The following is a 72,089-nucleotide window of genomic DNA, read 5'->3' as shown; positions in this document are numbered from 1 at the left end:
TTTTTAGTAAATCCAGGAATTGAATTACAAGTAAGATTCTTTCAATTCTTTTTTAAAAGGTTTCAATAAGCAATTTATAATGATTCATTTTAGGTTTTTGCGGTGAATTTTAAATTTATTGAATTACTTAAAATGGGATTGGTTAAAAATATTTAAGGAATCCCTATACTTATTATAAAACATGTCCCAATTTTTTGTTTAGAAATGATACTATTCTAAATTTGAACCGCCAACAATACAAGTGCAAGATAAAAATTATCGCATACGTTATCATTTGAGACGGGGTGGTGAAACAGTATCATAAAAGGTGTTAGTAGAAACTCGAAGTCACAAACCAGAACGAGGCATGTGTACAAACATATAGGGATTGAGAAAACCCCTTGGATGAATATATCTCGAAAAGAAGTAAGGCGTTGAAGAGGACTTCGGAAGGGAGAAGATAGCATAAATTAAAAATATGCTGTGCGCACGGGAAATCAAACAAGTTGTGCTCGAGAACAAAAACTTAAATCACAAGAATAAATTTAGCACCATAAATAAATTATATTCTAAATTTGAATTAATCAGTCACGAAGTTATTTATGCAGAGCCTAGTATTATTTATTACACTATTTTTTATTGTTGAGCTATGTTTCTTCTTTTTATAAATTCCATTTACTTTGATGTAGAGAGCCCATTAAAAAAGTTATAAAACTCCTTAATACATATTTTGACAACTTCTCCTGATCTACCTTCGTCAAAAATTCTTCTTCTGTCAAATATTATGAGTTCAAGTGTCTTGCGAAGCGTATGAGCGTGCATGTAGGCTTCTATTTATCTGATATTTTAGCTATTTAGCATATTTTTATTGAATTTTGTAACCCCCATAATACAAGTCATGCATATAGGATTATTTTTGTTTTACGTTTGTATACTAAACCGATTTCATTCGCCAAGATGTCATACTTCCTATATTTCTCATTCTCAACTTATTTTAAGTTGTAAAGCTGGTTAAGCTAGTTTCACATGTCGTAATTATACTTTATTTTGCAAGAAAATATCTGACAAATTTTGTTTGATTAGTATATCAGCTTTAATTCTGGTATCTACCCTTATTTTCAAATATTCATTTGCGGTAATCTCTTGTACTGTGTTGATTCTGATTTTTTTTTGTTATTTTGAATTTACAACGTTTTGATAAGAGGAAATGAAGATTCTTAAGATTTCATTGTACCCTCGCGTATAATCATGCCCTAACATTCTTTTGTATCTCATAGCTAGATGATCGATTGTTTTAATAGCTTCATTACATATGGAAACTTTATCCTCTTACCAAAGAATAACTAGTCTGTATCGAATAAAACAGAATTTACCTTCTTCACTTGATTTAATATTTCCGTAATTTGCCACCTTGACGATCCAATGGCATCAACTATTTATGATTCTTTGCTTCGAAAGGATTTTCTTTTATTTTCACAATAGACTTCTTGTTGCTTTAGTGCCTTGTAGTCGATGATATCGATATTATCTTTATTTTTGTGATAGTCTTTAATTGGTGAGAGATGTGTTTCGTTATCTTATTCCACTTTTAATATTACGGCTCTATTATTGTTTAAAAGTATTTTTTATTTAAGAGCTATATTTTTAGTCGCAATTTTAGTTTTCGTTCTCAGGCACAGCTTGCTTGATTCTCTGTACGCACAGCGTATTTATACTTTCGGCTATCTTCTCCTCTCCAAAGTCTTCTTCAATACCCCTCCTTCTTTCGAGAATTATTAATTCAAGGGTTTTTCTCAATCCCAAGGTTTGAATATGCCTCAACATGGTTCGTGACATCTAGTTCCTTCAGGTACCTTTTATGATATCGTGTAACCACACCGTGGCATGTTATAACATATGGAATAATCTTTGTCTTGTATTTATACATGAATGATATTTCTGATGCTAGCAGGTCATATTTTCTCAATTTTTTGTTTTCAACTATGTTTATGTCGTCAATACTTGTCACGCCAATTTCGATCAGAGTGATACAGTTCTTCTTTTTGTCATATACAAACTTTTCGGGTCTGTCATTCGACAACTTGATGTCTGTTTTAATTCTTGTATCTACTTTGATCTCTGCGAATTCGTTTTCCACTATTTCTTGTACAGAGTGTCCGCGGATTTTTTTGGTTTTTTTGAAATTGTATTTTCTTGCCAACATTCAGTGAAGACAGCTTACAATCATGTTGTGTCTTCTTGTATAGTCATGACCAAGCATTTTTTTACATCTGCTTGCTAAGTGGTGGCGGTTTTAATTGAGCCGTTACAGTGCTGGCACCTTGATCTTTCTCCAAAAAATACGTTTCTATCCTGAATAAAGAAGAATTTCGCTTCTTCTAGTGGTCTGATATTTACATATTGTAGCCACTTTGAGGATCCTAATATTTTAAGCATTCGATTTTTATGAACATCGAAGAGTTTTTTGTTTTAATTCAAGTGCAGAAAGATCTATGTCAACGGGGCCATATTTTGTTCTGAGGAATTCATTTATTACATATAGGTGGGTTGTATTTACATTTTCAAATTTCAATATTGCGGCTTTTCTTGGTGATTGTCTTTTTTCTTGGTTTAGAGATTTATATAGTTGGTAGAGTATTCTTTCGGATTTATACTCAATATTTTCCAATCCACGTCCTAGTTCATTTCTTTTAAAATATAAGCTTTCTTTATTAGATGGTTGCAAGTGTATACCATTTTCTACTAGTATTCGCCTAATTTCATCGTCTAGCTTTCTAAAGTCAACTGGTTCTAGCTTTAGTATACCCACGTAGTAGTTAATCCGTGATATTGCATATATATTTTTCGCCTTTTTTATGTTTTTACCATTTAGTTTTGTTTTGCAAATGCTTTTCACTCTTTCTAGCATTTCTTTTGAATTTTATCATCGTTACGGGTTTAGTTCTCGATTTGGAATCTTCCAGTATCCCGAGGTATTTATATCCATCTTTTCCTTCTATTACTGTGGCAATATCTTTGCAATTTATATTGTTAGTAGCAGATTTGGTCACGTTTATTTCCATCCGATATATAAATATGTAAAATATAATTAAAACAATGATATAAGCGGATCAGACATATAGACACCTTCCCACATCCCATTTGAGAGATGAAGATAGATCAGGATAGGTGTCATAATATGCATGAGGGAGGTGCATAATATTCCCAATGGACCGACTTCGTCCCAATAGATGAAATTGATAAAAATAAACTTAACATATAAATTAAAATAATCATAGCGCTACGTTTACAAATCTTAATATTTATTACCTTGAAATAAGACCAATTTATGTATTTAGAATATATATTCACAGGAAATAATTCTAATATTACACTATTTTTTGGTTAAAAACTTATTATTAATAATTCTAAACGAATTTATAAAACTTAGTAATAGATAATATGAATCATTTCCAAGAAATAGTATTCAAAAAAATATTCAAATTTAGAAATCTTTAGCACAGAAGATGCATTGAGAAAGACTGTAAACATTATAGACTCGTAACCTGCATACATTAAATTTGTAAAATAAAACAATAAAAAGTTTTGCGCGAAGAATCATGAGAGTCAAAATAAAAATTAGCTCTTAAGAAATAAATAATTCATATAAATAAAATTAAAACGTATGTGCTTTTAAAGTATTAGGTAAGCTTAAAAAAACATTCACAAAAATTATATCCCTTCCAAGGATATCTAGATTATGTTTTCACGGGTATATATGCCACATTTAGGGATAATACATAGTTTTTAAAATTTTGTTATTGTTAATTATTTCACTATACATATTTAAAACAAAAATAGCTAAATTTGATTGTAATATCTATAACTCTAAAATTCCTGTTTATTCTTTACAGAAACATAAAAAAACGTTTTTAGCGGTTTGCGTACTGTCAGATGCATGTATTTGTTCTTTTTTTTATAATTAGACTAGTTAGATAAATCAATATTATATTATTTGTGCAATAAACTATAGTGTTTTATAATAATTCTTTGAACCATAAAAAAACGCCCCTTAGTGGTACGCAGTAATATTCTTCGCCGTTTACTTTTAACAAAAAAAAGCAAATACATACTTAAATTTGAAACTGTTCTATTTGTATTAACCAAAATATATAAATAATCTGCTATCAAACAATATATTTTCCAGGCTAAATCCAAAACATTAAGCTCATGGGTTTTTTTAATTTATTTATATATAAGTCTATTATAGATGGTATCTTATAGTTAATAATTTAATGTAATGATTGTGCCTATTAAAAAAGCCCTGTTTTTATTATACATCGATATCAGTATAGATATATTGTGTTATATTTCAGAAAAATGTTTTAAACTTGGCCTGTATACAAACAATAGAAGCTCGTTGATCAATATAATAGATCTAAAATCGACTTTCTAAAAGTTTATGGTGTCAAAATATATATTTTAGGTTATTTTTTTTTAATATTTAAAGAAATATTTCTTCTTAAGATAATATTTTCTTTGCTTCGTAACTTTTATTTTTGATGATTAAATTTTTTAATATTATTAATTGCCCTATTATAAGCTAATAGTTATAAAAATATTCAGAGACACACATGAATGTGGCATATAAAAAGCATATAATGTTTTATGCTTGTGGTTCGAATGTGCGTCACAAAAATTCTAGAACTTAACAAAATTTCCATTTAATTAATGAATTTAGCTATTTTCCTATTTATAGCAATTAACTGAACAAATATATCATAATAGCAAATGGAGCGGTCACAAAATATGAAGAGTGATATACAGAAGTCGGTATGTCAACTAAAGCATAGGCACGAACAATAGGATGAAAAAACTTGAACTATTAAGCCAGGAAAAAATGATGTGAAGAATACGAGGTAAAATGATTGCTGCCAAATTTAACTTAAAGAACATCCTGAAGTTCTGCTTGATCAAGATTAATAGCTAAAAATCAAATTAACCCGTAAGAAACATTTAATTATGAAAAGACTGAAATAATTCTTGAGTAAATGTGTTCTATAGAAAAATTTAAAATATTGATTTAATATAATTAAATTGCCTAAAAATGATTTGAAACATAATTAAAATACCACATATATTGCCTATATGTGGTATTCTATGAAGTAAAGGAATCGAATGCATAGTGAAGCATACGCTAGAAAAATAGGATGTAAATTAACAGATTGATTGATGACAATTAAAAAAAAATGCAATCGAGAAGCATGTCATAATAAACAAATTGCGTAAAATATTGCTAAAATAAGTTTTTAGAATAATTAAAACTATGCGCAGTCGAGATAAAAAGCTGGAGGAAATTTTCGACTTGAATAAATAAACAGGACTTTTCTAAGTTTTATTTCTATGCTTTTTATGATTAACATGAACGATCCCATAAATAAGTTATTTTAACATAAAGAAAGATAAAAAAAATAGACTGGACACGATTATCAATCATTCGAGCTCTTCAAAATAGGCATGTAAAAATTAAAGTCTTTTAATTTCAAAATCAAGTTCAGAAATGTAAAATGTCAAAAAAATCAATATATTCCCAAAAAGACCTACTAAAAAAATATAAATATCACAGATAAAATTAGAAATCATGATTTTATTACGTTTATTTTTTATATCTTGTGCATCAAAGAAGGAATGGTTTAATAATTCGTTTTTTACACAAACGATCGTGGTCGATGGTTTTCTCGAGTATTTGAAATCAACCATGCCTTCTTTTGATTCGGATGAAAAAGCAAAATTATATACGGAAAGAATTAAATCATTATCGAAGAATCCATTTGCTAAACTATCATTTTTGCAAGAAATTTTTAAATTGTGCATTTTTCACAATCCAAGAAATAACTTTGAAAAGATTTACAACAGGAAACTGCAAAAATATCACATCAAAGTACAAAATGATTTTTTAGATTCAACAAAATTGAGAGCAAAAAAAAACAAAACACCTTTTTCAAAGGAAATCGGACGTAAACTTCAACCACTTTTGCAAATATCAGAGGCCAATAATATTGAAGAAACATATAATATTGTTGCAAATTTTATGATTTATGTTATAGAAGATGATCATGAACTTTTGTTTAATATTTTATGGAGTTCAGAACCTCAAAGATATATTCTATGTAAAAAATGTGAAGTTAAAATGAAAGATTTGAATTTGATTGTTGCCAAGAAAGACCAAAAACAGAGGACCAAATTTAGCGAAGAAAACTTTATTACAAACAATTTTATTGTATCGAGACTTGAAAATTTCATATTGATGGAAGTTGAAAAAACAGAAGATTTCGAATGCTTAAATATCAAACTGCAAGCTTTGAAATCATTTATTTATAATTTACATACAATATTAGCTCACAACCCAATAAATTATTCCCACGATAAAGGTTTGCTAGAAAAAAATGAACAATTTCTGCCGGATATATCAACATTTATGATCTATTTTTTAGAAAAATTCAAAGAATATTTATCTGGTATAGAATTATTAAAGTTGCGCTATGAAATTTTCACGAAAGATGGAAATGGATTGAAAATATTGTTTATTGATGCCACCAGAACCAATGAGATGGATGATGATGTCGTATATTTAAATACGCTACAAATTTTAGATAATCTTGAGAAACAAAATTTGGGTCAAAACTTAAAAGAAAAGTATGTTGCAACTATCTATGAGGCAAATGTTAGAATAAAAAAAATTGTCATTGAGTCTAATGCGAAAATAAAAGAATTGGAAACCGAATATTTAAATAATGTAATAAATATTCTTGCTGAGATACTTGAAGGGAATAAATCTTGCATTGAAAATATACAAATATTGAATTCTAAAGAGGCACAAGATATACCTGAAAATATTGAATCAAGAAATAATATTTCAAAAAAAATGAAACTTAAATCAAAAATTTCTTCATATAGTCAAAGCATTAAGCAAGTTTATAAAAATCAAAAAAACGATGGATGCGTTATAAATGATATGTGCAAAAAAACAGGCAAAAAGATGATTGAGAATAAGAACTTACAGGAAAAGAGCAAGAATAAGCCTCACGAAGAAGAATCAGCAACAAAACATCCAGTGCAAAAGAAAATCCATATAGGCATTGAGCAAGAAATCATACTAACTAAGAAAGAAAATCTGAATTTAAAATCACCACGTGAACAAAAAAGAATTTGTCGCTTAAATAAATTAAAAACGTGTAAACGAAAAGGGTCGAATCAAAAAAATAGTACGATTAGCAAACAGATCACATCGTCAACTAAAATAAAAGAAAATAATATAGCAGAAAATGTTAAAAAAGGTGAAGATAATATGATAAATAAAAATAATACGCATAAAAGCAAGATATATAACAATCAAAATACCCTAAAAATTGATGAAGTATGTTTACCGAATGAAGAATATATAGCAACAAATGTTAGTACAACAGGTAAAACTAGTGGAAGGAGTATAACCGCATGTATAGATTCCGTTAAAATCCACCTTGAAAATAAAAGAGACTATTTAAACTCAGAGATCATAAATATTGCAGCATGTTCAAAAAACTCGAATGACTTTGAAAACTTCGATGAGAATGCACATTCAATAGAAAAAACAAAAATAGCAAACGATCATCCACAGAAACCATTTAAAAACTCTGAAACTGAAGTTATGGCTTGTGATATTAAGAAATCCAATATACCAAATGAATATAAATCATCTGAAAATATCAATATTTGCAGGGCCAATACAAAATTTGAAGAAAAGACCATGATCCAACATTCAGAGAGCATATTAATGGATGAGATAGATCCTTTGAAGAATGAAGACAAGGGTCGAGAAAAATCATTGCTAAACATGAAAATTGATAATATAAATAGATTTAGATCAAAGGAAATTACTCTAGAATTTCATATCCACGCATTAAAATTTATAAACATTGATCTTATTTGCAATATACATATGAAATTCATTCAGATCCATGTATATGAAGTTTTAATAGATATTTTAGACCCCAACAGCAGTATACCGACTGTTGTTGCTCACTCTTCACCATATTATAATTGCTCTTATAGAATCGACCATCCAATTTATATGATAAATAGGATAGCGGAATCTTCAGATTACTATGGTGATCTTATATTCAGAATAAATTGTCACTGTGGTAAGAAAAAAATGTTCGGAATAAGATATTCGATCGCGCAAAATTTTACAATTTATTCTATGAGGCTATTAATTATTAAATCCAAAAAGAAAGAATTATCAGAATCCGTTGATTTCTGTTCCAGTAATTATGAACAGAATATAATATGTGGATTTTATGATGGTGAAGATTATAAAGCCCATCTAAATAAGTATAACGAAAATAAAAATTGTGCGAAGGTTGGACCGGCAAATGAGACAAATTCTTTCTATTTAGGTATTGTAATAAATTTGTCGAAACAAGAAGGCCACACTTCAGACGTTATGATTTGTCATACACATGTTGTTACTACTAAAACTGGGATTTCCTCTATCTACGTATACAAATAATAAAATTTATTTTATACAGTCTTTTATAATACATTTTTTTAAATCATTTAAGCAGTGTAGTATGTATTCATGTCTTATAAAAGTAACTTATATTAAAATCAGTAGATCATTGTGTTGTTTCCCATTTAAGAATGCTATAATTATTGGATAGCTCATTATAATAGAGAAAAGTATAAGAAAATTGAACGCTTTCAAATAAATGTTAAGCTTACGCTCTAAAATATATAATTAATGGAACAAATAAACATAATTATGTGCATAAAGTATATGTTTATAAATAAGCAAAGTAATGTATTTTTTATTCATGGGCAATATTTATAGTAGTAATTTTAGTTTTTGTTCTCAGGCACAGCTTGCTTGATTCTCTGTACACACAGCGTATTTATACTTTTGGCTATCTTCTCCTCTCAATAGTCTTCTTCAATACCCCTCCTTCATTCGAGACCTATTAATTCAAGGGTTTTTCTCAATCCCAAGGTTTGAATATATGCCTCAACCTGGTTCGTGAAATCTAGTTCCTTCAGGTACCTTCTATGATAATGTGTAACCAGACCGTCCCATGTTATAACATATTGAATAATAATAAGCAAAGTAATATAAATATATAAAAAAAGACACTTGAGAATTATAATATCTGAATTTCAAACTGATTATTCATATAAAGATCAAAATTTACACAAAAATAATTCTTTACGTATAATGTGTTTGCAAAAATCTTGAAATTAGCTTGAATTTATATAATATATAGATCAGGGATTCTAGAATACACTTATCATTTCTATTCAAGGTACTTACACAAAAAATATGTACAATAATATTTTAAAGTCGATTTGGATCACAATATATAAAAAAATATGAAAATACGATCTAATTGCTAGGTTCGCTATTTTATTGGCATAATCATAAAATTGCATATGATAAAATAAAATTATTTAAATTTTTCACGTATATGGATGGAGAAAAAGATAATGAAGTCGATTCATAAATATAAGATTTTCATGTAATTAATATATAGATAGTTTTTATTTTTCTAATTTTTAAGAATGAATATTTTTCTAGATAATTTTTATAGAATTATCATAAATTTAATCTATCATTTTTTAATTGCGCGTTTTTTTATCTACAAGATAAGAGCATATTAAATTTTGTGGCAATTTTTTTTGCATGTCGATCAAATATTGTTATTCAAATGTTTTATTGCCGATCTTGAATTAGAAACTTATGTAATGCAGGAAAAATAAACTAGACGTATATTGATATCCATAAGAATATTTAAAACATTATCTTTAGCTTCATATCTATTGCATTATAGCTATTTTTCAAAAAACAGATTAAAATCATCAAAATATAATTTTAAAATGGTATAATACAAATTGAAACATACCAAACAATATAATTAAACCACGAAGTTATTTTTGTAGTTATCCAACATATTGATCTATATCACATAAGCTTCTTTTTTTTTGAAAATTCAAAGCATAACTATTTACACTTAGTCGGCAATCAAATTTTGTGTAAAAATTGATTGAAAACCTTTTTATTCAAGATTAAACACCCTTGAAATTATCTTTTTATTCATGGACGTTGTTAGTATCATCAATTCGATGATATATTTTACACAAAATCAAGCAAAAAAATAAGAATTGTCAGATTTGCAGTTTTTTGATTTTTTTACAAGAAAAAATAGATTTAAATTTATTTTTTAGCTAGTAAGAAATTTATGATTTTTATGAGCCCGAGTTTTTATCCATTGATTCTTAAAAGACTTCATAAAATGTATTTAAGTTTTGATATTGCCTTTTGAAAGGTTTTTTTTTGTATAAATTGTCATATAATACTTATATAATTTAAAGATTTTTGTTTCTATTTGATAATAATTTTTAACATTCTATGCATTTTTGTGATCAAAAAATGCATAGGTCAAGTCTTTTGGAAGCCTTTATGCGTATTTAAAATATATATTCGACTAAATTTTGTGATTTAGGATCTTTAATTTATTAAGTGACTTACATTTTCATTGCATATTTATGATATCTTTGAGAAGGGGATCTAAAGTTCCATCAGAGTAGAACGAATGCAAAAATTTACAATAAAAAAGGCAGAATGATCATGCCAAGAGCCAAGAAGAATAAATTTTATTCGCTCGATCAATGATGGAATGTTTATTCTATATATAAGAATATAATATCTACGTGAAAAACATTTTTGAATTAATATCTTCAATTATTTTATAAATTCATTCTAATTTCTGTGTGATTGCCTTATAGCAAGCGTTTTATAGATTTCTGTAAAAAAATTTCACATATCACATTTAATATTTAAATTTATGGCAAGCAATAAGTAAATATATCCATATGGCAGAGAGGAAAAAGGTTTCTAAAACAAATTCAGAAATACAAATAGCTATGCAATTCCGAAGAACCTCTTTAGAAAAAAAAGGTTTAAAGTATGAAAAGTTACAATATGAATACAGAATAGGATGGTTCAATTATTGCAATATTATAAATAAATAATGTTTTTGCTTCACGGGAGTAAAATCCATTAATGCCATTACTTTTAACTATGTAAAATTAAATTTTTATATTGTGATTAACATACATGCCTTTGGATACAGAGGAATAAGAAAATTTTAAAAAATAAAGTAAAAATATTATTGCCTATTATATTGTGTTTTTTAATTAAATATAGACTCTTTATTTTAAAATTTCATTTATTATGCGGGAAACTGATTGAATTCAAAAATAATAAAAAAAATAACCGATTTAAAAATACCATAGACCCACGAAAATATAACCAGCTCAGCATAATAATAGTATGGATTATAAAATGATAATATAAAACTTTGAATTAAATTTTCCATCCGCAAATAGTTTATTAAAAAAAATCTAAAACCAGCCAGGGATGTTTTTTGCCATTTATGGCATGAAAATAAAATTTTTTTAGTGCGAGAGATCTGATTTAGATCTAAAATTTTTTGGTATAAATTTTAATTTGTTTTTTCAAAGAACCCGATAAATCCTTTTAACAATAATACAGATTTAAAATTATTTTCAGAATCAAATTAGAAAACGTGTTGTTCAAAATTTTATGTATAAACTGCCTCAAAGTCATTTAGGTATCGAAATATGCCTTAAATAATCGATTTAGGTGTATAAGTAAGTATTAGCTCAGAAATGTTCTTTTTTTTACAATCAGAGAAGCAATTTTTTTAGGCGGGATATTGATTTTACAAATTAAGTTAATCCGTCAAAAAACATCTAAAATTTTAATTATATACTAATAAAATAGGGCAATAATAAATATCTTTTTTTGACTATAATTATAGTTCTAACAATAAAGATGTACATTTTCTTATCGTATTTCAAAATATTGCACAAATGTATTTTTTTATAGTACCGCCTGTAGAATCTGTTTTTTTTTCTTTGTAATATATCTAAAAACACAAGTAATCTGTTAGGTTTAATACAAAAACAGCATGAATATTTTATTTGTGGTAAGTTTCATTCTTATTTGGATTTATAAAAACATATGTGTATGTTTATTTTCGGAGATACTTCTTCATACCCGCAGATAATTTTAAAAAATTTCCTTGCGCATGGACACGTAAAATATAACTTTAATAAATTTGCTAAATTCTTTATAATATCTAAAGAACAAAAATATATCAAAAATATTATAGAATCTATGTGATTATTTTTGTGCTACGGCTCATTATGAATGCATAAAATGATTTGACAGAGGTAAATATTAGGTAGGATAACTAGGGGTGTCTGTAAAGAATCGATAAATTTTTTTGTTTACGTATATAGATAAAATTAAACTAGTTAAAAATACATTATAATTATGAATATATAAAAAAAAAGATAAATTTGCAATTAGGGGTCATGAGTAGTAAATTTACATAAAAACTTCGGCTATGCATAGAAGTTTTGCTAAAAGTGTAGATATAGGTGCAAATTTCTATTTTGTGGACATAGAAATTATTTTTAAGAATATTAGATGAGTTTCAGTTATCCAGTGATCAACATCAAATAGACTACAATGTATCAGAAAAAATTGACATTAAAAAAATGAAGAAGATATAATATTGTTATAATTTTAGAAAATATTTTTTTACTGCGCAAAAAAAAATATTAATGTTAAAAACATACCTTAAAAATTGGTTATTTGTAATCCAGGCTGATTTTATGTGTTTCTCGACAGATAGCATTTATATTATTTTTGATTATCTTATGTAGAGACAATATATTGTCGTATCAAAAGTATTAAATGTTTTTCTCATAAGACACACGCAATTATATTTTTTAAACATTATAGTAAAAAAAGATATATATAATCCCATATGATTAGTATAACTTTTTTTAAATAACACATATATATTTATTTTTTGCTTAATTTTTCAAAATATTGTGCTTTGCAAAATGATTTTTTATTCATGGGTATGTCTTCTTTTGATTTTTAATATTCTTTAAAAGGCAAAAATTTAGACACACTTTATAAAACAGGACATAATAGTAATTCTATTAATAGACTTTTGTCCATATCTTAGACTTTAAAAAGATATAAATTTAAGTTTCCTCCTCAAATATATTTTTTGTGCGTTAGAAATAGGAAAATTATGTTGAGGTGAAAATATGCATTGTTTTGTCTACTGTGGATATTTGCAATACCGTTTATTAGAATTTATTATATTTATGGAAGTCAAATTCAATTTTTACGAGAATTTATGAGCATCTTTAAAAATTAAATATTTGTTTTATTTCCGTGAATATATCGCCCCAATAGAAATAAACTAACTTTAAATAAAATTTTTTGCCTATTTTATCTCTAATTCCAGATTGTCTAATATTCAAATGTCTATATTTTTGTGTCCAATCCTTTTTCCTATTCTAATTTTCATAAAGAGTCATTATTCTTTTATATAAAATAGAAGTCTTTTCGATTATTTGTTTTTTTTTAATTTGAATCATTATCAACCTTGGGAATTTTCCGATTTTAATCATAATAAATTCGATCAATCAAAACTTGTGATTGCTCTAAAAAGCAGATTAATATAATTTTTAATAAATGTTTATTTTGGTTATTTTATTCAATATAAAATCGTCAATCAAAGCTTCTCCTGTTCTTTAAAAGATTAATAAAATTTTATTAATGTTTATTTTTTGGTTGTTTTAATTTTTAGGTATTTGAAATTGCCAAGTAAAACCTGTGATTGCTCTATAGAACAGATTTGATTATACTTCTTTTTGTCTCATCGTCTTTACAATCTTACTCGATGCATCTTCTTCTCTCAAGACTTGTTACTTCAAGTGTCTTCCTAAATCCTATTGTTTGTGATTATGCTGCAGTTTCTGTAAACATTCTTGCCATTTAAATTTGTAAAGATGCTACGTTTAATAACTAGTAATTGAAATGTTTATTCGCATCATATATAGAGAAATATTCAACTTGGTTTAATATTGGGAACATAAGTGTTAAAGAAAAAAAAAGATATGTTTCATGCTGAATAAAATAATGTTCTTTAGAGAAAATTCAAAGCGTTAGAACTACGTACAACATATAAAACAATGGATTTCCTAGAAATTGGTGTAATTTTATTATTGATGATGATTTTACACGTAGACATTTTCGAAAGGGCAGGGTGTATACATTTTATGCCAGCGAATGATACAATTTTCTTAACCAAAGAATATCTGAAAGCACTAACTATAAGAAAACAGTTAAAAATCTACTCACAGAAATAAATTTATAGCTGAGCAAAAACCCTTGATGACTTTATGAATGATTGACCAGATCTCTTGTCTACGATAAAAAAAAAAAATTGATCAATTTGATAGAAATAGGAATGACAGATAAATATAATCTTACTTGTTTAATAATATTTTATGTAAATAATATGAAAATATGCAATTTAACTATGCCGTATCATTTTTGCAAAAACAAACAGTACCATACTTCACAACTTAGGATGATAAGATTAAAAAATACCTTAAGTTGTATATTAAGGATTTTAAAATACAAATTGATGCAGAAGAAATGTGCACAAACATTACTATTTAACAAAAAATTTTATATTTTAAGTTGTCAAAGATGAATTTAAGTTTGGATATATTGAAGAATGCGAGTTTTAAAGAATTATTAAGCAAATTTATTCTATAGAGCGATTCAAGTTTCTAAAAATAAAAAACATATAATTTTATTCTATTTGTTTCGCATTTTAAGTTTTAAAATAAATTCGTACATTTTACACACTTATTTATCTTCAATATATTGATGGATCTAGTCCATACAAATTAAACTATATTAATATATTTAAGACCCTTCAAAAATATTACAATTTTCGGTGAGCTTATTGAAAATTTGCAATGTAATCTATACACGTGCTAAATCTACGTGAAACAATTTTAATATATTAATGTTCGCTGTATGACTTAAAATCAAATTTATAAAAAGATATAAGTATGAAAAATATTCCCCATCAATTAACAAAAAACTATTTAAAAATACAGAATAAGACCTATAAACATGGCAAAAGCATATTCTATTGAATTTCGTATGGAATATGAAGATATATTAAAAAAACTGAGATAAGCTTAAATAAAATTTTAAAAATTAGGTATATATATATTCCTGTTCTGTAAAATTATATTTCACATTGATATGTACGGCAAATTAGTAAGAGTCTAAGCAATTTTCGTTTGATAAAATAGAGCCCTTGCATTGTAAATGGTGCAAATTACTTGTATACTTTAAAAAATGCACGTGAATAAGTAAAACTTAGATCTACTCATAAAATATAGAAAATGCGAAGAATATTTCTTTAAACGCTTTTTTTAATATGTGTTTTTGGAAAATAAAACTTGAATGTCAAAAATATACAAGTTAGATAGGCAACAATATCATTATCAATAGATTAAGGTTTCTGATAGAATAGAGAGAGCTGAATTAATAGTTGAGAAATTTAAAATTGAAAAATTCTTATAATCAGCTTTTTATATATTTATACAAGTATTATAATATGAGCTGAACCTAATCATATATTTTATCATCTAGTAAGATTATCATTTTATTCATGATTTTTTTTACATAAATAACACATTTTAGACATACAAATATTTAGCAAGTATATGAGGAAACATTTTTTTTCTAACGAAAAAAAATAAAAAATATTGTGTTAAATTTGAAATTTTAGCGATAAAATTAATTTTTTATATGATTGAAGGTGGGCTATATTATTGATGCACAAAAATTACAATAATATTGCATGAATTTATTGTATAATTTCCTTCTTACTTTCGTATGTATGTTATATATTCAAAGAGATAGTAGGTTCCATGATATAACTCTGTAAAGGTTTGTTTTGATATTAAAAGTGCAAAAATACCACATTGAACTGTATTTTAGTAAATATATAGTAACTTGGACTAGGTTTAGAAAAAAAATCAATTATGATTTTCGTTTTACTATAACTATTGTTGAGAGAGCATTGCTGGTATAAAGTAATCCAAGAAGATCTATACATTTAAAATGCTCAATTTTTACTAACCTTTGTTGAGCATAAAAAAATATAAATAGAATATACGCTTTAATATTTTAATTGTAATATTCTAACAAAATGAACTGCTTTTTGTTAATCATTATGATAAACGCAATCGGTTATTCATGAAATTTTATTATTATTAATCTTATACATCAATTTAAGATTGTTTTCAAGCCGAGAAAAATAAATTTTGTGGCTTTTTTTTCCTTTTTCATGAAATTTTATTCTAAATGATTTCTTTGGATGTGCTCTCCATTGTTTTGAGTAATTAATAAGCATTTTCACTCTTATTGTTTCTTTTTTTCTATTAATTAATGTACTCAATATTCGCATATATTTAAGAATTATTGTAAATATTTAGCAAACCTTGGGATTGAGAAAACCCCTTGAATTTATAGGACTTAAAAGATATAGAGGTATTGAAGAAGATTTTGAACGCGAGAAAATAACCGAAAGTGAAAATACGCTGTGCGCTTAGGTAATCAAGGAATCTGTGCTCGAGAACAAAAACTAAAATCATATCTATAAATTTAGCCCATAAATAAAAAATACTAATATTCAAGCGAATCTAAATTTCAGTATAGCAATATTGAGATAGATTAAATAAAATTTCTAAAACTACGGGTTCAAATATGTAGAACGAATATGACATCGAATAATACTTTAATCTTCAAATTTTATGTTATAACACATTATTGATCAAGAATCTCACTAACAGAAGAGTATTAATTTTTTATTAAAACCATTCATATGTTTTAAAGACTTATCATATTGTTTTTTATATTTAAATATACATTCGAAATTATATATTATTATATCTAAGTTACACAACGTCAGTGTGCTACAAAAAATTATATAAAAAGATGTTAAAAAACATTGTTTGTGATGTAAAATAATATCAAATGGCAAATAGGCTGAGAACTCGCAAATTATTTTTATTCCATTTTCTTTAAAAACATTTTTTTTGATAAAAAATATATTATATATCCCAAATATATCGTATTTTATAGCCATAGTAAAATATCTGCTACCTTAAGTGCTGATATTTTTCAATTTAAAATTTTGTTTTTAAAACATGATTAAACTAAGTTTATACTTCAATGATTTTTCTTTGATGATATGCTCTAAAATGCTCTTTTCTGGAACCAGATAGTTAGAAAAATTATTGATGCATGAATTTTCGATTTTTTTACTTAAGCCTGAATTGAACAATAGCAGTAGAAAATCGGCTTATTTCTGATCGTAATATTAAAATCAGTTTAACAATAGCATTCTACACATAATTAAAATTGCATTCATTTTTTTTACTTATAAAAGTCTAATATTAGTGCAAATTTTGATTTTTTTACTTGAAAATAATAATATATCCTTAAAAAGGCTATAGGTTTTAAATTTTAAATAATTCATTCAATTATAGTTGATTTTCGTTGCTAACAGCAAGTTGAATAACCGTTTCATGCATATATCAAGGTATGGAACCAAATCGGATGTTATTGATAAGTGAGTTTATTGTTCCGTGGACTCAAGTGTCTTTATAAATAAGAATAAAGAATAATTTGCTCATTATAATATAATATTACATAACACAAATTAAATAAAAAGGCTAAAAATCTTGTCTTAAGCGTAAAAATGTGCGCAAAATCGGGTATTTCTTGATTTTTTAGTAAATTGTGAGTCCTGTATACAAATAAGCTCTTTGATATGTTATTTTATCGCAAGGAAAGTCACTTTGTGAATAGAATTTCAATATTTTAATATAAATTATCTCAATTGAATACAATTATTATGGTAAAAAGTATATGGTAGCAAAAATACTGAATTTATGAATTTATTTTTGTGTAAGTCTAGCCTGTAAAATATTTAATTAGATTATGCCTTTATAATATAAAAAGACCATAACTTTATCAATTCAAAAAATTGGTAAGCTTATTCTATATACGAAATGCCAATCCGTATTTAGAATCTTCTGGACTTTAATATTATATTTTAGCTGCAAAAAAAGAAATATAAGTCCCTATACGATAGCTTTCTAATATTTTATGATCCAGAACTATACATTCCTAACAACTAAATACATTTTAGTCTATCTTAATTTCTTAGGAACAAACAACTACAAAAAATCGGCGTTATATATAAAAAAGTATAAAAACAGAATATGAATAACATAAAATACTACACATACTTATAAAACAAGTATACCATATTTTAAAGCGTTGTTTTACGCTGTTCTAGCGTTTTTTCTCTCAAAATTTATTTTCTATGTGCCTATCAAGTATAAAAATTAGATTATTGTATGGTTATTTCGAAAATTTCATCAGTAAATTTGCACCGCTATGCAGTCTTTGCATATAAATAGATTTTAAAATAGTTTATATTCGACCTATGCACTATTTTAATTTCTTTAGATAAAAAATATTGTTCGAATGCATATTAGATATGTTTAATATGCGCAAAGAATTCCTATATGATATTTTATATCTAGATATTACATATTAAATGGTATATTTTTCTTTTATAAGGGACTTCTAATCAGCTTTGATTTTTTCAGTAATATAGTTTTTTTGTGGCTTTGTAGATTCTTAAAGGTGTTTAAAACTTATAAAATTTATGTGAAGTATGATTTCTTTATCTGTAAAATGCTTCGTTATTGCAAAACAAAACCTTGAAATAGGTTGTAAATAAAGCATTGACATTCTTTTCGTGATTATATGGTTTATATTTCCATAAAAATAAAATTAATGTTAATGTTACTATATTGTTCTAACAGGTCAAATATTGTTTATATCTTACTTATGTTATCTTTCCTTGAGTCACACATTAATAAAGTTTTTATAATCAATATTGTTGAAAATTAATTTCAATTTTTTATTCGGTTTATATTTCTATAAGACTTTTTTTTGTAGGCTAATTGAAAAGCGTAGATATTTACGTCTCTATTTTACTGTATTTCAATATTACAAATTTATTTATGCATTTAAAAAAATTATAATCCATTTTTAATATTATTTTAAATTTTAATTTAATGGTTTTGGCATTAAGTTTCTGCAAATATGTTTTTTTTTGTCATATACTACTTGCTTGGATTGTTTCCTTGTTTTTTTGATGTGCTCTGAGTCTAAGATTGTTGTGATTAATTTTTTTTGCCGTATTATCCACATTAAAAAAACATTTATAAATTAAAATAATTAAAATTATTTAAACAAATATGCAGTAAGTCGTTTTTTTATTTAATTGTTTCATACTTTTTATATAATTTTTTGACTATTTCTTGCTAAAATTCAATAATATAAGAGATTTTTATGGTCATTTTATTTTTTAATTAAAAAAAAATGATTTTTCATGACAAGCTTTTAAAAAATATTGTTTAGCCTTATAATTTTAGAGGTAAGAATATTTTTCTCTAGCATTTCCAGAACTTATTTAATTTTTCAAATTATTAGGTCTATATGTATTTGTTTTCATTAATGGTGATCAAATGTTATTATTCTGGTATTATTACTATTTTGCCAAAAAATTCCAATTTATTTATGTCTGCAATAAAGAATATTACTCGTTATATATTTTTTTGCGCTGAAATTATGATATGAAAACCGACTTTATTGTTAAGTTCAAACGACACTTTATTATCTTTGAATATCTAAATATAATTATTAGTTTTTAAAAAGAGAATCTGTATTTGATACAATTAATGAGAATATACCTTTTTTTTTCCTATAATCATCACTTTTTATATCATTTAAAGGAAAGGTTATTGAAAAATTTGATTATGAAAGCATCCAAAAGCATTTCACGTTATATATTTACGAATGCCACAAGCATGTATTTTTAAGTTAATAATGCAAACGTCCGGATGTCGAGAAACTTTATACGCAATATTTTAAAGATATATCTTATGTTATACATTCATATTAACTCTTTAAAAACAATGTTTTAACATTAACAGATGTAGTAAGCATGAACATATATGTTAAAGATAATATATTATAAACAAAAATTATCCATAGGTTATTATTATCTACAAATGCAAAGATAATGTATGCAAAATGTAATACTTATAATTAGAACCAAATTACCAAAATTTAAATTTTTTTTTACAGCCCTGAAATTCTGTCTCATGCTTTTAAACTTATTATAGTCATAATACCTATATAATGACACTTAATGTCCTTGTCTTTTAATTTATACAATCTTTATATATTAATTGGTGTAATCTAAAAAGATATTGTGCATCAATAGCTTGTCTTTTTCAGGATCATTTTTGTTTTTTTAATTTTTAAAGTGCATTTAGCATGGTTTTTTATAAAATTTGTTTTCTTCGAGGGTCATTAGGGTGTAAAGACCGATCAAATCGTAAATATAAGCGTGATAAATCAAATTTCCAAGATTATGGAAGAAAAAAATTTTATGTGTTTTTAAATATTAATATAAATTTTAACAAAACTAAAATCATACCTCTGAAGTTACCTTGTAATTCTTATACCACTTTTTTTCGAAGCTCCTTAATGTTGCATTTAAATCATATACTTTTATAACATCTTCTAATTTATAGGTTTCAGTATAACATTTTAGCTTATTAGTATATTTTATTCTTGTTGTAGTAGAAAGAAGACTTTTTTTTATGATACAATAAAGTTAATATGATGTAACCGCCTACTTTATATTTTCTCTATACATTAATATATCATACTGTTGGGCTTATAAACTGGAAAAATAAATATACTTTCTCTAAAACACATCTATTTAACTATTTTGTGTTATTAAAACCTCGCTTATAATTTTAATATTCTAATGTCTCTATAAATAAATTTATTGAAAGTTAAAACTTAAAATTATCGTATCAGTATATATATATGAAGTTTTGTACTCTATTTACGGGATGAAGGTTCTGTATTATTATTTTTGATGTTTATTTTTTTATTGATGTTTCCTGTAACAGCATTATAGATCGTGCCATAAATTATTGAATTCTTAATTCTATTGGTATAAATATACAAGTTTATTTGAATAAAAACTATAAATCATTTTTGTATTTTGTAACAAGAATATGTATAATAGGATCAATGGGATTATAAATTTTGCATGTACGCATTGTAATCTTTTAGTTTTATGTTGTTTAAAAAACCCAGATACAATGTTAAACACTATATGATTGTAGATAAAGAAAATTGACTATCGATGAAATATGGGCTGAACATTATCTTTGAGCGTATTTCTGTTACTCTTATCTAATAAAAAAAGCTTAACCAAGTATGAAAACAACATAATTGTGCCTGGATTGAGGCTAATATAATTGAAATTTGTTATATGTATTTTTCATGCATCACCGAAGATTGCTAAAAACATATAAAATTACCTATATTTCTATGTGATTATATTATGCTCATTTCAGGCAGCAAAAACAAATGAGCCTTATATAAAGGATGTTGGGAATTTATATAGAATAAATACCTCCGCATATTTTTGTTAATGACATTTTAACCTTTTTAACTATCCTGAATTATGAGTTTAATAAAAATCACGGTGTTTGCACTATTTATAAATTAATATTCTTAAATTTTTTTTTTCCTAAGCTAAGCTCTAAGAAGAAAAAAATAAAATTCAATGATAAAATATATACAGTAATATGCGTTGAAATTTTTATCTATCGTTTATTAACACAGCAACCAATATGCGCAAAAGAAAGCTTCATCAGATTATTTAGTGAGAAACATGTAATAACAATGCAGATTGAATTTTTATGTATCTTATATTATTAACAACTTCGATGTATTGCGAAGTTAGAAATATATCAAAAAATCTTGTAAAATAATCTGTATTTTTATTTGTAAACGTATTTCATATTAATCAAATTTTCAATTTCAATTATGATGATATCATAAAAACGGAGAATGGTAATTATCATGCTTATCAAAACACGATGACTAAATTATAGGAATTTTATTTCAGTTCTAAATTTTCAAATGTTTTAATAAACAAAGTGACGTTAGAAATTAATTTTTTCATGAAATACAAAAAAAATTTTCTTCTGATCTTTTCTTGAAAATTCTATTGTTTTAATTCAATTTTAATATTTAGCAAATAAATCTATGATTTCAACATTTTAGAGCTTTTTATGCAAGTTTTCATATATTCATTTTTTTATTTTAGGATGGTAAAATATATGTTCATTTTTATCTTTGAAGATTTATTTACCACCCAATCTTAACTATATAATAAACTAGTTTTATGGGCAAAAAAGTCGAAACATGTCAAATAGAATATTTAATGAGATATTAAGAAAGCTCGACCCATGATAAATTAAAATTTACAATATAACTTGCTTCAAGTGGATTTATATCAAAATCCGTTACAATTAATCACCTTTGTCCGTTATTTTAATAACGTATAAACAAAGTTTTGCCGTTTGGAAGCCTGAATGGGCGAGTATAAATTACTTTAATTTTTTCTAAAACAAGTGGGTATATTTGTTTTAAAAATAAAAAAAAAAGATAAAAATTCCAATAAAAAGTTTGAAAAGTCATATAAAATAATTTGAATAATTTATTGACAGCAAGGATTAATTATGCTGCCGCAACTCTTAATTCTATATAAAAAATAGGTCTTTAATATTTTCCTATATATTTATCAACATTATAAATTCCCATACATTATTAAGCGGCCTATTTATGTAGATTTTCGTCTCTATAGTTAAACGAATCATTCTTTATCTGAAAAGTATAGGCAGCATCTGTGAGATAGAATTTTTGGTCTATACTCATCACTCTTTAATATTTATTTTTCTTTTTTTTTGAACTCTTCATAACAAGAATTTTCCACACATTTACAAATAAACCATTCAAAAAAATGTTAATTTACATATAAGTAAAGCGAAAAATATTTTTGAGTTCACTAAGCTTTTCTTAAAAAAAGAAATTTTTGCCATATTTTCATGCATAAAATATTTTTGGTGTGTTCAGGTATCTAATATATATTTTAAAGAGCTTATTAGATTTATTTTCTCTCTCTATTTTATGCGTATTGCTCTAAGAGATGTTTTAAGCTCCGTAAATATCTTAAATATGTGCAAATCTGTATATTTCGGAATCAAAAAAAATCGTTTAAAAAAATAAATAAATTCTTCTATTTTAAGTGACTTATATGAGTGATAATACCCTTGTTTAATATGAAACATGCGACATATAGACAGAATCTAGAGAAAATCTTGAGTTCTATTGATAAAAACAGTATTCATGAAAAATATCTATAAAAGAATTTATGTTATTATTTAAGAAAGCCAAAATTATAGTATAAAGGCAAATCACAAACTTGACTCATTTTTATTCTTTTTAATCGTTTATTTATGATTATAATTAACGAAATTCTTATTTCGTATAACACATTTATTAAAATATAATTAAATGTTTTTATTTACATTCAATGTTTTACTGATGATAGTGTATTAAATCCAATCTATGATTAAAAAGACATCAAAAAAACTCTCGTCAATAATCCAAATTATAAAATAGAACCATTTATGTTTTGTATCTATTTTTCGGGCGGCATATTATAGCTTAATCTTATTAAATTCACCCTCATCTTTAGTAAATCTGAATATCTGAAAAGAATAGATTTTTCTGTCTGATAATCCTTACTTTTTTATGATTTTTCTTTCCGTTGTTCTCTTGGGCTTCATAACATCGAGTCGTGCAGATTTTATATTGTGGAAAGATATGATTATACAGCATATGCACTTTAAATTTTATAAAAAATAAAATTTAAAGAGGAATAAAAAAATATCAGAATAATAAAACTATTTTTGTTTTTTAATTTTGCGAGGCTTAAAAATTGTTGAAAATTTGAATTCTGAAAAAAACTGAATACTGTTCTATCAATGTATATTAGTTTATAAAAACCGTTTCTGTTCCATAATATTTATAAGAATTCAATATGTTTCCTAATTTCTTTGCGTATCAGAATTTGGAGTTAAATTGGTATACGATTATATAAAAATGCGTCGTTCAATATTGATAGAAATTTCATTTTACTTATGCGTTTAGAAAAAAATAGCAGACAGATGCTTGAATTTTTATAGTCAAAAAAATACGATCTAATCGATCAGCCAGATTCAAGATAATTTAATGTTAGAAAATATTTCTGGGAATGAAAAAATTATATACATTGTTTGTGAAAGGTTTTTGATTCTCAAAAAATCTGTGGGTTTTATAAATGTATATTTTACGTTATTCATAGTAAATCGGTTTTTAAGCGAAGTTTAGGAAACTGTCATATCTATCAAGCAGAATTTGATTAAATTATTTTTAATCGTCTAAAAAACACCTTTTGATTTTATTTTTTAGTCTTAGTATTGTATTTTTATAATTACACGTATAATTTTATTAGTAATTTGATTTTAGCCCAACCTATTAAATTTTCATTATAAAACTTTTAATCATTTTTTTGTGAAATTTTCTCTATATCTTTATTGATTAAAAGTTATAGCAGCTATTTTGGTAGTTACTTGGATAAACATGCTATTCTTGTGTCAGATGCATAAATACAATCAACGCATTTGCTTTTTTATGTAATTATTTTCCCGGTAATTATCACGCAAAATAAATAATTATATGTATATAATTAATGTGATTTCTATATTTTTGCCTTATTTTTTGTTCTGATTTAAGTAAACATATAATAATTGTGCTCTAGCAAAAACACAATCATAAAAATATAATTGTGATTATCACAATATCTCATGTTTAATTGCTTAATTAATTCTATTTGATGATATTTTACACAGCTTATAAGTGTTATCTGAATTTTAAGTATGTGATAGACGTTTAACCAGTGAGTATATTGTAAAACACATTTTATTTACTTTTTTAGATTACATGCTTATATTAGCTATAATTACATATTTTTAAACGAATATGTGCATCATATCAAATAAATTACCTAATTTTGTGTAATTTTATAAGAATTTAGCCGACTTAAGCATTTCATGTTTATAAATTATATATATAGAAACAAGAAGCTTAAAAAAGGGGTAAATATTTTGTAGAATAAATGATTTGTAACAATACACCATAGCAATTTTTTTATTCAATACGATTAAGATTTATGATCTAGAATATTCAAACACGTGTTTATTTTATATATGATATCATATTCTAAAACGAAAAAACAAGATATTCTTCTTTTATGTGATTTATTGCATCATGTTGAAAAATTGTATATTCATCTTGGTGGACATAATTGTACCCACAAAATCATATGTTAAAATGCCTATTTATAAAATTCAATATCAAGGATTGCTAAGATAGCCCAAGAATGTCACAATAATAGGTATGATGAATCGACAATATTTTTATACTAATCAATACCAATGATTGAAACGGGGTGTCAGAGTTATCTGCTTGGCAATTTCATTATTAAAATATAGTCGCTCTTTCTTTATTAATTTGTGCTGTGATAATATTTAAGTAAGTAAAAATATTTCTATGGAATGACTAATTTATTCTTTACTTAGGTTTGACTAAATAAACCCTTCAATTGCACCATAAAAAGACACAATAAATGATTTTGAAATCTGATCATATTTAAAAACTTTTACTGATGTATATTTTATTTTCAAGGCATATTAATTTGAGAGTTTTTCTCAATACTTTTGTTGTTCACATACTTCCGCTTTGTTGGGATCCTTAACAAATAGACCCATTTTTTGTTGTATTTTACACTACAATATCACATGTATATCGTGTGACTCGTTATTTTTGCATTCACATGTTATATGGGGTTAAGTCTCTAGTAAATAAATTTAAATTGTATGAATTATTATTAACTCGATATCACAAACTAAACTGTAGCATGAATTTAAACTATAGGATTAAAAGCCTCTGAACTTATGGGTTTCGAAAAGAGGAGAAGCATCGAAGAGGATTTAGCCAAGATTATGCATATGATTTCCAATAGGAAATGAATCGCGTTAAGACTAAAGAGAAGACATGCAAGTACAATACCAAAACCAACCCAATAATAAAAGATAATTTGTAATATTAATAAATAATGCACCAAGGATGTAAATATATTAATTTTGGAATTACTATTTGCAGCTGTAAGGCAAATATGAATTACAAATAAAATGTAAAATGTAAAATTTTGATTATAAAATTAAAATGGATTGCTTATAAATATTTGCAGTATATTTAAAAGAAATGGCTATTTTATGGGTTAATTTTCTTTTTATCAATTTATCTACTTAGACGTGGCTAGCCTATTGAGAATATTGCACAACTTCTTGATGCATATTTTGACACCTTCCCTGATCTATATTCATCAACTGCTCTTGTTCTCTCAAATGAGTTGAGTTCAAGTGTCTTGCGTTTATAAGAAATAAGATATATTTTAGTTAAATATATTTTAGATATGAAATAAGTAAATATAATTTAACCCCCTTTTGAAAAAGAATGAGAGAATTAAAATATCATGAAAAAAAGCTTCTCAAAAAAGTAAATTTCGAAGAATATAAGCACAATAATACAACAAGAGAACAAAAAATAACATCAAAATTTTATCTAACTGATAGAAACCAATATCACATCTATAATTGCATGGTCGGAAAGATACGCCGTCTTGCTGCCGCATTATCCAAGCTAAAAGATACAGAGCCAACCAAAGTTACGCTAGGCCGTAATTTGGTAAATAGATTATATTCGATGGGCCTTATTGATTGTAAAAAACTTATTTCCTGTAGCAAGATTTCGGTATCATCGATTTGTAAAAGGAGACTTCCATATATCATGGTGAAATCCAAAATGGTAGAGCATATGCGCGCAGCAATAACTTTTATAGAACAGGGTCATGTTAGGATCGGCCACAAGAATATTACCGATCCCAATATTTTGGTTTCAAGAGGGATGGAAGATTTTGTTAAATGGATGGACGAATCTAAAATCAAGTCTAAAATTGACAAATTTAACAATGCGCATGATGATTACGATGAATATTAAATATTTGATTAAATTATATTTATTTAAAATTAAAATTAAATTAAATAACTTAGATATAAATTACCAACTGAAGCTGTAGCATAATCACAAACAATAGGATAGGAAGACACTAGAACTAATAAGTCTTGAGAGAAGAAGATGCATCGAGTAAGATTGTAAAGACGATGAGGCAAAAGGAAGTATAATTAAATCTGTTCTATAGAGCGATCACAAAGTTTTACTTGAACAATTTCAAATGGCTAAAAATTGAAATAACCAAAAAACAAACATTAATAAAATTTAATTAATCTGTTCTATATAGCAATCACAAGTTTTGGTTGAAAAATTTCAAATAGCTTAAAATAAAATAACCAAAATAAACATTTATTAAAGTATATTAACCCTTATTTAGAGCAATCGTAAGTTTTGATTGAACAAATTTATAATGATTTAAATCTGAAAATACCCAAGGTTGACAATGATTCAAATTATAAAAAACCAAATAATTGAAAAGGTTTCCATTCTATGTGCAAGAAACAATCTCTTTTTATGAAATTTAGAATAGAAAAGAGGATCGTACAAAAAAATATATATTTGGATATTAGACAATGTGGAATTTGAGATAAAATAAGGAGAAAAATTAAATTTCATTTGTGATTTAATTTTATTGTCGTGATATTCAAAGAAATCAAACAGAAATATAATTTTTAAAGATACTCATAAATTCTTGTTAAAATTGAATTTGGCATTCCAGAAATATACCTAATTATAATAAACGGTATTTACGATATCAACAGACAAAAAAATCAATACATATTACCTATAAACATAATTTCCTATTTCTAATGTACAAAAAATAGATTTGAGCTGGAAACTATAATTATTATCTTTTTAAAGTTACATATATGTACAAAAGTCTATTAATAGAATCGGAATACTAGAAATACTATTATTATTATTTGTTTTATAAAAGTTTGTGCTAACTTTTGCTTTTTTAAGAATATCACGAATCAAAAGAAGACATACCCCATGAATAAAAAATCATTTTGAAGAGCCCATCTTTTTTTTAATAATGCAAAAAAAAAAATTTGTGAATTTTATAGAAAAATATAAGTAACTATGTAAGATTATCAATATCTTTTTTTCCTATAATGTTTAAAAAAATATTCAATTGTTTTTATACAACAATATCTCGTCTTTAATGTAATGTTTATTACTAAATATTGATGTTATCTACCGAGAAACAAATAAAATCAGCCTGGATTATAAATTACCAATTTTTAGGGCATGATTTATAATTAATAACTTTTTTTTGCGCAGTAAGAAATATTCTCTAACATTATAACAATATTATAACAATATTATAACTTCTTCATTTTTTTCTGATACATTGTAGTCTATTTGATGTTGATCATAGGATAACTAAACTTTACTAATATCTTTAAAAATAAGTTCGTTGCAACGAATAAATTATTTTCACCTATATTCACACTTCGTGGAAAACCTTTATTAATAGCCGATCTTTATTTTTTACGTATAAATAATAATTGAAATTTTATCATCTATAATTTTTTAGTTATATATTCATAGTTTAAATGTATTTTGAACTAGTTTTACTTTATCTATGCATTTAAAAAAAAATTTATCGATTCTTTGCAGACACTCCTGGTTTCTTTACCTAATATTTACCGCTGTCAAATCATTTTACGCATTCATAATGAGCCGTAGCATCAAAATATTATTTTGATTTATATTATGTTAAAAGTATATATTTAGTAAGAAGCATAAAAACAAAATATAGTAAATTTAACAGAGATGACTTATTATTTTACTTGATTTCTTATTATGTTCAAAAAACACTTTTGGTTTACAGGTAGAAGCATAATTTAGTAAACTTATTGAAGACATCTTTTTTACGTATCTTTTTGAAATAAAATTCCGTAAAATTATCTATTGGATTGAAAAGTGCCTATCAAAAGAAACAAAAAATCGTGCCTGTATTATCAGTCTAAAGAAGAATGAAACTTTTTACAAATAAAAATTTATATGCTGTTTTTGTATTAAACCTAACAGATTACTTGTGTTTTTGAGATTATTATAAAGAAAAAAAAACAGATTCTACAGGCGGTACTATAAACAAAACAAATGTGTAATATTCTGAAATATGATAAGAAATTTACGTATTTATTGTTAGAACTGTAATTATAGTCACAAAAAGATATTTCTTATTGCCCTTTTTTATTAGTACATGATTATTATTTTGGATGTTCTTTTTCTGATAAACTAAATTTGTAAAATCAATTACCCGCTTAAAAAGCTGATTCTCTGATTGTAAAAAACGAACTTTCCCTATCTAGTATTTACTTATACATCTAAATCGATTATTTGAAGCATAATTCGATACTTATATGATATCGTACAGCTGTAACATAAAATTCTAAAAACAAGTATTTCAATTTGATTCAGAAAATAATTTTAAAATTGTATTATGGTTAAATAGATTATTTCAGCTCTACAAAATAAAAACTAAAATTTCAAATACAATACTATATTATAGATCTAAATCATATTCCTTACACTTAGAATATTTATTTTTATGCCAAAAATTCGCTTAAAAACATCAATGGCTACTTATAAATTTTTACTTGGTATTATGTATGCAGATATAATTTATAATATAAATTTGTTTTTTTCTATTTTTGTTATCCATACTATTACTATGCTGTACTTGTTATTTTTTTATAGGTCTATACAATTTTTCAATGGGTTACTTATTTCTTATTTTAGAATTCCATAAGTTTCTTGTTAAATAAATGTTATTTTTCAATAGCGGGTCTATTATTATTAAAAAAAACAAATATAATAGGCAATAATTTTTTTACTTTATAGGCTTTGTATTTTCTTTTCTCGATATCCAAAAGCATAGATATAAATCACAATAAAAAATTTTAATTCTACAAAGTTAAAACTAATGGCCTCAATAAATTTTATGCCCGTATTGCCAAAACGATATATATTTGCAATTTTGAAATGTTTATAAACATCACAATACATGCTTTTATAGAGAAATTGTATAGCTTAAACATTTTTTTATCAGAATCATAGCTTGAGTTTGACATCTATATGTGTTTCTGAGGTTTTTATAGAAATCTTTTTCCTCTCTGCCATATGGATTATATTTACCCATTGCTTGCCATAAATTAGAATATTAAATGAGGTGTGAAAAAATAATTTACAGAAATCTATAAATTGCTTGCTATAAGGTAATCACACAAAAACTAAAAGGAATTTATATAATAATTGAAGATATTAATTCAACAATGTTTTACAAAAAAATATTATATTCTTATACATACATATAAAACATTCCATCATGGGTCGAAGCGCATAAAATCTATTCTTCTTAGCTCTTGATATGATCATTCTGCCTTTTTTTGTAAATTTTTGCATTCGTTCTACTCTGATGGAACTTTAGATCTCTTTGTCATTAATTATCATAAATATGCAATGAAAATGTAAGTCACTTAACGAATTAAAATCCTAAATCTCCAAATTTTGTCGAATATGTATAACGTAAATACAGATAAAGCCTTCTAAATTGACCTATGCCTTTTCGGGATCAAAAAATGCATATAATGCCAAAAATTACTATTAAATAGAAATCTTTAAATTATCTAAGTTTTATATGACAATTTATACAAAAAAAATCTTTTAAAATGCAATATCAAAACTTAAATACTTTTTATGAAGGATTTTAAGAATCAATGAATATTAAAATGTGCTCATAGAAATCATTAATTTCTTACTAGCTAAACAATAAATTTGAATCTTTTTTTTTCTTGTAAAAAAATCATAAAACAGCAAATCCAACAATTCTTAATTCTTTGTTCGTTTCGTGACTAATATATATACGAATTGATTATACTAACAACGTCCATGAATGAAAAGATATTTTAAAGGGTGTTTAATTTTGAATAAAAAAATTTCCAATTGATTTTTACTCAAAATTTGATTGCTGACTAAGTATAAATAGTTATGCTTTGAATTTTAAAAAAAAGAAGCTTATGTATTATACACAAACATGACGGATAACCACAAAAATAACTTTTCGGTTTAATTAGATTGTTTGGTATGTTTCAATTTGTTTTATACCATTTTAAAGATATATTTTGATGATTTTAATCTGTTTTTTGAAAAATAGCTATAATGCAATAGATATCTAGCTAAAGATAATGTTTTATATCTTCTTATGGATTCTAATATTTTTCGAGCTTATTTTTCTTTCATTACATAAATTTCTAATTCAAGATCGGCAATAAAACATTTGCACAACAATATTTGATCCACATGCATAAAAAAATTGCCACAAAATTTAATATGTACCTCTCTTGCAAATAAAAAACGCGCAATTAAATAATGATATATTAAATTTATGATGATGCCATAAAAATTATCTAGAAAAATGCTATGGTAAAATAAAATAAAAATATTCATTCTTAAAAATTAGAAAAAGAAAAACTATCTTCATATAAATTTAACAACAATAATGTGAATTATGAATCGACTTATTTATCTTTTTCTCCATCCATATACGTGAAGAATTTAAGTGATTTTACTTTATATTTATGTAATTTTATGATCACACCATAAAAATAGCACATCTAGCAATGTAGATCGTATTTGTATATTTTTTTTATATTGTGATCCAAATCGACTTTAAAATACAGTTGTACATATTTTTTGTTTTAAGTACACTGGTTACAAAGGATAAGTGTTGTCTAGAATCGCTGATCTATATATATTATACAAATCCCACAAATTGTCAAGATTATTGCCAACACATCATACGAAAAGAATTTATTCTGTAAATTTTAGTCGTTTATATAAATATAGTTTGAAATTCAAATATTATAACTCTCAAGAGTCTTTTTTTTAAAATTCATATTACTTTGACTCGTGTATAAACATATACTTTATTCATTAAAAGCTATGTTTATATGAACATTAATTATAAATTTTGGAGCGTAAGCTGTACATTTCTTTGAAAGCGTTTAGTTTTCTTATACTTTTCTCTATTATAATGAGCTATTCAATATTATAGAATTATTAATAAGGAAACAACATAATGATCTATTGATTTTTAATTTAAGTTACTTTTATATGCCGTGAATGTATACTGCACTACTTAAATGATTTAGAACAAAGCATTATAAAAGACTGTATAAATAAATTTTATTATTTGTATACGTAGATAGAGGAAATCCCAGTTTTAGTGGTGACAACATGTGTATGACGAATCATAACGTCTGAAGTGTGGCCTTCTTGTTTCGACAAATTTATTACTATACCTAAATAGAAAGAATTTGTCTCATTTGCCGGTCCAACCATCGCACAATTTTTATTATCGTTATACTTATTTAGATGGGCTTTATAATCTTCAGGATCGTAAAATCCACATATTATATTCTGTTCATAATTACTGGAACAGAAATCGACGGATTTTTCTAATTCGTTGATTTCCGATTTTGTGTTTAATAATCCAATAGAATAAAATGTAAAATTTTGTGCGATTGAATATCTTATTCCGAACATTTTTTTCTTACCACAGTGACAATTTATTCTGAATATAAGATCACCATAGTAGTCTGAAGATTCCGCTATCCTATTTATCATATAAATTGGATGATCGATTCTATAAGAGCAATTATAATATGGTGAGGTAGCAACAACAGTCGGTATACTGCTGTTGGGGTCTAAAATATCTATTAAAACTTCATATACATGGATCTGAATGAATTTCATATGTATATTGCAAATAAGATCAATGTTTATAAATTTTAATGCGTGGATATGAAATTCTAGAGTAATTTCCTTTGATCTAAATCTATTTTCATTATCAATTTTCATGTTTAGCAATGATTTTTCTTTTCCATTATCTTCATTCTTCAAAGGATCTATCTCATCCATTAATATGCTCTCTGAATGTTGGATCATGGTCTTTTCTTCAAATTTTGTATTGGCCCTGCAAATATTGATATTTTCGGATGATTTATATTCATTTAGTATATTAGATTTCTTAATATCACAAGACATAACTTCAGTTTCAGAGTTTTTAAATGGTTTCTGTTGATGATCGTTTGCCATTTTAGTTTTTTCAATTTTATGTTTATTTTCATCAAAGTTTTTAGAGTCATTCGAGTTTTTTGAACATGCTGCAATATTTATGATCTCTGAGTTTAAATAGTCTTTTTTATTTTCAAGGTGGATTTCAACGGAATCTATACATGCAGTTATACTCCTTCCACTAGTTTTACCTGTTGTACTAACATTTGTTGCTATATATTCTTCATTCGGTAAACATACTTCATCAATTTTTAGGGTATTTTGATTGTTTAATATCTTGCTTTTATGCGTATCATTTTTATTTATCATATTATCTTCACTTTTCTTAACATTTTCGGCTATATTTTTTTCTTTATTTTTGGTTGAAGATGTGATCTGTTTGCTAATCGTACTATTTTTTTGATTCGACCCTTTTCGTTTATACGTGTTTAATTTATTTAAGCGACAAATTCTTTTTTGTTCACGTGATGATTTTAAATTCAGATTTTCTTTCTTAGTTAGTATAGTTTCTTTTTCAATGCCGATATGGATTTTCTTTTTCACGGGATGTTTTGTTGCTGATTCTTCTTCGTGAGGCTTATTCTTGCTCTTTTCCTGTAAATTTTTATCCTCAATCATCTTTTTGTCTGTTTTTTTGTATATATCATTTATAACATATTCATCGTTTTTTTTATTTTTGGTGACTTGCTTGATTCTTTGTCTATGAGAAGAAATTTTCGATGTACATTTCTTTTTATTTTCAATTTTATTTCTCGATTCAATGTTCTCAGGTATATCTTGTGCCGCTTCAGAATTCGATATTTGTATATTTTCAATGCAAGATTTATTCTCTTCCAGTATCTCAGCAAGAATATTTAGCACATTATTTAAATATTCGGTGTTCAATTCTTTTATTTTCGCATTAGATTCAATGACAATTTTTTTTATTCTAATATTTGCATCATTGATAGCCGCAACATATTCATCTTTTAATTGTAGACCCAGTTTTTTTCCCCCGAAATTATCTAAAATACGGAGGGATTTTAAATATAGAGTATCATCATCCATCTCATTGGTTCTGGTGGAGTCAATAAACAATATTTTCAATCCATTTCCATCTTTAGTGAAAATTTCGTAGCGTAACTTTAATAATTCCATCCTAGATAAATATTCTGTAAATTTTTTTAAAAAATTGTTCATAAATGATTGTATATCGGGCAGAAATTGTTCGTCTTTTTGAATAAAACCTTTAATTCGGAAAAAATTCATTTGTTTGCTCGCTAATGTTGCATGTAAATGATAAATTAACGATTTCAAAGTTTGTAGTTTGATAGTTAAGCATTCGAAATCTTCTGTTTTTTTAACTTCCATCAATATGAAATTTTCAAGCCTCGAAACAAGTAAATCATCTATAATAAAGGAGTCTTCGCTAAATTTTGTTTTCTTCTTTTGGTCTTTCTTTGAAACAACCAAATTCAAATCTTTAATTTTATCTTTACATTTCTTACATAGAATAGATCTTGAATGTTCTGAGCTCCATAAAATAATAAACATAAGTTCATAATCATCTTCTATAACATAAATCATAAAATTTGCAATAATGTTATATGTTTCTTCAATATTATTATCCTCATATATTTTTGGAATAAGTATTCTGTTCGGTTCAATTTCTTTCGGTGAATGTTTTTTGTTTTTTTTAGCTTTGATATTCGATGAATCATCTAAATTACTTATCAGATCATCAAAATACATTTGTAGTTTATTTTTAAAAATCTGTTCAAAATGATTTCTTGGATTGTGAAAAATGCACAATTTAAAAATTTCTTGAAAAAATGATAGTGTAGCAAATGGATTCTTCGATAGTGATTTAATTCTTTCCGTATATATTTTTGCTCTTTCATCCGAATTAAAAGGAGGCATGGCTGATTTCAAATATTCGAGAAAACTATCGACTACAACCGTTTGCGTAAAAAAAGAATTATTAAACCATTCCTTCTTTGATACACAAGATATAAAAAATAATCGTAATAAAATCATGATTTCTAATTTTATCTATGATATTTATGTTTTTTAGTAGTTCTTTTTGGGAATATTATTGATTTTTTTGACATTTTACATTTCTGAACTTGATTTCTCGAAATTAAAAGACTTTACTTTTTACATGCCCATTTTGAACAGCTTAAATGATTTACTAATCGTCTCCAGTCTATTTTTTTATCTTTCTTTATGTTAAAATAACTTATTTTTTAGGGTCGCTCATGTTCAACAAAAAAAATTTTACAATGGTCTTATGAATAAAAAATAGAAATAAAATTTACAAAAGTCCTGTTTATTTATTTAATTCAAAATTTTCTTCCAGCTTTTTATTCTCGGTTGCGCATAGTTTTAATTATTCTAAAAACTTATTTTAGTAATATTTTACGCAATTTGTTTATTATGACTTGCTTCTTTATTGCATATTTTTTCAATTTGCTATCAATTAAACTGTTAATTTACATCCTATTTTTCTAGCGTATGCTTCGCTTTGTATTCGATTCCCAACTCCATAGAATACCACATATAGGCAATATTATGTGGTATTTTAATTATGTTTCAAATCATTTTTAGGCAATTTAATTATTTTAAATCAATATTTTAGATTTTTCTATAGAACACATTTACTAAAAATTATTTCAGACTGTTCATATTTAAATGCTTCTTACGGGTTAATTTGATTTTAAGCTATTAATCTTGATCAAGCAGAACTTCAGAATGCTCTTTATAACTAATTTGGCTGCAATAATTTTTACCTCGTAATCTTCACATTCTTCTTTCCAGGCTTTTCAGTTCAAGTTTTTTCATCCTATTGTTCGTGCCTATGGTTTAGTTGACATTACCGACTTCTCTATATGCCTCTTAATATTTTGTGACTGCTCCATTTGCTATTATGATATATTTGTTCAGTAATTGCTATAAATAGGAAAATAGCTAAATTCATTAATTCAAGGGAGAATTTTGTTAAGTTCTAGAATTTGTGTGATGCACATTCGAACCAGAAGCAAAAAACATTATATAATTTATATATTGAAAACTTCTTATGTGTCTTGATAAAATTTTATAATTAGTACGCTTATAATAGAGCAATTTTAAATATTTAAAAAAATTTAATTATCAACAATAAAAGTTACGAAGCAAAGAAAATATTATCTTGAGAAGAAATACTTCTTTATATATTATAAAAAAGTATGCTAAAAATATATATTTGGTCACCATAAACTTTTAGACATTCGATTTTAGCTATATTATATTGATCAGCGAGCACCTATTGTTTGCAAACAAGTAAAGTTGTAAACCTTCTTTTTAAATTATAGAACAATAATATAAAAAAATATAGTTTATAACGAAATCTAGGCTTTTTCATAGGTACGATCTTTGAGTCTAATTATAGAATATAAATTCCATTTTAAACAAACATACTTTAAAATTATAAAAAGTCAGTGGGAAATTTTTTGGATTTAGTTTGAAAATATATTGTTTTAAAATTGATTCTTTTAACATTTTAATGTGATTAATATAACTTTTTTAAATTTTAGTATATTATCGATTTTTTTCGTGAAAAAGTACAGCGAAGAATATAACCGCGTACCATAAACAGCGGGTTTTAAATGGTTTAGGTACACATTTTTTAAAACCAACGATTATTGCACTAACATAATGGGTGAAACCAAAAACCAGAAGTAGCGTACTACAAAGACAAATAATACGAAACTGCGGCAGTAACCGAGAAAACAGATGGGGTGACATCGGAATATGACAAACTCCATGAAAAAAACAAAAAGACAACTGAAGCTAGAATAAATCTTTATATAAACAGAATATCATTGGATAAATAGGTTCAAGTTGCCCTTGCGGCAATACTAATATGCTTTTATCGTATGCCAGCTTCGGATGGGAGAAACATAAAAATATTTAACGAGAAATTCTAATGTAATTTATAACAGGAACTAAAAAGAAGTGCGATGAAAAAATCAAAGGACCAAAATGGAAGAAAGTTGGTTTTCAAACGATTGGATGTCGAAAACGTCAAAAACACAAAAAGAGCAAAATTAAGTAATTCATCCCATTTTATGATTGAAGAGTATATAAGAGTCGAATTCTGTGGAAGGAAATTTAATAAAATATACGAAACCTCTAAAAAGCAAATATCGTTAGATTTGATAGGAGATAATATTCCATACTACAAAGTTGACTCTAATATTCTCCAAACTATTGATAAGGACACTTACATCCACCCGGAATCCCAAGAATATATCGATGTTGCAGTCTTGCTACAAAACACACAACAGACTTACAAACTCCTCACAACAAAACCAAAAAAAGACAACCAATATATTATGGAAAAATTTCAAAAATTAAGCTTTTGCAAAGAATAAGAGATGTACTAGAATTATTTATAAATAAACGCAGTGAAGTTAATAAAGAGGAAGTATAAAAAGAAAAATCATGTGATGAAGAATCATTATCCTAGCATAGATGATCATCTTAAAACAACGCTAAATGTGTATACAGAAAAAATCAGAATATTAAAGAAAAAGATAGAGCAGCATAAAAAAGATGTGAGTTTACCAAAGAAAATAACAGCCTTGAGCTTAATAGAAGACTATATTTACAGATGGTCGACTGAAAACAAGAATATTATAATCGAAGCGCCAAATGAACAAATCAAAAAAATTTGGACTAAAATGTGGAAAAAGATACGAAAAATAACAACAAAAAAGATTATAACGATTACCTATGCCTATCTTTACCAGTCCAAAAACGGGACATAATAAACTTCATAACAGTGGTTGCATTCAATAAAATAAAAAAAATTACAGCCGAAACTGCAAACTACTAATCTAAATGGAACCTTTAATTTATTCATGCAATTGATAACGAGCCTTGATAAATTCATATTAAACATATTATGGACCGAATGTTAAAAAAATATAAATCAGGAAGAATGGTTCTACCCTGGTACTTCATATCTTATACCAAAAGAAGATGTCAAAATAGGAAATGAATGCAGACCAATCACATTTATGCCCAATTTATATAACGTAACATCAAGAGCGGTTACAAAAATCATTCAATATAAGGTGGATACAAAAGAATTAATTGCGGGAAATCATTTCGGAACAATAAAACTCATAGAAGAAACAAAGAACAAGCTCTTATTTATATTGCGAAAAATAAAGAGCATGAAAACAATCTATGTACAACATGGATTGATGTAAAAAAAATATTTGACTCAAAGAAACATAAAAACTTGCACGTATGTATTGAAAACTTAGATCTACCTACATTGATAACGTCTTTTATAAAAAAAGATTTAGAGCAAACGGTGTATATATTATAGGTTGAATAGATATATTTCATTGCTAAAAGAATAAAATAAGGTTTTATCACATGAAGAACATGTGTAACCTGTTTTATTTGCAATTTGTATTCATTCCTTGAGAAAAAAATCAACGCTTTCTGGGGGTAATGGAATGAGTGATGAAAACTCTTATACAAAAAATCATCTACTGTTCATTGATGACTTCAAAAATAATACTAAAACAATCGAAACACATATACTATAATCAGAATTAGCTATAATATACTTTATATGTAGTAAGCATATTAATAAACGAATCGAGCAAGCCACATACCATGAAATATGAGCAGATATAGCAATATATAATAGAGACTTGGCAGCCTGAAAATATATTGCAGTAATTGAGAATAGTAAATCAGAGCTAAAGAAAGAATCTATGGATAATATTGCATAACAAATACTAAATCGAAAAAATGTGCATGGAAGACTAAAATGCTATATATTTATAAAAAGCCAAAATGAACAATCCACTTCACAAATAAATTACCATATAGGCGTATTTAAATTAGAATCTAAAGAATAAATTAAACATGAAGATAAAATAAAGAATATTTTAAACGAATTTTCTATTCATCTCCACCCTAGTAATAAACAAATATTACTTCTAATGTGAACTTGACTGTGACGTAGGCTATGCAATATTGAATTAAAAGCCGAGAAGATTATCGTTCTGCTAATGTATTTGCTTTTATATAGTTTAAAATCTCACCAAGGATGCTGCAATAATAAAAGAGGAAAAAGATAGCAAGACACATCTCTCACTTATTCTAGAATATCTTAAGAATAAATATCATGCCAATATCACCATTTCTATGACACTAAAGAAAACGCTGCACGAAAGTATATTTTGTAAAATAAAAACAAAACCATTACACCAAAATCTTTTGAAACCAAGAATAATGATATGGTTGATATTTTTGGATCATCAAAATAATCAAAAGACGGCAAAATTACACCAAGTGAAGAAAGAAAACTCTGTTTTATTCAAGACGGAAATGCGTTTACCGGTGAGAAGATGAAAAGCCCACATTGTAACAAAACAATGATAACAATCGACCAACTCGCACCTAGAAGCAAGAAGATGTTAAGACATGATTACACGCGAAGGCACAATGAAACCCTAAGATATCTCTATTTCCTCTTATAAAGACAATATAACTAAAAAAAATCAAAAAGATCAGAACTCAAGCAGTACAAAAGATCAGCGATAACGAAAATATAGAAATAAAGGTTGATACCAGAAAATTTACAGATATTTTAATCAAACGAAATACACCTAGTGTTTTTCTTACGATAAAAAAAAAGTAATTACGTTGATTGAAATAAGTAAAACTAGTCTATAAAACTAAACTTAAGTTATGAATGAACTATAAGACGTATATTATCTAGGCGAATAAAGTTTGTTAAATTTACAAATCTAAAACAAGAATAATACCATATGTAATGACTTAGGATGGTATGGTTACAAAATTACATAAATTATATGTGCAAGAGTTAAAAAACACAGATAAGGTAGAAGTATATATGCAAGCTCTCACACCCCGCATGACACTTGAACTGCTCTCATTTGAGAGAAGAAGAGCAGTATTAAAAGATAGATCAGGGTAAGGTGTCAAAGCATGCATCAAGGAGTCGTGCAATATTCCCAAACTCCTAACCTCGTTAAATATATAAAATCGATTTAAAGGAAATGCACCATAAAAAAATAAAAATCCATTAAATAATTATTTTTTCGTCAGCTATACCATGATTCAGTATATAAAAATTATATAAATAATAAATAAATTGCATATTGGTTTTTTGACCTATAAGATATATATTTGAATTTTTTTTATTCTGATGACATTTACCGTAAAAAATGATAAACAGATAAATTTATGAAGAGATGAATTTTACATGCATGTAATTTACACTTATTTCAGAATTATTATTATTATATATTCCTCAATCGTATTCACATATTCGGAATGAAAACAAATCCTTTTATCTTAATATACATGTGTTGATGAAAATAAAATCTTTATTTTATGAATTAAGGGGATAGTTTACTATGAAATATAAAACAAATATTTGTAATATTATCTGTATTTGATGTAAATTGAAATGTATATTTAGTCTAATGGGTTAAAAAATTTAAAAAAAAACACGGCTGAAAGGTTTTAGGTACGGATAAGGCTTTAAATTATGCAACAGACTTATAGATAATATTTTAAAAAATCAAAAATCGTAATTAACAAGCATTTCAGATAATATAAATGGAAAAATCGAAATTAATTTTAAATTCTGATAAAAATATTCCGTTGCTTTTTAAAATAAATCAAGAAAAATGTTCCAGGTCTTTAGATGACTCGAATATATGATTTACATAATTGAAATAGCAAAAACTAAAAAATATCGTCGATGAAGTAAAATAAGTACTATATAAAGCCAATTAGAACGCTTTAATAAAAACACTAAGAAACGCAGAAATTACCAAACGAAATAATATAATATTCCAATTCATGTTGTGTACTGTCAATAAAAAATTGAAATGGTCACAGTCGGAGTTTACTATCCAATAAAATCTATTATAATATATAAATATACGTTTAAGATCCAGGAATCTATTTATAAAGATAAAAACCTAATAATTATGCGTGTTTTGTAATATGTATCGTTTTATAAAATAAGGAATCTATAATGCTGCTATTTTTCTACATTCCTATGCTATAGAACCATAAAGTGCAATGCATCTTAAATTAAAAAGTATACACAGGCACAACAATATCAGCTAATATTATGAAAATTACCACCAGGTACATATCTTTTTGGTTTATAAAAAAGCCTAATTCTTGAAATTTAGATTCCGAAAGTAGCATTCTTTTCGGTTTATTTTGTCATTTTCTGATAAAAAAAAATAAAGACTTTATGTTTATATTCGCAAGTGTTGATTTTTTACCGTAAAAACAATACCCAAATATACCACAAGCTACTAATTATTACTTTATGCGTAAATTATGCAAGAACTTTATATTGGCTATATTTTGATCTGACAAGCTATCACAAATAATATATATACTTTATCATGCCTAAGAAGTAATGAAAAAGGCAGCATTATGTGATTTTTTAAACATGAATATAAGCTTTAATAACAATTTAAATATTATAATATGATAAAGATCTCGAAACCTTTTATGGATATTTAGATTAATACTTTTTTATTGGCTTAATAAAAGTCACTAATGTTCACAAACAATTTTTTGATATTTATTTAAAATTTCATGAAATATGGAATGATGGAACTTATCATTACATAATTATTATGAGGCATAAAAAAATTCAATTAAGTATAGCTGATATTTTACAGAACAGAAGGTGATTTGAGCATCTAAGGTTGATGCAAATATGATAACAGAAATATATTTCACACCGGAAATAATTTTACAAGCAAAACAGTATGTCTCACATGTTTATTTGTTAAATTAAAAAACCTAGTATATTTAAATATCTACATGTGATAAATTAAATTTTTAAAAATATTTTTCAGTGCATTTAAAACATGAATCTGCACAAAATGAAATTTTAAATGCTGTATTTATCAGAAGGATTGATTTTTTTTTAAAATTATACAGATTATCATTGTATAGAAAGATATATAATTATTTTTTCTATTTTATGCACGAAGCAATATATACCTTAACATCTATGTTATATCCGAAATCACAGTAGCATACTTAAGGTAGCTTTAAAAAAATTAATGAAATCAAAGAATGTTATATATAGAGTGCTTATTTCAAATAATGTTAGTAATTGAAATATTTGTTTAAATCTATAAAAAAATTATAGTATGTATTTTATTTTATTGAAAAAATTTTATTTGAATATAATAAAGACCATTAAAATGTTTAAAGTTTACTTTAAGTTAGTAATGTGTCTTTAAATATTGAATTTGAAGGAAGCAAATGCCTATGAAGCAAGGAGATTGTTTATATATGCGCAATACGCAAGCCTCCTATTTTCTACAAACTGACTTGCAGAAAATTATCTGCAGTAAAATTCGCAAATTCAATACTACATTTGAAGCGAATAAAATCTTGTAAGTTATTGTGTAATAGTTAAGAAATAAATTTTTTGTTTATGATAAATTATTAAATCGCAGCGAAAAATATTGTTTTAAGGATAATTGAGAATTATGTTGTATAATATATTAATGACATGCTTTGTTGTTTTTTTAAATCACCCAAAAAGGTATTTTTTTGAAGGACAGCGAACATTTCTATATAAATTCGAATGTTTTATATCTTTTTTTATATTTGTAACGTATATAATTGCGTTCGACACATAATATTGTTTAAATTATTTTTAATCTTTGGAATCACAGTTAGCGATCGAAATAATGAAACCAAGTTGCATGAACCTGACCATCCGACATTAGTAATCCTTTTTTTTAATGATAAGAACTGTTTCTGCCTTCTTAGAAGCCATCTGAACATAAAAACAGCATTATATAAAGCTTTATCATAAGAATTTATTTTTATAATGATATCAAACTTTTTTTACATAAAAAGAACCCTAGTTTCCAAAAAATATAACAACTATCGATCATTTATTCTGACTGTTAAACATCTTCAGTGTGTCTTTAGGATTTTAAGATCGCGATTTATGTGGTTTTTAAAAAAAAAGAATATCGCTTTTCAAAATATACGTCTTTTAACAATTCTATCAGTATAACCGTAAAAACTTCGATTCATCGGTAAATATTTGTATATATTGTAGAATTAGACCGATATTAGAACATATTTATACGGCATAAACCTCTCAAACTTCGTATTTTTATATAGTTTCAGGTTCATAATGATAAAACCCTAGAAAACAGGACTATACAAATTTCAAATTACCATTTCAAAAAAAACAAATTTACCATGCTTTCTTAGATTTACTAAGTTCGTTTGATATTTAGCTGATATTTTGGAATTAAAAACACAGAGTTTTTTTGATAATTTTTAGTGCACAAACATTTGGCGTCGAAAAATTCACCAAAATTCAAAATTGAACATTTAATAAAGCGATATAAAAATTTTGATATAATTTTTCCTGTTACGTAGAAATATTATTAATTTAGACGTGATTTCACTTCTTCGCGAAAACGAATTTTTTTAATCATAAAATACACTTAATTACCTTTTTATGCACTAAAACAAAAAAGCACGAAAAAAAGTCGATATAATTATTTATTTAATACTTTGATTTAAGCCTAGCTCTAGACACTCTTAAATATATTAAAAAGTCTCATTTTTTTATACTGAAACATAATCTTCCAAAATATTAGACATTTTATGTGCGAATTTACGATTCATATTAAAATAGTGTATAAAGATTATATATGCGTTTCTTTTGGGCTCATCTATATTGTTATATGATTATATAAATTATCTGTTCTTATAAAAGCCTAAAATAAATTTATAAATAGATATATGATTACTAAGGCATACTAAAATGATCCTTCTTTAATAAAATTTATCAAATTAGAAATATTTTTGATCTGTTAACAGGATGAAGAGATATTTTCCTATCACATGATAATTTTATTATGTTTATCGATAAAAATATATGAAAATCAATCAACTCAATGTATTTAAGACTATGTAACCGAATCTTGTTCGATGGACTATTCATTATTGTTGTGAGAATCCTTAAAAGCATACAAAATAGAAAATTATCAAAAAAAAATATAATACAACATTACATCAATATTATTGTTTTTGGATTTGGATTTCAAGGGACCATTCACATATCATATTTGAGAGAAGAAGAGCAGTTGATGAAGACTGATCAGGAAAAGCGTCAGAAATTCATCAAAGAGTTGTATAATATTTAGCAGAGCTGACTATGCCTCAATAGAAAAAACTATACCTATAACATAAAAAACTCCTAAAGAAACATATAAAAAATACAATAACATCTACATAGAAATAAGAAACACACTTTCGAGTTTGTCGCTTATAAAATTTTAAAAATTATATCACACATGGAAATATATGCATAAACTTTTTATGAATTTAAAACTATAAGAGATTTTATTTGAATACAATATTGAATCCTTAGTTATAAAAGCACGAATAAAATTATAAAGATTCGACAGATCATAACCTGTAAGTCGATCGACCTTTTATATTATGTAATAGCATTAAGGTTTTGTTCTGATTCATTATATATAAGATGTGGCTGCTAAAAAGACCCTTTATTCATTTCCTATACTATGTATACAGCGCAAAAACTTTATATCCCGTGAAAATCATTTTCTACTAATTCAAAACTATTTCACATTAAAATTCATACATTTATTTTTTAATGCAATGCATTATCTGTTTTTTGAAGAGCCAAACAATTTTAAAAGCTAAAATTTGCTAATTTGATAGTATTTTCTTGTTTAAAGCAAAAAATTTATCGCATAAAAATACTATAACTGTGCGTTTTTCTTATATTTATAATATATTCTGCCACATCTTGATGTGAAAATACGCCATATAAGATGCTAAAAATATTTTTTTGTATTTTTTTTTATAAGTAAAATCTTATTTTTATCAATGTTTTATCTTAATACAGTTGGAGAATGTATTACCATATGAATAATGTTTGTATTATATCTTTTGATTTCTATCAGAAAAATAACTGTCGTGTTCCATGCGATTTTTCTGAATTATAAATTACCTTGGTTAAAGAACACTTTAATTTATTGATAAAATAAATAGAAAAATTGTTTCTAAGAAATTTCGAAAATTCTAAAAATAGAAAAACTAACTAACCTATAATTCTAACCAGAAACAGTCAGTTAATGAGAAAAAAAATCATAAAGTATTATCATTTTTTAGTCTAAACACGTTTGAAACCTGTTAAAACCCGATATAGAATATATATTTGATTTTTTATGTGTAGCCTTCGTCTCTTAGAACTAAAATTTAAAAAATAATTCTTAAATTTACTAAAATTAAGATAAAAGCTATTTTTATAGATGAAAGTGTCTCTTTTAATATGAAATGTTGGTTTCTTATACATCCGTTTTTGACAATCTTTTTCTCTTTATATGTATAAGAATGTTCTAAGAACATATGACTGGATACAGAGAGTTATAATTTAGATTTATTTTCTATTTAAGATTTTCATTTACTTAAAACTTTAGACACAAGAGCAAGCCGAAAATAAGCAAGAAAAATTTTCTCAGATGATAATTTACATTTTTGATCAACAAAAGATACATATTCATTTTTTTTGTGGATGTTTATGCAAAAAAGAAATTAACGTCGTGGCGCCTTAACGTTATTTTTTGTTTGAGAATCGAATATGTAATTATTTTTTTTATTAGGAATGATTCATATAATATATAAGTAAAAATTATAATATTTAGCGAAAATTATCGGCATATCAGCTTCAAAATTTTGTTTAATAAGTGTAATTAAATATATAATTTTATCGTATGAAACCCAATTTCTGATAAGATACTGTGTACTTGTATACATACACACCAAATTTTATATAATTATGACCATCGTTGCATATAATTACATGTTAGAAAAAAAATGTCATCGTATAATTGAGAATTTATTTATCTTGAAAATATATAACTTAAGGGCACAATGCCAAATTTATAAATCTTTCATACGATGTGTAAATATATATTTATATGCGTTTAAACATCCGCTGTTATAAAACAGATATATTTGCATTTAATAAGCTCTTATTAACCGTTTTAATGTGAAAATTCATGATAAGATAGCAAACGATGAATTTTCGCCTTCGCTAGGATATTAAAAATTTGAATTTTCAAACTTAAGAAAAATAAAAGTTGGGCAATTTTAGTTTACGAAACCGATATAAAAAAGCACAACTTTATTTCAAATAAATATTGTGATTTTTTTACAAGTAAAAAATAATTGGTGATTCTTATATTTCTGTCTTATTTTATAATTATAAATATAATTATAATTGCAGTAGTTGAGTTTAAAAAACAAATACCGCCTCATTCATAGGACTATGAAAACAAAAATATATTTTCTAAATTGCAAGTCCACAATAATCTATCTACTGACAACTGGCATATTTTTAATAGTTGAATAAATTTTAGATTTGTAAATAACGCAAAAATTGACAGTCTACGTGTTTAATTATCGCAAAACTAAGGTATAATCTTTTATGTTTTTTTCTGACCATTCTAAAAGTAAGTTTATAATTTTAATTTATTTAAAAGTCATGAAAATTAATTAGTTAAAAATGGAAGGTAATTTTTTATTATACTTTAAATTTTGAAAAAATTAACCTTGTTTTTTTTGCATCTTAAGGGATCCTGTATTAATTTCATTAAAATGTATATTTTTAAAGTTAATTTGCATTAATCGGTAAAATAAGACAGATGTTCATGGTCAAAACCTTTTTAAAACAAATATTTATGCATGTATCACCTCACATTAGTATTTTAAACTTCGACCCCATAAGCCAGTTTAACGTAAAAAAAAAGATTATGAACCAAAAAATTTGCGAATTATATATAGATTAACCCCGACAAAAAACCTTATGACAATATAATTTATATTTTAAATGTCATTATTATCTAAGAAACACACCTGCGTTTAGATTTTAATCACATATATAATTGATTAGTGGTTAAGTAAAAAAAATTAATATAGAAAAATATTATGAAATAAACATTATTAACGATAAAATTTTGGTGAAAAACAATGCTTAATATTGAGAAAAACGATTTTACATCAAAAAAGGTATTTATTATATTTGTGAACTTATACCTAGACTGTCATTTAAAAACAAAAAAAAACATACTAATAGCTTTAGCAGACCTATGATTTAGAATATTTTAGTTCATTTATATTTAAGCGGATATTTTATTCTTGATTAAATAATTTATTATATTAAAACATAACAGTGTATTTAAATTATTTAATAGGGTTATTTATATGATTTGAAAAACATCAATTTGCATGATAGTATTATTTATGTATAAAACAAAAGAAAACATTTTTTTAACGTATGTTTCGTTCCTTGATGCTATACAACTATAATATATTATGTATGCATATACAAGTAATATTACACTAAAGGATTTATTTCAATATAAATCTCAGTGATAGCAGAAGATATAATACTGTGATATTCACATTTTTTGACCAACATTTTGATTTGTTTATAGTATCAAGATTTATTTCTATAATATTATGATATGACTTGCAGATTCTTCGAAAATAAATAACAGTTTTTCCAATACTCTTTTTATTATTTCTTTGGCGTGGCTAGGTTTTTTTAAATACCTATTCACATCACCGTAACTACAATCTTAAAAATTATTTTCTATATCAGGCACTGTATTTTGTCTTTATATCATCTAGTATATTTTGTTTTTTAAAGTTAAATTGTTGTAAAATTTTAATTTTGTAGGTTATAAGCTTTTTAATACCAAAATGTAGCTCTTAAAATCTTATTCAATTAAAAAATACATCAAATCATATTTTACTGACAATTACATAATATTTATGCAAAAAAACTTTCTTTAATTTTTTTTAATACATAAAATTTTAGTTCACTATGACACTAAGGACAATAACAGCTAATTCGCTACTGATGAAAAAATTTAAATATAATAAGAATAAGTTTTAAAAAATTTTGGATCGTCTTTATGCACAATTTTTTTATTAGTATATACATTATAAAATATTTAAGTTTACCACTAATATATAAAATTCGAAATTTAAAATTGTAGAAAAATTCTTTATTAATGATTTTCTTACCGATAACTCTCTAAAAATACAAAAGTAATATTTTTTTTTCCTAAACATGACGAGGTAAAATTTTCGTTCAATTCCTTTATTCTCTTAATGACTAATTCTTCTAACGCCGAATCCTTCTCATACTTCAACTTTCTTATATATGTTCTTATTTTTTCATCATATTCTTTTTTCATTAAAAATAGAATCTTAATACTTTCCATTTCTAAAATCTTACCAATTTCGCAATTAGGATAATTTGCATCACAAATTTGTTTCTTTTTGACATGGAAATTATTATCCACAACAAAGTCGAAACTTCCATTAAATAAATCATATTTTAAGTTGGAAATATTAAGAACACTGGCATTTTCGATATTTTCTATTTCTTTCCCAAAATATATTATTTCTCCACTCATTTTACTGATGAATTTCATTTTTGCATAATGAATATAATCATTCAGATCATTTCTCAATTCTAGACGTTTCTGGTTGGCATCCCCTAGAAATAATTCAATTTCTGGATGGTAGTTATGACGATATATCTGATTATAATCTTCGGCTTTGTATGACACTCCTGGAGCAAAGTATTCGAATTTTTTGTAATTACTCCGAAGACAACTTTTTATTGAAGGATTATCGCCTTTGTAATATTGATTTTTAAATAACTCAAGTTTATGAAGTTCCCCTTTATTGACCTTATCGCGGTTATCAAATGTGATATATCCCCAATTTAGTTCATTTTCATCTACATCGTCCTGACAACATTTCATTGTATCCTTATAAACATCCTTGTTAAAATTAACTTTATCATCTTCATCACAACTATCGCTGCTCAGGAGGCTTTCATTTTTATTCGATTCGATCTTTTCATACTTTTCTCGGCCTTTTTTTAGAGCATCTAATGCATATACTAGTGCGTCTTGATTATTGCAATAAGAATTTCCATACGAGTTAACTGCAGGACAGAAAGGCAATGATCCCATAAAATTGTTTATACTGGTTGTAATAGAATTGGTCAATGCCATATATGCAAAACGAAATGTTGAAAAAACAAAAACTAAATTCATCTAAAGGTAGATTTTCCACACTATAAATAGCTTGATGTCAAAAAAGTATTTTCCCTAATTGTTAAAAATGGTGATAACATGCCAAAGATATTTAACAAATGTATTCAAAATACATCTTTCCAGAATTTCAAAAAAGTATTCACCTGTCAAAAATATCTTTGTTTGATCTTTAAAATATTCAAAATTCAGGAATTTGCATTGTTTGAGTCGAAAATATAAATTTTATTTATTTATGGGTTAATTTTTTTATTATCTATTTAGACGTCGTCAGCCCATTGGGAATATTGCACAACTCCTTGATGCATCTTTTGACACCTTCCCCTAATCTATCTTAATCAACTGCTCTTCTTCTCTCAAATGAGATGAGTTCAAGTGTCTTGCGGTGTGTGTGAGCTTGCATGTATGCTTCTGCTTCGTCCGGAATTTTTAACTCCTTAACAAGTAGAAAATATTAACTAGATAGAAGCTTTAAAATATATATTTAAATTTTCGGAATAAGATAGAAGTCAAATATGTCATATCATTTTTGTATTATTTTTTGTAATACGCCAACAAAAAATATGTTTAAAATAATTTTATTGAAATTTCCAGCCCCACAAGGACAAAAAATTCAACTAAGAAATACTTCAAATTCAGTTTCAACCTTTTCCTTTAAGATTAGAGTCTTTGTGAGTATAAGAGATCTAATACGAATTTATGTTGTCATGAAAATTATTTATAGCAGGTTATGTGCATTAATCTAACAGAAAGTGTCATAATTTATATGATTACTCAAATAATTCTATAATAATGCAAAATCTTGTATATCATAATCACAAGATTCTAAATTTAGAAGATTGAAATGCAAAAGGCACATTTATCAACTATTTATATAAATATTTTCTAAACTGCATGATTTTTTTTTGGAAAAGTACATAATGATCAATATAATTGAGATTACCAAAAAATTTACATAAATATTCCTAAAATGTATTATAAAATTTTCAATTTCAAAGAAAGTAATAAAACAAGATATTAACTTCAATATTAGCATATTTATCCCTTACTGCTTATCTAAAATAATAAAAACTTTAGATAAGCTAATGCTTTCATAGGGATTATTAATTAACTTGATTTTGTTTGTAAAATTTCTTTTACTATATTTTCATATTTACACATTTGTATGCAAATAAATGTGGTAAATTGATATTAAATCTTATAATAAAACAATCAGCTAATCCCGGATTCAAATTGTCGCATTATTAAAGAATATTAAGAGATAGACTTTTATATGCCCCAAAGCCATTATATATAAGATTTTCAGGAAATATTTATATATATTATGCATAAAATATGTTTGGAATAATAAATTTATATAGATATATAGGCAAACAAACGAGCTCCTATACACTCCAAGACACTCGAATTCATAGAATTTTATGTAAAAGCTGTTGATAAGCCTTAATATTGAAAAAGATGAATTGTCCTATTAAAAAAACTTCAAAATTAGCTAACGCGGTCACAGTAATGTAGAATTAATGAATTGAAGGATATTTATCCCTAAATAAATATTTTGTCGTTTTCCAAATTGTATTTTTGCCGTCTGTGATGATTTATATACTATATATTTATATTTTAAAATAATAATAAGAACATCTTGGCGGTTTTACTGTTATGTAGATTATAAATAATTCATTTTTACTATTTTAGTGATATTTTAAACTTAAATTGGGCCATTAGCAGGAAAATATACTGTTAGGTTATTATAGTAGCATCAATAATCAATATAGTATATCAAACTATCTTCTCGCTATAAGGTTGCTGGCCTATATCCGTAAAGACTTAATATTAGATTAAATCTCATAATTTCATTTCTGGAAAATTAAATTGACCGAATAAAATGAAGAACGTTATATAATATGCTAAAGCCGTATTTTTTTGATGTATAAGGTATAGTTTGTGCTTGTGATATTTTAACTATCACTTGCATATTTATAAATGAGTCTAATATTTAAATTACTCTATAAAACTTTGTTCATGATTTAGCTAAAACAAATATTTTTTATCAAACTGATTAATTATAATAATCTTATACATTTGAAGCTTAAATTGATAAAATAAAAATTTTATTTCTTATTGATGAGTGTATATCTCTGATATTGAGAAAACTTCATGGTTTCAACATTTTTGCCAAGTGATCGGGATTCACATCTGCTCTAGATTTCAGCACTGCTGATTTTTTAAAAAATATCATAATTGTGAAGCATGAATGGATTCTTATATACATATTTATACTTGCTCAAATGCACATAATCATATTCTATTTACGTATTTTTGGTTGTTTCCCTATATTAAAGATATATTAAAGCGCCAATAAAAAATTGAAAAATGACATAAAGGCATATTATGCTTTTTACACAGATGTTAGAGATTTAATATGCAACAAAAAATAAATTATAAGATAAATTATATACTTTTTTCCCTGTATTTCCACATGTCCAAGAAAAATTTTATTGTGTTTCATATATAAAATTATGTTAGATCACAACAGTAAATTTATTTATGCGTAAATTTCATTTTTAGCTTGTAAAACTTATTCAAACAAAACTTTCTAGTGTTCTTTAAATCGAATTTGTTGATAATCTTTTGTACTTCGCATATTTGGAATCCTGCTAATTCTACCGTTTTCTTTCCAGATATATTAGTTCAAGTGTCTTCATCAATTCTTATATTTGTGCGCCTGTTTCTCTTCAGTTGGCATTCATAACTCCTTAATTACAAACTTATGATATTTCATGACCATATCTTCGCAATATATGAATCTTTTTTCCGGTTTAATAATTATTTAAACCAGTTTTAATCTGATCATTTGGTACAAATTTTTGATTTTTATCATTCGGTTTTTGCTATAGAAAATATCTAGTAAATTTACTGCTAGTTATTTAGAAATAATATATCAAGGTGTTAAAAACATCAGAGAAAGTAGAGGCATATATCCAAGCTCATACGCATCGAAAATAATTTGAACCCTTTATATGTGAGTGAACCAGAGCAGAGTGTGATTTCAAGCGACAAATTAAGGAGGTTAGAATATTTCTAGTTGGCAAACTACGTTATAATCGAAAGAACAGACGAGTTTAGAAAGTGAAACACATAAATAAGATTAATTTTATTGGAAATATGACAAAATGCATGAGTAGGACATAATTAGATTATTGCCGTTTTGTTAGGGGTAAGATTTCAAAAAAAAAAATTCCTTTATTTTTGAGATCTGATTAGAATTTCACAATAAATATTATTTTTAACAAACTGCCAATATGCTTCGTTTATTAATTTTCTTATTTATCAATACGACAGATTTTTATGTTGAATTTAAATTACCCCCATAATGTCACAAAAATTATCATCAGCCGATTTAAAGCCCCAAACCATCCCACAACTTCTCGAAACACTAAAGACGAGAAAGTATGTCTTTAAAGTTAATTTCAGCAAAAATAAAGCACTACCGTAAAGCCTTCCGAAATCAAAAATGCTAAGAAAATATTGCAAGAGTAATGAATGAGATACATGAGAAAAAATTAGTTGAAGTTAGATAAAAATTTAAATCTGCTAAAAAAATTGGCAAAGGATTTGAGACTAAAGCATTTAACACGATCTCAGAGGCTTGAACTTATACGAAACCAAAAGCGATCACAGGTCTGGGGTCAACGAATGCGTACAATGAAATGCAAGAAAGTTTATTATTCTTATGCAGAGTAAAGCTCTATGTTTAATTTAAATAACTAAACAATATAGGTTCGATATTTTTTATTACAAAAAATTAATTTATATACAATTTATTATTCTTATTAAATTCTTAAACAGTTTAAATATAACGAATAATTTGAATATCTTTTTAGAACAAATTCATTTAAATAAGATCTGTTTCGATATCTTTTACCAAAACAAATAAATTTATATACGATTTATTTCAATATCCTTATTATTATAAGTTCATTTAAATAAGATTTATTTCGATATCTTTTACCAAAATAAATGAATTTATATACGATTTATTTCAATATCTTTATTATTATAAATTCATTTCTATTCAGTTTATTTCAATATCTTTTTTTAAAACAAGTTCTTTATATACGATTTATTTGGATTTTTTTAGTAAGCTTTTTTTAAACTAGATTTTAAAATATATGTTTTGATGATTTTTTAGTAAATCCAGGAATTGAATTACAAGTAAGATTCTTTCAATTCTTTTTGTAAAGGTTTCATCAGGTAATTTATAAAGATTCATTTTAGGTTTTTGCGGTGAATTTTAAATTTATTGAATTACTTGAAATGGGATTGGTTAAAAATATTTAAGGATTCCCTATACTTATTATAAAACATGTCCCAATTTTTTGTTTAGAAATATTACTATTCTAAATTTGAACCGCCAACAATACAAGAGCAAGATAAAAATTATCACATACGTTATAATTTGAGACGGAGTGGTGTAACAGTATCATAAAAAGTGTTAGTAGAAACTCGAAGTCACAAACTAGAACGAGGCATGTGTACAAACATAGGGATTGAGAAAACCCCTTGGATTAATATATCTCGAAAAGAAGTAAGGCGTTGAAGAGAACTTCGGAAGGGAGAAGATAGCTTAAATTATAAATATGCTGTGCGCACGGGAAATCAAACAAGTTGTGCTCGAGAACAAAAACTAAAACCACAAGAATAAATTTAGCAACATAAATAAATTATATTCTAAATTTGAATTTTTCTGTCACGAAATTATTTATGCAAGGCTCTAGTATCATTTATTACACTATTTTTTATTGTTGAGCTATGTTTCCTTATTTTTTAAATTCCATCTACTGAACTGTAGACAGCTTGTTAGGATATTGCACAACTCATTAATGCATATTTTGGCACCTTTACCGATCTACCTTCGTCAAAAATTCTTCATGTGTAGAACGTTATGGGTTCATGTATCTTGCGAAGCGTATGAGCGTGCATGTAGGCTTCTATTTATCTGATATTTTTATTGAATTTTGTAACCACCATAATACAAGTCATTGCATATAGGATTATTTTTGTTTTACGTTTGTATACTAAACCGATTTCATTCGCCAAGATGTCATACTTCCTATATTTCTCATTATCAACTTATTTTAAGTTGTAAAGCTGGTTAAGCTAGTTTCACATGTCGTAATTATACTTTATTTTGCAAGAAAATATCTGACAAATTTTGTTTGATTAGTATATCAGCTTATATTCTGGTATCTACCCTTATTTTCAGATGTTCATTTTCGGTAATCTCTTGTACTGTGTTGATTCTGATTTTTTTTTTGTTATTTTGAATTTACAACGTTTTGATAAGAGGAAATGAAGATTCTTAAGATTTCATTGTACCCTCGCGTATAATCATGCCCTAACATTCTTTTGTATCTCATAGCTAGATGATCGATTGTTTTAATAGCTTCATTACATATGGAAACTTTATCCTCTTACCAAAGAATAACTAGTCTGTATCGAATAAAACAGAATTTACCTTCTTCACTTGATTTAATATTTCCGTAATTTGCCACCTTGACGATCCAATGGCATCAACTATTTATGATTCTTTGCTTCGAAAGGTTTCTCTTTTATTTTACACAATAAACTTTCTTGTTGCTTTTAGTGCCTTGTAGTCGATGATATCGATATTATTTTTATTTTTGTGATAGTCTTTAATTGGTGAGAGATGTGTTTCGTTATCTTATTCCACTTTTAATATTACGGCTCTATTATTGTTTAAAAGTATTTTTTATTTAAGAGCTATATTTTTAGTCGCAATTTTAGTTTTCGTTCTCAGGCACAGCTTGCTTGATTCTCTGTACGCACAGCGTATTTATACTTTCGGCTATCTTCTCCTCTCCAAAGTCTTCTTCAATACCCCTCCTTCTTTCGAGAATTATTAATTCAAGGGTTTTTCTCAATCCCAAGGTTTGAATATGCCTCAACATGGTTCGTGACATCTAGTTCCTTCAGGTACCTTCTATGATATCGTGTAACCACACCGTGGCATGTTATAACATATGGAATAATCTTTGTCTTGTATTTATATATTAATGATAGTTCTGATGCTAGCAGGTCATATTTTCTCAATTTTATGTTTTAAACTATGTTTATGTTGTCAATACTTGTCACGCCAATTTCGATCAGAGTGATACAGTTCTTCTTTTTGTCATATACAAACTTTTCGGGTCTGTCATTTGACAACTTGATGTCTGTTTTAATTCTTGTATCTACTTTGATCTCTGCGAATTCGTTTTCCACTATTTCTTGTACAGAGTGTCTGCGGATTTTTTTGGTTTTTTTGAAATTGTATTTTCTTGCTAACATAAAGTGAAGACATCTTACAATCTCGTTGTGTTTTCTTGTATAGTCATGACCAAGCATTTTTTTACATCTTCTTGCTAAGTGGTCGACAGTTTTAATTGAGTCGTTACAGTGTTGGCACCTTGATCTTTCTCCAAAAAATACGTTTCTATCCTGAATAAAGAAGAATCTCGCTTCTTCTAGTGGTCTGATATTTACATATTGTAGCCACTTTGAGGATCCTAATATTTTAAGCGTTCGATTTTTATGAACATCGAAGAGTTTTTTGTTTTAATTCAAGCAGAAAGATCTATGTCAACGGGGCCATATTTTGTTCTGAGGAATTCATTTATTACATATAGGTGGGTTGTATTTACATTTTCAAATTTCAATATTGCGGCTATTCTGGGTGATTGTCTTTTTTCTTGGTTTAGAGATTTATATAGTTGGTAGAGTATTCTTTCGGATTTATGCTCAGTATTTTCTAATCCACGTCCTAGTTCATTTCTTTTAAAATATAAGCTTTCTTTATTAGATGGTTGCAAGTGTATACCATTTTCTACTAGTATTCGCCTAATTTCATCGTCTAGCCTTCTAAAGTCTTCTGGTTCTAGCTTTAGTAAACCCACGTAGTAGTTTATCCGTGATATTGCATATACATTTTTCGCCTTTTTTATGTTTTTACCATTTAGTTTTGTTTTGCAAATGCTTTTCACTCTTTCTAGAATTTCTTTTCGAATTTTATCATCGTTTTGGGTTTAGTTCTCGATTTGATATCTTCCAGTATCCCGAGGTATTTATATCCATCTTTTCCTTCTATTACTGTGGTAATATCTTTGCAATTTATATTGTTAGTAGCAGATTTGGTCACGTTTATTTCCATCCGATATATAAATATGTAAAATATAATTAAAACAATGATATAAGCGGATCAGACATATAGACACCTTCCCACATCCCATTTGAGAGATGAAGATAGATCAGGATAGGTGTCAAAATATGCATGAGGGAGGTGCATAATATTCCCAATGGACCGACTTCGTCCCAATAGATGAAATTGATAAAAATAAACTTAACATATAAATTAAAATAATTATAGCGCTACGTTTACAAATCTTAATATTTATTAACTTGAAATAAGACCAATGTATGTATTTAGAATATATATTCATAGGAAATAATTCTAATATTACACTATTTTTTGGTTAAAAACTTAATATTAATAATTCTAAACGAATTTATAAAACTTAGTAATAGATAATATGAATCATTTCCAAGAAATAGTATTCAAAAAAACATTCAAATTTAGAAATCTTGAGCACAGAAGATGCATTGAGAAAGACTGTAAACATTATAGACTCGTAACCTGCATACATTAAATTTGTAAAATAAAACAATAAAAAGTTTTGCGCGAAGAATCATGAGAGTCAAAATAAAAATTAGCTCTTAAGAAATAAATAATTCATATAAATAAAATTAAAACGTATGTGCTTTTAAAGTATTAGGTAAGCTTAAAAAAACATTCACAAAAATTATATCCCTTCCAAGGATATCTAGATTATGTTTTCACGGGTATATATGCCACATTTAGGGATAATACATAGTTTTTATCTCAAAATTTTGTTATTGTTAATTATTTCACTACACATATTTAAAACAAAAATAGCTTAATTTGATTGTAATATCTATAACTCTAAAATTCCTGTTTATTCTTTACAGAAACATAAAAAAACGTTTTTAGCGGTTTGCGTACTGTCAGATGCATGTATTTGTTCTTTTTTTTATAATTAGACTAGCTAGATAAATCAATATTATATTATATTATTTGTGTAATAAACTATAGTGTTTTAATATAAAACTTTGAACCATAAAAAAACGCCCCTTAGTGGTACGCAGTAATATTCTTCGCCGTTCACTTTTAAAAAAAAAAGCAAATATATTATAAAATTTGAAACTGTTCTATTCATATTAACCAAAATTTATAAATAATCTGTTATCAAACAATATATTTTCCAAGCTATATCCAAAACATTAAGCTCATGGGTTTTTTTAATTTATTTATATATAAGTCTATTATAGATGGTATCTTATAGTTAATAATTTAATTTAAAGATCGTACCTATTAAAAAAGCCCTGTTTTTATTATACATCGATATCAGTATAGATATATTGTAGCATAATTCTAAGAAATTTTTAAACTTGGCCTGTATACAAGCAATAGAAGCTTGTTGATCAATATAATAGATCTAAAATCAACTGTCTAAAAGTTTATGGTGTTTAAATATATATTATTTGTTAATTTTTTTTTTAATATTTAAAGAAATATTTCTTCTTAAGATAATATTTTCTTTGCTTCGTAACTTTTATTTTTGATGATTAAATTTTTTTAAATATTTTAATATTATTAATTTCCCTATTATAAGCTAATAGTATTAAAAATATTCAGAGACACACATGAATGTGGCATATATAAAGCATATAATGTTTTTTGCTTGTGGTTCGAATGTGCGTCACAAAAATTCTAGAACTTAACAAAATTTCATTTAATTAATGAATTTAGCTATTTTCCTATTTATAGCAATTACTAAACAAATGTATCATAATAGCAAATGGAGCGGTCACAAAATATGAAGAGTCATATACAGAAGTCGGTAATGTCAACTAAACCATAAGCACGAACAATAGGATGAAAAAACCTGAACCAATAAACCTGGAAAGAAAATATGAAGATTACGAGGTAAAATGATTGCTGCCAAATTTAATATAAAGAGCATTCTGAAGTTCTGCTTGATCAAGATTAATAGCTTAAAATCAAATTAACCTGTAAGAAGCATTTAAATATGAACAGACCGAAATAATGCTTTAGTAAATGTGTTCTATAGAAAAATTTAAAATATTGATTTAATAGAATTAAATTGCCTAAAAATGATTTGAAACATAATTAAAATACCACATATAGGCAACATATGTGCAAATCTATGAACTTGGGGAATCGAATACAAAGTGAAGCATATGCTAGAAAAATAGGATGTAAATTAACAGTTTAATTAATAGCAAATTGAAAAAATATACAATAAAGAAGCATGTAATAATAAACAAAATGCGTAAAATATTACTAAAATAAGTTTTTAGAATAATATAAAACTATGCGCAACCGAGATAAAAAGCTGAGGAAATTTTTGACTTAAATAAATAAACAGGACTTTTCTAAGTTTTATTTCTATGCTTTTTATGATGAACATGAACGATCCTATAAATAAGTTATTTTAACATAAAAAAATATAAAAAATAGACTGGACACGACTATCAAATTATTTAAGCTGTTCAAAATAGGCATGTAAAAGATAAAGTCTTTTAATTCCGAAAAATCAAGTTCAGAAATGTAAAATGTCAAAAAAATCAATATTATTGCCAAAAAGACCTACTAAAAAAACATAAATATCATACATAAAATTAGAAAACATGATTTTATTACGATTATTTTTTATAATCTGTGTATCAAAGAAGGAATGGTTTAATAATTCGTTTTTTACACAAACGATCGTGGTCGATAGTTTTCTCGAGTATTTGAAATCAACCATGCCTTCTTTTGATTCGGATGAAAAAGCAAAAATATATACGGAAAGAATTAAATCATTATCGAAGAATCCATTTGCTAAACTATCATTTTTGCAAGAAATTTTTAAATTGTGCATTTTTAACAATCCAAGAAATCACTATGAAAAGATTTACAACAGGAAACTGCAAAAATATCACATCAAATTTAAAAATGATTTTTTAGATTCAACAAAATTGAAAGCAATAAAAAACAAAACACCTTTTTCAAAGGAAATCGGACGTAAACTTCAACCACTTTTGCAAATATCAGAGGCCAAGAATATTGAAGAAACATATAATATTGTTGCAAATTTTATGATTTATGTAGTAGAAGATGATCATGAACTTTTGTTTAATATTTTGTGTAGTTCAGAACCTCAAAGATATATTCTATGTAAAAAATGTGAAGTTAAAATGAAAGATTTAAATTTGATTGTTGCTAAGAAAGACCAAAAACAGAAAACAAAATTTAGCGAAGAAACCTTTATCATAGATGATTTGATTGTATCGAGACTTGAAAATTTCATATTGATGGAAGTTAACAAAACAAAAGATTTCGAATGTTTAAATATCAAACTACAAACTTTGAAATCATTTATTTATTATTTACATGCAATAATAGTGAGCAATACAACGAATTATTTCCGCATTAAAAGTTTGACTAAAAAAGACATACAATTACTGATATGTATACCAGAATTAATGAACTGTTTTTTTGAAAAATTCAAAGAATATTTATCTAGGCTGGAATTATTAAAGTTTCGCTATGAAATTTTCACGAAAAATGGAAATGGATTAAAAGTTTTTTTTATTGATGCCACCAGAACCAATGAGATGGATGATGATGTCGTATATTTAAATACACTACAAATTTTAGATAATCTTGAGAAACAAAATTGGGGTCAAAACTTAAAAGAAAAGTATGTTGCAAGTATCTATGAGGCAAATGTTAGAATAAAAAAAATTGTCATTGAATCTAATGCGAAAATAAAAGAATTGGACAACGAATATTTAAATAATGTAATAAATATTCTTTTTGTGATACTTGAAGGGAATAAATCTTGCATTGAAAATATACAAATATTGAATTCTAAAGAGGCACAAGATATACCTGAAAATATTGAATCAAGAAATAATATTTCAAAAAAAAAGAAACTTAAATCAAAAATTTCTTCATATAGTCAAAGCATTAAGCAAGTTTATAAAAATCAAAAAAACGATGGATGCGTTATAAATGATATGTGCAAAAAAACAGGCAAAAAGATGATTGAGAATAAGAACTTACAGGAAAAGAGCAAGAATAAGCCTCACGAAGAAGAATCAGCAACAAAACATCCAGTGCAAAAGAAAATCCATATAGGCATTGAACAAGAAATCATACTAACTAAGAAAGAAAATCTGAATTTAAAATCACCACGTGAACAAAAAAGAATTTGTCGCTTAAATAAATTAAAAACGTGTAAACGAAAAGGGTCGAATCAAAAAAATAGTACGATTAGCAAACAGATTACATCGTCAACTAAAATAAAAGAAAATAATATAGCAGAAAATGTTAAAAAAGGTGAAGATAATATGATAAATAAAAATAATACGCATAAAAGCAAGATATATAACGATCAAAATACCCTAAAAATTGATGAAGTATGTTTACCGAATGAAGAATATATAGCAACAAATGTTAGTAAAACAGGTAAAACTAGAGAAAGGTGTATTTCTGAATGTCAAGATTCAGTTAAAATCCACCTTGAAAATAAAAAAGACTATTTAAACTCAGAGATCATAAATATTGCTGCATGTTCAAAAAACTCGAATGACTTTGAAAACTTCGATGAGAATGCACATTCAATTGAAAAAACAAAAATAGCAAACGATCATCCACAGAAACCATTTAAAAACTCTGAAACTGAAGTTATGGCTTGTGATATTAAGAAATCCAATATACCAAATGAATATAAATCATCTGAAAATATCAATATTTGCAGGGCCAATACAAAATTTGAAGAAGAGACCATGATCCAACATTCAGAGAGCATATTAATGGATGAGATAGATCCTTTGAAGAATGAAGACAAGGGTCGAGAAAAATCATTGCTAAACATGAAAATTGATAATGAAAATAGATTTAGATCAAAGGAAATTACTCTAGAATTTCATATCCACGCATTAAAATTTATAAACATTGATCTTATTTGCAATATACATATGAAATTCATTCAGATCCATGTATATGAACTTTTAATAGATATTTTAGACCCCAACAGCAGTATACCGACTGTTGTTGCTACCTCGCCATATTATAATTGCTCTTATAGAATCGACCATCCAATTTATATGATAAATAGGATAGCGGAATCTTCAGATTACTATGGTGATCTTATATTCCGAATAAATTGTCACTGTGGTAAGAAAAAAATGTTCGGAATAAGATATTCAATCGCACAAAATTTTGCATTTTATTCTATGAGATTATTAAACACAAAATCTGAAATCAACGAATTAGAAAAATCCGTCGATTTCTGTTCCAGTAATTATGAACAGAATATAATATGTGGATTTTACGATCCTGAAGATTATCATGCCCATCTAAATAAGTATAACGAAAATAAAAATTGTGCAATGGTTGAACCGGCAAATGAGACAAATTCTTTCTATTTAGGTATAGTAATAAATTTGTCGAAAGAAGAAGGCCACACTTCAGACGTTATGATTCGTCATACACATGTTGTCACCACTAAAACAGGGATTTCCTCTATCTACGTATACAAGAAATAAAATTTATTTATACAGTCTTTTATAATGCATTGTTTTAAATCATTTAAGTAGTGCAGTATACATTCATGTCTTATAAAAGTAACTTATATTAAAAATCAATAGATCATTGTGTTGTTTCCTTATTAATAATTCTATAATATTAATTAGCTCATTATAATAGAGAAAAGTATAAGAAAACTAAACGCTTTCAAAGAAATGTACAGCTTACGCTCGAAAATTTATAATTAATGGAACAAATAAACATAATTATGTTGAATAAAGTATATGTTTATACACGAGTCAAAGTAACAGAAATATTAAAAAAAAGACTCTTGAGAGTTATAATATTTGAATTTCAAACTATATTCATATAAACGATCAAAATTTACAGAATAAATCTTTTTCTTATGATTCCCTTGCAAAAATCTTGAAAATTTGTGGGATTTGTATAATATATATGGATCAGCGATTCTAGACAACACTTATCCTTTGTAACCTGTGTACTTAAAACAAAAAATATGTACAACTGTATTTTAGAGTCGATTTGGATCACAATATAAAAAAAATATACAAATACGATCTACATTGCTAGATGTGCTATTTTTATGGTGTGATCATAAAATTACATAAATATAAAGTAAAATCACTTAAATTCTTCACGTATATGGATGGAGAAAAAGATAAATAAGTCGATTCATAATTCACATTATTGTTGTTAAATTTATATGAAGATAGTTTTTCTTTTTCTAATTTTTAAGAATGAATATTTTTATTTTATTTTACCATAGCATTTTTCTAGATAATTTTTATAGCATTATCATAAATTTTGTGGCAATTTTTTTATGCATGTGGATCTAATATTGTTGTGCAAATGTTTTATTGCCGATCTTGATAGAGAAAATTATGTAATACAGGAAAAATAAGCTCGACGTATATTGATATTCACAAGAATATTTAAGTCATTATCTAAAGCTTCATATTTTTTGCATTATAGCAATTTTTCAAAAAACAGGTTCAAATCATCAAAATAAAATTTTAAAATGGTATAAACAAATTGAAAAATACCAAACAATATAATTAAACCGAAAAGTTATATTTGTGGTTATCCGACATGTTTGTGTATAATACATATGCTTCTTTTTTTTGAAAATTCAAAGCATAACTATTACACTTAGTCAGGAATCAAATTTTGAGTAAAAATCAATTGGAAATTTTTTTATTCAAGTTTAAACACCCTTTAAATTATCTTTTCATTCATTGACGTTGTTAGTATCATCAATTCAATGATATATTTTACACAAAATCAAACAAAGAATTTAGAATTGTTGGATTTTCTGTTTTATGATTTATTTACAAGAAAAAAAAAGATTTAAATTTATTTTTTAGCTAGTAAGAAATTATTGATTTCTATGAGCACAAGTTGATATTCATTGATTCTTAAAATCCTTCATAAAATGTATTTAAGTTTTAGTATTGCATTTTAAAAGATTTTTTTTGTATAAATTGTCATATAATACTTAGTTAATTTAAAGATTTCTATTTAATAGTAATTTTTGTCATTATATGCATTTTTTGGGCCGAAAATGCATAGGTCAAGTCTTTTGGAAGCCTTTATATATTTTTACAGTATATATTTGACTAAATTTGGAGATTTAGGATTTTTTTTCGTTAAGTGACTTTTATTTTCATTGCATATTATTGATAACTAATGACAAGAGGATCTAAATTTCCATCAGAGTAGAACGAATTCAAAAATTTACAATAAATAAAGCTGAATGATCATATCAAGAGCTAATAAGAATAGATTTTATGCACTGCGACCTATGATAGAGTGTTTATTTATATATATAAGAATATAATATTTATATGTAAAACATTGTTGAATTAATATCTTCAATTATTTTATAGATTTCTTTTAGTATTTGTGTGATTACCTTATAGCAAGCAATTTATAGATTTCTGTATAACATTTTTTTACACCTCATTTAATATTATAATTTATGGCAAGCAATGGGTAAATATAATCCATATGGCAGAGAGGAAAAAGATTTCTATAAAAACCTCAGAAACACATATAGATGTCAAACTCAAGCTATGATTCTGATAAAAAAATGTTTAAGCTATACAATTTCTCTATAAAAGCATGTATTGTGATGTTTATAAACATTTCAAAATTGCAAATATATATCGTTTTGGCAATACGGGCATAAAATTTATTGAGGCCATTGGTTTTAACTTTGTAGAATTAAAATTTTTTATTGTGATTTATATCTATGCTTTTGGATATCGAGAAAAGAAAATACAAAGCCTATAAATTAAAAAAATTATTGCCTATTTTATTTGTATTTTTATTATTATAATAGACCCTTTATTAAAAATAACATTTATTTAACAAGAAACTTATGGAATTCAAAAATAAGAAATAAGTAACCCATTTAAAAATTGTATAGACCTATAAAAAAATAACAAGTACAGCATAGTAATAGTATGGATAACAAAAATAGAAAAAAACAAATTTATATTATAAATTTATATCTGCATACATAATACCAAGTAAAAATTTATAAGTAGCCATTGATGTTTTTAAGCGAATTTTTGGCATAAAAATAAATATTCCAAGTGTAAGGAATATGATTTAGATCTATAATATAGTATTGTATTTGAAATTTTAGTTTTTATTTTGTAGAGCTGAAATAATCTATTTAACCATAATACAATTTTAAAATTATTTTCTGAATCAAATTGAAATACTTGTTTTTAGAATTTTATGTTACAGCTGTACGATATCATATAAGTATCGAATTATGCTTCAAATAATCGATTTAGATGTATAAGTAAATACTAGATAGGGAAAGTTCGTTTTTTACAATCAGAGAATCAGCTTTTTAAGCGGGTAATTGATTTTACAAATTTAGTTTATCAGAAAAAGAACATCCAAAATGATAATCATGTACTAATAAAAAAGGGCAATAAGAAATATCTTTTTGTGACTATAATTACAGTTCTAACAATAAATACGTAAATTTCTTATCATATTTCAGAATATTACACATATGTATTTGTTTATAGTACCGCCTGTAGAATCTGTTTTTTTTTCTTTATAATAATCTTAAAAACACAAGTAATCTGTTAGGTTTAATACAAAAACAGCATAGAAATTTTTTATAAAAAAAAGTTACATTCTTCTTTAAACTAAGAATACAGGCACGATTTTTTGTTTCTTTTGATAGGCACTTATTCAATCCAATAGATAATTTTAAGGAAGTTTTCACCAAAAATAAAATTAAAAAAAGATTTCTTCAATAAGTTTACTAAATTATGCTTCTACCTGTAAACCTTAGTGTTTTTTGAACATAATAAGAAATCAAGCAAAATAATAAGTCATCTTTATTAAATTTACTATATTTTGTTTTTATGCTTCTTACTAAATATATGTTTTTAAAATAATACAAACCCAAGTAATATTTTGATGCTACGGCTCATTATGAATGCGTAAAATGATTTGACAGCGGTAAATATTAGGTAGAGAAACCAGGAGTGTCTGCAAAGAATCGATCAATTTTTGTTTTAAATGCATAGATAAAGTAAAACTATTTCAAAATACATTTAAACTATGAATATATAACTAAAAAATTATAGACGATAAAATTTCAATTATTATTTATACGTAAAAAATGCTGATCGGCTATTAATAAAGGTTTTCCACGAAGTGTGAATAAAGGTGAAAATAATTTATTCGTTGAAACGAACTTATTTTTAAAGATATTAGGCGAGTTTAGTTATCCATATGATCAACATCAAATAAACTACAATGTATCAGAAAAAAATGAAGAAGATATAATATTGTTATAATGTTAGAGAATATTTCTTACTGCGCAAAAAAAATTATTAATTATAAAAGCATGCCCTAAAAATTGGTTATTTATAATCCAGGGTGATTTTATTTGTTTCTCGGTAGATAACATATATATTTAGTTTTAAATATTACATTAAAGACGGTATATTGTTGTATTAAAACAATTGAATATTTTTTTAAACATTATAGGAAAAAAAGATATTGATAATCTTATATAGTTACTTATATTTTTATATAAAATTCACAAAATTATTTTTTTTTGCATTAATAAAAAAAAGATGGGCTCTTCAAAATTATTTTTTATTCATGGGGTATGTCTTCTTTTGATTCGTGATATTCTTAAAAAAGCAAAAGTTAGCACAAACTTTTATAAAACAAATAATAATAATAGTATTTCTAGTATTCCGATTCTATTAATAGACTTTTGTACATATATGTAACTTTAAAAAGATAATAATTATAGTTTCCAGCTCAAATCTATTTTTTGTACATTAGAAATAGGAAAATTATGTTTATAGGTAATATTTATTAATTTTTTTGTCTGTTGATATCGTAAATACCGTTTATTATAATTTATTATATTTCTGGAATGCCAAATTCAATTTTATCGAAAATTTATGTGTATCTTTAAAAATTAAATTTCTGTTACATTTCTTTGAATATCACCACAATAAAATTAAATCACAAATAAAATTAAATTTTTCTCCTTATTTTATCTCAAATTCCACATTGTCTAATATCCAAGTATATATTTTTTGTCCGATCCTTTTTCCTATTCTAATTTTCTTCAAATTTTATAAATATAAATTATTTCTGTAACAAAAAAATGGAAACCTTTGTAATTATTTGGTTTTTTATAATTTGAATCATTGTCAATCTTGGGTATTTCAGATTTTAATCATTATAAATCTGTTCAATCAAAACTTACGATTGCTCTAAATAAGGGTTAATATACTTTAATAAATGTTTATTTTGGTTATTTTATTTTAAGCTATTTGAAATTGTTCAATCAAAACTTGTGATTGCTATATAGAACAGATTAATTAAATTTTATTAATGTTTGTTTTTTTGTTATTTCAATTTTTAGCCATTTGAAATTGTTCAATTAAAACTTTGTGATTGCTCTATAGAACAGATTTAATTATACTTCCTTTTGCCTCATCGTCTTTACAATCTTACTCGATGCATCTTCTTCTCTCAAGACTTATTAATTCTAGTGTCTTCCTATCCTATTGTTTGTGATTATGCTACAGCTTCAGTTGGTAATTTATATCTAAGTTATTTAATTTAATTTTAATTTTAAATAAATATAAATTTAATCAAATATTTAATATTCATCGTAATCATCATGCGCATTGTTAAATTTGTCAATTTTAGACTTGATTTTAGATTCGTCCATCCATTTAACAAAATCTTCCATCCCTCTTGAAACCAAAATATTGGGATCGGTAATATTCTTGTGGCCGATCCTAACATGACCCTGTTCTATAAAAGTTATTGCTGCGCGCATATGCTCTACCATTTTGGATTTCACCATGATATATGGAAGTCTCCTTTTACAAATCGATGATACCGAAATCTTGCTACAGGAAATAAGTTTTTTACAATCAATAAGGCCCATCGAATATAATCTATTTACCAAATTACGGCCTAGCGTAACTTTGGTTGGCTCTGTATCTTTTAGCTTGGATAATGCGGCAGCAAGACGGCGTATCTTTCCGACCATGCAATTATAGATGTGATATTGGTTTCTATCAGTTAGATAAAATTTTGATGTTATTTTTTGTTCTCTTGTTGTATTATTGTGCTTATATTCTTCGAAATTTACTTTTTTGAGAAGCTTTTTTTCATGATATTTTAATTCTCTCATTCTTTTTCAAAAGGGGGTTAAATTGCATTTACTTATTTCATATCTAAAATATATTTAACTAAAATATATTTTATTTCTTATAAACGCAAGACACTTGAACTCAACTCATTTGAGAGAACAAGAGCAGTTGATGAATATAGATCAGGGAAGGTGTCAAAATATGCATCAAGAAGTTGTGCAATATTCTCAATAGGCTAGCCACGTCTAAGTAGATAAATTGATAAAAAGAAAATTAACCCATAAAATAGCCATTTCTTTTAAATATACTGCAAATATTTATAAGCAATCCATTTTAATTTTATAATCAAAATTTTACATTTTATTTGTAATTCATATTTGCCTTACAGCTGCAAATAGTAATTCCAAAATTAATATATTTACATCCTTGGTGCATTATTTATTAATATTACAAATTATCTTTTATTATTGGGTTGGTTTTGGTATTGTACTTGCATGTCTTCTCTTTAGTCTTAACGCGATTCATTTCCTATTGGAAATCATATGCATAATCTTGGCTAAATCCTCTTCGATGCTTCTCCTCTTTTCGAAACCCATAAGTTCAGAGGCTTTTAATCCTATAGTTTAAATTCATGCTACAGTTTAGTTTGTGATATCGAGTTAATAATAATTCATACAATTTAAATTTATTTACTAGAGACTTAACCCCATATAACATGTGAATGCAAAAATAACGAGTCACACGATATACATGTGATATTGTAGTGTAAAATACAACAAAAAATGGGTCTATTTGTTAAGGATCCCAACAAAGCGGAAGTATGTGAACAACAAAAGTATTGAGAAAAACTCTCAAATTAATATGCCTTGAAAATAAAATATACATCAGTAAAAGTTTTTAAATATGATCAGATTTCAAAATCATTTATTGTGTCTTTTTATGGTGCAATTGAAGGGTTTATTTAGTCAAACCTAAGTAAAGAATAAATTAGTCATTCCATAGAAATATTTTTACTTACTTAAATATTATCACAGCACAAATTAATAAAGAAAGAGCGACTATATTTTAATAATGAAATTGCCAAGCAGATAACTCTGACACCCCGTTTCAATCATTGGTATTGATTAGTATAAAAATATTGTCGATTCATCATACCTATTATTGTGACATTCTTGGGCTATCTTAGCAATCCTTGATATTGAATTTTATAAATAGGCATTTTAACATATGATTTTGTGGGTACAATTATGTCCACCAAGATGAATATACAATTTTTCAACATGATGCAATAAATCACATAAAAGAAGAATATCTTGTTTTTTCGTTTTAGAATATGATATCATATATAAAATAAACACGTGTTTGAATATTCTAGATCATAAATCTTAATCGTATTGAATAAAAAAATTGCTATGGTGTATTGTTACAAATCATTTATTCTACAAAATATTTACCCCTTTTTTAAGCTTCTTGTTTCTATATATATAATTTATAAACATGAAATGCTTAAGTCGGCTAAATTCTTATAAAATTACACAAAATTAGGTAATTTATTTGATATGATGCACATATTCGTTTAAAAATATGTAATTATAGCTAATATAAGCATGTAATCTAAAAAAGTAAATAAAATGTGTTTTACAATATACTCACTGGTTAAACGTCTATCACATACTTAAAATTCAGATAACACTTATAAGCTGTGTAAAATATCATCAAATAGAATTAATTAAGCAATTAAACATGAGATATTGTGATAATCACAATTATATTTTTATGATTGTGTTTTTGCTAGAGCACAATTATTATATGTTTACTTAAATCAGAACAAAAAATAAGGCAAAAATATAGAAATCACATTAATTATATACATATAATTATTTATTTTGCGTGATAATTACCGGGAAAATAATTACATAAAAAAGCAAATGCGTTGATTGTATTTATGCATCTGACACAAGAATAGCATGTTTATCCAAGTAACTACCAAAATAGCTGCTATAACTTTTAATCAATAAAGATATAGAGAAAATTTCACAAAAAAATGATTAAAAGTTTTATAATGAAAATTTAATAGGTTGGGCTAAAATCAAATTACTAATAAAATTATACGTGTAATTATAAAAATACAATACTAAGACTAAAAAATAAAATCAAAAGGTGTTTTTTAGACGATTAAAAATAATTTAATCAAATTCTGCTTGATAGATATGACAGTTTCCTAAACTTCGCTTAAAAACCGATTTACTATGAATAACGTAAAATATACATTTATAAAACCCACAGATTTTTTGAGAATCAAAAACCTTTCACAAACAATGTATATAATTTTTTCATTCCCAGAAATATTTTCTAACATTAAATTATCTTGAATCTGGCTGATCGATTAGATCGTATTTTTTTGACTATAAAAATTCAAGCATCTGTCTGCTATTTTTTTCTAAACGCATAAGTAAAATGAAATTTCTATCAATATTGAACGACGCATTTTTATATAATCGTATACCAATTTAACTCCAAATTCTGATACGCAAAGAAATTAGGAAACATATTGAATTCTTATAAATATTATGGAACAGAAACGGTTTTTATAAACTAATATACATTGATAGAACAGTATTCAGTTTTTTTCAGAATTCAAATTTTCAACAATTTTTAAGCCTCGCAAAATTAAAAAACAAAAATAGTTTTATTATTCTGATATTTTTTTATTCCTCTTTAAATTTTATTTTTTATAAAATTTAAAGTGCATATGCTGTATAATCATATCTTTCCACAATATAAAATCTGCACGACTCGATGTTATGAAGCCCAAGAGAACAACGGAAAGAAAAATCATAAAAAAGTAAGGATTATCAGACAGAAAAATCTATTCTTTTCAGATATTCAGATTTACTAAAGATGAGGGTGAATTTAATAAGATTAAGCTATAATATGCCGCCCGAAAAATAGATACAAAACATAAATGGTTCTATTTTATAATTTGGATTATTGACGAGAGTTTTTTTGATGTCTTTTTAATCATAGATTGGATTTAATACACTATCATCAGTAAAACATTGAATGTAAATAAAAACATTTAATTATATTTTAATAAATGTGTTATACGAAATAAGAATTTCGTTAATTATAATCATAAATAAACGATTAAAAAGAATAAAAATGAGTCAAGTTTGTGATTTGCCTTTATACTATAATTTTGGCTTTCTTAAATAATAACATAAATTCTTTTATAGATATTTTTCATGAATACTGTTTTTATCAATAGAACTCAAGATTTTCTCTAGATTCTGTCTATATGTCGCATGTTTCATATTAAACAAGGGTATTATCACTCATATAAGTCACTTAAAATAGAAGAATTTATTTATTTTTTTAAACGATTTTTTTTGATTCCGAAATATACAGATTTGCACATATTTAAGATATTTACGGAGCTTAAAACATCTCTTAGAGCAATACGCATAAAATAGAGAGAGAAAATAAATCTAATAAGCTCTTTAAAATATATATTAGATACCTGAACACACCAAAAATATTTTATGCATGAAAATATGGCAAAAATTTCTTTTTTTAAGAAAAGCTTAGTGAACTCAAAAATATTTTTCGCTTTACTTATATGTAAATTAACATTTTTTTGAATGGTTTATTTGTAAATGTGTGGAAAATTCTTGTTATGAAGAGTTCAAAAAAAAAGAAAAATAAATATTAAAGAGTGATGAGTATAGACCAAAAATTCTATCTCACAGATGCTGCCTATACTTTTCAGATAAAGAATGATTCGTTTAACTATAGAGACGAAAATCTACATAAATAGGCCGCTTAATAATGTATGGGAATTTATAATGTTGATAAATATATAGGAAAAGATTAAAGACCTATTTTTTATATAGAATTAAGAGTTGCGGCAGCATAATTAATCCTTGCTGTCAATAAATTATTCAAATTATTTTATATGACTTTTCAAACTTTTTATTGGAATTTTTATCTTTTTTTTTATTTTAAAAACAAATATAGCCACTTTGTTTTAGAAAAAATTAAAGTAATTTATACTCGCCCATTCAGGCTTCCAAACGGCATTTCTTTGTTTATACGTTATTAAAATAACGGACATAGGTGATTAATTGTAACGGATTTTGATATAAATCCACTTGAAGCAAGTTATATTGTAAATTTTAATTTATCATGGGTCGAGCTTTCTTAATATCTCATTAAATATTCTATTTGACATGTTTCATCTTTTTTGCCCATAAAACTAGTTCATTATATAGTTAAGATTGGGTGGTAAATAAATCTTCAAAGATAAAAATGAACATATATTTTACCATCCTAAAATAAAAAAATGAATATATGAAAACTTGCATAAAAAGCTCTAAAATGTTGAAATCATAGATTTATTTGCTAAA

Source organism: Rhyacophila brunnea, unplaced genomic scaffold, assembly GCF_057557595.1.
Source record: "Rhyacophila brunnea isolate RB1 unplaced genomic scaffold, BYU_Rbru_1.0 scaffold_103, whole genome shotgun sequence".
NCBI lineage: Eukaryota > Metazoa > Arthropoda > Insecta > Trichoptera > Rhyacophilidae > Rhyacophila > Rhyacophila brunnea.
Note: the sequence above shows the minus strand (reverse complement) of the source record.